This window comes from Mytilus galloprovincialis, chromosome 3, assembly GCF_965363235.1.
Source record: "Mytilus galloprovincialis chromosome 3, xbMytGall1.hap1.1, whole genome shotgun sequence".
Taxonomy (NCBI): domain Eukaryota; kingdom Metazoa; phylum Mollusca; class Bivalvia; order Mytilida; family Mytilidae; genus Mytilus; species Mytilus galloprovincialis.
In genome coordinates this window covers 48,318,901-48,390,989 of record NC_134840.1, presented here as the reverse complement: position 1 = coordinate 48,390,989, position 72,089 = coordinate 48,318,901, and the positions used below count along the sequence as shown (strand labels likewise).

The window sequence follows — 72,089 nt, the reverse complement described above, 5'->3', positions numbered from 1 at the left end:
GTTTTTTTTTCATAAAACGAGGTTAGACAATATATTTTAAAACAACCCGTGCTTCATTCAAAACCTTCAAAATACGATGTTATATCTTCATCATTATATATTTGGCCGGACAAATAGCGAAAAAAAAACCCGTAAAAATGCTATTTGTCTGGCTTGTCGGATGAATACGCATTTTTGACAATTTGTCCGGCTAGCCGGACAAATAGCCACTGCCATTATCAAAAGGGTGTTTCGTTGAACTAAGATGCCTTGTGAGAGGACAGTTTTTGTTGGTTTTGTACGATGAACGATGGTTATTGAGCCGAATATTAAATTTGTCCATTGTTTCTCCCACATACTGAATGCCACAAGTGTCACATGTTAATATATAAATTTAGTTCTCCGTTTTACAGTTGGAATTAGAGTAGATGGTATAATTTTGTTTAGTAACGGAGCTGATGAAAGAACTGCTTGTATTGGCAGCTTTACAACACAAACAATTCCTTCGACCACATTGTTTGTAGCAACTGGGCGATGGAGTAGGCTGCTTTGCTAATACAGATGTCACTAATTTGTCACGGCTGTTTTCAGGTCTTCTGAAGGCCATGACTGGTGGTGATGAAAATACTTTTTTAAATATGTATGATATATATACGTGCACAGGTAAATTGGTATAATGAAGTTTAAAACATGCAACTTATAAACATAAAACTGATTGGTGTCTATTGTTGTATTCCCTCTATTGTATGTTGTGTGATCACACAACTCATATATTGCGTGAAGAAATATTTATATCTATCACAAGTGAATTACAGGACATTCTCTCATAAAACATATTTGTGCCTAAAAGCAATTTTACTTGTTTTTCAATATATCCTTGCGTCTAAATGTTCTAACGTAGTGATAAATGTAATTGTCTGGTTCGCTGTATATACCCTAAAGAAACTAGAATCAGATAATGATACAGAACAGACTAAAATAACGTTGTCAATTCTGATATCAATAATGCATGTTGTAAGAATTTTACAAAATAATTCTATGGAAATACAAAGATTGGAATCTTCCTCACCATTTGGGACTCTTAAAGAAAATATCCAGAAGCATTTGGTTCGTGATTATTTTATTAATGCGATAAAAGGGCTGACCAGTTAAACTGCAATAAATGTCAAAAATCATTTCTCTTAGCGTTGAACATGCACTATGCATGCTTTAATTTAATCTTGATTTTGGCGGATTTCCTTTGAACTTTGTTATAATTCTATTCCGCAGACATGGTTTAACTCGGTTATTTAATACATGACTTGATTGAATATTGCCGACTTCGGACACGTTTGGTGGTTAGTTATGCTACTGCTGTTCAGCCCAATTAATTAAAATAAAGTTGAAGGACAGATTGTCCAATTTTATAAGTGAGCCAGTTGATAGAAGGCAGACTATTGTTCTTTAATCTGCAAATAAAATTTCATTTTCTTTGAAATACCACTTTTAAAGCCAAATGCTATTATTGGTAATGTCATTAAATAGTCTAATACCACGTATGGAATATCCCACACTATAAAAGTGAAATACCGTGTCGACAATGAATATGATATTAACGAATATCTGCGATCTAATAGATCACCTTTGTTTCCTTTAACCATCACTAGCATTACAATATTTGGTCAGTATATTATAGATATATGCGATGACTTAAGGTTTTAATGTTATATCAAAAAGATTATGATGATTTATTTCAGAATCTCTCAAAAAGATAAGGAAGATTTATTTCATAATGAAAATGATGCTGAATTACTGACACCTAACATGGTCTAAGACTTTTCTTGTCTTGTTAGGGACTACATATACTATGCTTATATATTAAAAGAACAATGTTTTGTGTTTTGCTGTCCATCTTGATGATTTTAAAATATCTACAAGGTCAATAGATTGAAAATACAAAGATATATAAGTTCAAAATAAAGTAAGTCAGGTTTGTTAACATGATCAAAACAGAACTGTTTTTTCTGGTCAAAGCTGCGACAGATTATTTATTTTTTATTTTTTTTTCAAATCAAAGTATTTCTTCTTTAAAGAATCACACCCTCCAATTCCTTTAAGATAGATGTTTGTCCCTCAATTGTGCTTCGATATGCATCTGTACTTCGAAGAGAAGGCTGTATTTTGGAAATGCTGGTCAGGTGTTACATAGATATTTTTTAATCTCCATCTTATAATGTCGTCAGTCGTCAATAAATCATTCCGTAGATATTAACAAACTAAACTTTACCATTATGTTGGTACAGTAGCTTTTATATACTCTACAACCTCTACTAAATCCTGATATTAATAAAAATATCTATTCACATTTGTAGCTGCTCTACGAGATGTAGAAAAAAGACAAAAAGAAAGATACAAACGTTAAAGAGAAGAGAAAATTTATAAATGTCTCGCCCTTTTTTTCTTTTTTGTTTGGAGGGAGAAGGTGTATTTTTTTGGAAAGATAGCACAGGATTATTTAATCTTTAACAATAGGTTAATTTTTATTGCAGTTTAAGGCTGCAGATAAAATACAATATTTGCCCTGTTTAACATCGTATTCCGTCACACACAGATTGATATTAATTTCTATTAAGTTGTTAGTATTTCTGGCAAACAATTATTTACGTTGAAAGTTTGCTTGTACTGTTGATTTAGCATAAAGTGTTCATTAACTATAGATTATCTGGAATTAAGTACTTCCTCTTTCTACTATACTAACAATTTACTGTTATCAATTCAATTTTACGATGGCCGAAGTAAGCCGACAAAAATACTATTTAAACTTTATATAGTACTGTACAGAAAGTTTGTACATAGTACTTTCTTGTTGTTTTACTTCCTGGTTAAAAGATAGTACTCTGTACAGAAAGTTGGTACATAGTACTATCTTGTCGTTTTACTTCCTGGTTAAAAGATAGTACTCTGTACAGAAAGTTTGTACATAGTACTATCTTGTTGTTTTACTTCCGGGTAAAAAGATAGTACTCTGTACAGAAAGTTGGTACAGTGTACTATCTCGTGTTTTACTTCCGGGTAAAAAGATAGTACTCTGTACAGACAAGTTTGTACAGTGTACTATCTTTTTATGGACTCAGGAAGTACATAACCACCATTTTTACATTAGTTGAACTTCCTTTTAAAAATGTCTTGAACTGTACAGAATGTTTGTGTTCCTAGTTATCATTGTTTTTTTTATGAATGAAACCAAAAGCATTTGATTTATTATTAAAAACAAAAAGAAATGATATGTGTAATTGGACAAAATATATGTATAAATTGAAAAAAGTCAATGGTTTTTTCTCCGAAAAGTGACAAATAACATTTATACACATGCTATTTGTTTTTGGATAAGCTGCATAAAACAGAAAAACCTCTGATAAAAAGTGTTATACATTTTGTAAACACCACAATTAAAAAAGGTCACCAGCGTACGCAAATGTAAGTCTACCTAAGATTGAAGCATTAAACTTGTATGTTATGATAGATGTTGGTATTTATTTATTTCTATTTTAAATTTTCTACGACTGGTTAGTAAACTTACGATGAAAATTATATTAATACTAGAACACACCCGCGAAATCGCGGGCATTCAGAGCGTAGTAGTATGTAAAGTGTTGTTAGAAGAATTTTGTAAAATACAGAATGACTGGAGAATTTCAGCAAAAGTATCATAAGTCATAGGTTATTGGGGACAGGAAAATTTTATTTTTTACCCTCCACCTTTATTTCCAAAGTTCCCAAATTTTGGGTTTTTTTACCCTCCACCTTTATTTCCAAAGTTCCCAATTTTTGGTTTTCTATCAATTTCAATATGAACATACATTTAGTATGTTATGAACATTTATTTAAGTAAGGAGCCTGTAATTCAGTGGTTGTCGTTTGTTTATGTGTTACATATTTGTTTTTCGTTCGTTTTTTGTACATAAATAAGGCCGCTAGTTTTCTCGTTTGCACTGTTTTACATTGTCATTTCGGGGCCTTTTGAAGCTGAGTATGCGGTATGGGCTTTGCTCTTTGTTGAAGGCCGTGCGGTGACCTATAGTTGTTAATTTCTGTGTCATTTTGGTCTCTTGTGGAGAGTTGTCTCAACATGGCAATCATACCACATCTTCTTTTTTTTGTAATCAATGAATTTTGTAAAAGATTTAATGACTGTATCAAAAGTTCACATGAATAATTTTAGCGCTTATCTGTATATTATGAACATTCATTACTATATAAATAAAGCGTATTTACTTTCAATTCTAAGTTTACTAATCGATCCATGGTGATCATTGATATAGTATACAGACCCTCTCTATTTTATCAACTCTGTGACCGCCGTGGATAGTAAACTTGAAAATGATAGCAGATAAATTTCTGAAAATACACTTTATTCGTAGTATATGTATGTTCAAAGTATACAGAAAAACGCAAACCGGAAGTCTAATCTGACTTAAAATTTCGTACAATGACGGGACAATATCCGGATGCCTTTTTTCTCGTTTTTCTCCTAAAATAACTCAATCTGAATAATCATATGAATGGATGACAAATGCGACTATGCACTGTACCTATAGGACACAGAGGCGTGTTAATTAATTTATTGTGGAAAGAAGAGAAGCGACACCAAAAATGAGGTCTTCTCGTTTAATAGTATAGATTGGCCATATCAACTACCACTGTACATATTATAATTAAACCTTATTTATTACCCCTAAAACCAAACGATAAGGATATAATATCTCTCAACCCGGCACACATTAAATTAAATGCAGAGTATACCAGTTAACACAGATAAACAGTATCGATTAAAACAATCAAATATCTATACACTATACAATGTAACAAAATCAACGATATCAATTGTATTATAATAATCTTATATTCAGGGATGTGCAGAAAAATGTAAAATTCATAAAAAAAAAAAAAAAAAAAAAAAAAATAACATTGAACAAAACCACAAACTACAATTATTTACGCTATGGGAAGATCTTAGGAGGTCATATATTCCATTCATAACTATTCAGCTAATTAACCTTCTGCAAGTCATTCTATTTTTATCACAAATCTGACCCAAACATTATCTGCAGGTGATCGCTATGTAACACGAGAAATGAGGTTAACATAGCACGTGCACAGAATCAGTTCACTACTTTACAATCAACATGGCCAGACGCTTTAAACGAACTATTAAAAACAAAAAAGTACGACATAAACTTGTAGAAAATAACAACAATAAAAGGAGTAAATTACATACCAAGTTAGTAAAAAATGCCAAATTATTTGTAAAAAATTTGTCGGGACATAATTTGGCGGATCATGAAACCTTATTACTTGCAAAAGGTGTAAAGTTCATAATTAACCCTTCGAACAAAAATGCCATACGAAACGTTATGGACGACTTCGACGAATTCTCAAGAAAACTTAGATGTCGATATCTCTATAATGATGGTAGAATTTACAAGAGACACCCTTTTTACATAAATTCGGGATATTAACCGCTGGATTCTTGTCCAGCAATTGAAAATTACATATTCTCAACAAAAATAGAACTTAGTAGAATGAAAATAAACAAACACACCAGAAATATATCCGCCGAGGAATTGTCAGCTATTCGGAATCTAAAGAAAAATAATAACATTTTATTAACCAACTAAGTGCATTATAGCCAAAAGGGACTGTTTATTAAAAATTACATATTTTCTGTAATGACCCTGTCTTTCTGTAATGGCCCTGTTTTTTTCTGTAATGGCCCTGTTTTTCTGTAATGGCCCTGTTTTTTCTGTAATGGCCCTGTTTTTCTGTAATGGCCCTGTTTTTTCTGTAATGGCCCAGTATTAATGCCCAGTTTGTCTGTATTAAGCCCTGTTAGGGTTTTTAATAAAGTTAATAAAACTAAGTTGTAAAGAGTATAATACCTTTTCGTATTTTATTTTATTTAGTAACCAGCAACCAACATTAATGAACCATATAAACGGATCACTGTTCATCCTGTTTTTTAACACATATCTCTTTCAACTTAATATCTGGACATTTGGTATATTTAAAGCTTTATAATGGTGAAGTACAAATTATTTTGTTCAAACTAAACTGTCATTAAAAGAGTAAAACAGTACATCAAGTTAGCAGCAACATATACACTTTTGTTCAGTTGGTTAATAAATGAGTTGGTTAATAAATGTATTAAGAAATAAATGTATTAAGAAATGGGTGTTTTTATAATGGCCCTGTTATATGTCCTCGGTCAGTAATGATGGCCTCGGATGTCTGTAATAGCCCTCGGCGTTGCCTCGGGCCATTACAGACTTCCTCGACCATTATTACAGACCTTGGACATACAACAGGGCCATTATAAAAACACCCATTCATTAATACTATAATAATACTAGTGTGGTCCGGATCTAGCCGTCGATAGCAGCCGGCGTTAATATTCATGAGGCCAGACTTCAATAATATTCATGAGCCGGCAATAATATTCATGAGATGACTTGCGTTCGAAGAAGTGTTGTTAGAAACTATGAACGATAACTATGATTAAATATAAACGTTCCTATTTATATGTGATATTACTTCAAACAGGCATGTCAATGGGTGTCTTCTTCGAGGTCCGCGTTTACTAAATTAACTTTTGGTCTTCTTCAAGGACTTCTAGGTCTGCGTCTTTAAATAACATTGTAAATGTAATAAAAACAATGCAAATGCTTCCATAAATATAAAACAAAGTAATGGTCTTTTAACATTCTGTGATAAGAGAAATAATGTAAACTGAAGCAATAACAAGTTGAAATAAATATAATTAAATATAGAAATTTAATGGGACATTACAACAAACAAATAAAGTAAAGAACAGTTCTTATTAAAATTTTGTGATTATTGAATTAATGTAAGCTACAATAAATAAAAAAAAAATGATTGTATAGAAATTTAGGAATTACAGAGAATTGCTGGTCATATGGGCATTCCATAATTTGTTCGTTGTTCGTTGTCTACAAATATAGTCCAATCATGAAACTAAAACATACAATACAGACAGTATTTTCTATTTAAACAGATCAGAAAAAATAGAAACATAGTTAATTGCAGAAATAAAAACAACAGAAAAATAAAAACTGTCAAGTACTATTTCAATGACATATAATTGTTCAAAATTACGGAGACCAATCTCAGTCATTAATCTTAACATTAACAATTTATATCATTGCCTTTAAAATTGCCCATAGCACTTATGCCCTAAACCCGTACGAGTTAGTCAGGAAGGGATAAAGGGGGGGGGGGGGTACCCTGGTATATCACAAATTCGAAAATGAACTATTGCCGGCTGGCCAAACGAAGAGATTCTCCACGTGGGCAATAATACCAGAGGAAGATGTACTTATTGCCTTTAAAATGGCCCATAGCACTTATACCCTAGACCCGTACGAGTTTGTCAGTAGAGGGTTCAAAGGGGGGATATGGTATCCCGGATAAAACGAATTCGAACTGAACTATTGCCGGCTGGCCAAACTAAGAGATTCTCCACATCAACTATCATACCAGAGGTAGAGGTTGGTATTGCCTATAAAATGGCCCAGAACACTTATGCCCTAGACCTGTACGAGTTAGTCTGGAAAGAATAAGGGGGGTACCCTGGTATATCACAAATTCTAAAATGAACTATTGCCGGCTGGCCAAACGAAGAGATTCTCCACGTGGGCAATGATACCAGAGGAAGATGTACTTATTGCCTTTAAAATGGCCCATAGCACTTGTACCCTAGACCCGTACGAGTTTGTCAGTGGAAGGTTAAAAGGGGGGATATGGTATTCCGGTTTACAACGAATTCGAACTGAACTATTGCCGGCTGGCCAAACTAAGAGATTATCCACATCGACCATCATACCAGAGGTAGAGGTTGGTATGGCCTATAAAATGGCTCATAGCACTTATGCCCTAGACCCGTACGAGTTAGTCTTGAAAGGATAAGGGGGGGGGGGTACCCTGGTATATCACAAATTCGAAAATGAACTATTGCCGGCTGACCAAACGAAGAGATTCTCCACGTGGGCAATGATACCACAGGAAGAGGTACTTATTGCCTTTAAAATGGCTCTTAGCACTTGTACCCTAGACCCGTACAAGTTTGTCAGTAGAGGGTTAAAACACGTCTCCTCAAACGAGGATATAAAATATCTGAAATCAACGAAATTTTTAATCAAACACAAAATATAGAAAGGAAAAACCTGCTTATACAACGCCAAACGAAACGGGAACAACCACTAGTTATGACCAGACTCAAGCTAGCGACCAATCCTAGCGACCAATCAAGCTAGCGACCAATTCTAGCGACCACTAAAGAACACAATGAGAATCAACTTGTCAAAGAATCATAATGTGGTATATGAGAAAACCACAAAACGACATAATGAAACAACGTTCTGTTAAAAATAGAATATGGCTACCGATACGGTTTATATTGTTTTTTACCTTTAAATAACTAGAGATATCCATCATATCAAGTCAGAAGGGACACTACAACATCAATGTCGTCTGTAGCCTAATGTACTGACTAGTTTGCTCGCTAAATGTCTGCATCAATATAAATCAGTAAAGGGAGAACGTCCCAGAAAATCGTAAAAAGTCAAAATATCGTAATTCTATAGAAAAACAAAGAAGATAGGGTATCTTTAATCAGCAAATGCACAGCGAAAAATACACAAAAAGCAAAGGAACAATCTTTTTTAGCGAACTATTTTTATTCCCCTACATAAACACATACTTTATGTTATTATATATGTATTTATAGAATGGAAAGTGCGCTCCTCTACGTATTTTACTCTATAGAGAAGGACATATACTATATTTTGAGGTCTTCTTTACGTTTTCTCGGTTTTCCAAACTCTTAACCGAGATGGTAAACAAAAATCATGGATTGCAAATCTATACTATTAAACGAGAAGACCTCATTTTGGGTGTCGCTTCTCCTCCTTCCACAATAAATTAATCATCATGCCTCTGTGTCCTATAGGTAACATGTATAGTCGCATTTGTCATCCATTCTTATGATCATTCAGTTGGGGTTATTTTGGGATAAAAACGAAAAAGAATGCGTCCGGATATTTTCCCGTCATTGGACAAAACTTTAAGTCAGATTAGACTTCCGGTTTGTGTTTTTCTGTACTTTGAACATACAAAGACTATGAATAAAGTATATAAATTTTATTTCTGCTGTCATTTTGAGTTCTAGCATGTATCATCCTTGCTTAACGTGTTTCAGTTTGGGTTATTTTGGGAGGAAAACGAAAATGAATAATATTTGCTATTTACTATCAATTAGTTTACAATGGATCCAGAACTTTTCATAAGGGAGGGGGCACTGACTGACCTAAAAGGGGGGAGGGCGTTCCTCTCATGCTTCAGTGATTCCCCATATATATAATCAACAAATTTTTTTCAACGAAATGGGGGGCAGGGCCTCCAGGCCCCCCCCCTCCCCCCCGGGATCCGCCTATGGTTTATAATTAACGGCGGTCACTGCGGATATATTTCTGTACATACTTACATGTATACATTTACTATGAATAACTGTATTTGTTATAATTTACTATAAATTCCTTTTCTGTACCTTGAACATACAAAGACTATGAATAAAGTATATAAATTTGCTATCTGCTATCATTTTGAGTTAGCATTCATCATACTTGCTTAACGTGTTTCATTTTTGGTTATTTTGGGAGGAAAACGAAAATGAATAATATTGGCTATTTACTATCAATTAGTTTACAGTGGCGGATCCAGAACTTTTCATCAGTGTGGGGGGGGGGGGGGGGGACTGACTGACCTAAAAAGGGGGGGGGCGTTCCTCTCATGCTCCAGTGATTCCCCATATAATCAACAAATTTTACCCCCCCCCCCCCCCTGGGATCCGCCTATGGTTTACTATCATCGGCGGTCACTGTGGATATATTTCTGTATACATACATTTACTATGAATAACTGTATTTGTTATAATTTACTATAAATTCCAATTGTTATCTTGGGGGAGGGGGGGGGGGGGGGCTCTTTACTATTCATGGCGTTCACTGATGTATATATATATATATATATATATATATGTAAGTACCTTTGACTTTGATACCTCTCCTGAAATTCTCGGTATAGTAATTTAATTAAAGTATATATGCATGTTCATAGAGTACAGAAAAACAGAAGGTATAAAAATCGGTATTTGGAAAATAGGGGGAGGGCAAAAAAATGGGCCCAGTCCCTAAGTACCTTTGACTTTTGACACCTCTCCTGAAATTCTCTGTATAGTAATTAAAGTATATATGCATGTTCATATAGTACAGAAAAACAGAAGGTATAACAATCGGTATTTGGAAAATAGGGGGAGGGCAAAAAATGTGCCCAGTCCCTAAGTACCTTTGACTTTTGATATCGCTCCTGAAATTCTCCAGTCAGTTTAATTTTTTTTACAGTTAACATACGCTCTATTTCCCCGCGATTTCGCGGGTGTGTTCTAGTAAACTATTAAAAACGGATCGTATATCCCCCAATCACATAATCGTTATATACGAGTAATTTACGGATACGAAATGAGAATAAAAAGTAAACGAATTAAATTAGAAAAAAACAACAGTGTTTGTCTACGATGATTTGCTCGCATAATTATTTTCCATGTTCAGAGAACCGTAAATAATTTTAAAAAGAACATATTTTAATAAACATGTGTACCTAGTTTCAACTTGATCTGACTACAATGTCGTCTTAGATTCAATCTAAATCAATGGATACATGGAAAAACGAACGAACGAACAAACCTACACATCAGATAACATTAGGCAGCAACAATTTGATTTTCTGGGGGGGTGGGGGGGGGGGGGGTGGCTATGGATTTTTTTAAGAAAAAAAGTTTGTTTCCAGTTTTGGGAGAAAAAAATAATTTGTTTCTGATCCTGAGAAAAAAAAAATTGTTTGTTTCACCCTCAGCTGCCACTATATGTAATGCTAAAATTGAAAGAAAAAAATTGTTTTCGACTTCTCGCCAAAAAAAATTGATTGTTTTTTGTCCAGAAAAAAAATCCCCCCCCCCCCCCCGAAAATCAAATGGTTGCTGCCTTACGGTCTTTACTGTTGTATGCGTAGCATAGAATAACTATTTAATGTGAGTTGACTTAAACTCGTTCCTGTGTAAAATGTATAAGCTTTCAAATAAACGAAATAAGAAATATCTTCTGTTCGAAAGAATTATTATATACTGGCTTTCTATACAATCGGCATCCTCAAATGGTCCGAGTACACAGTTATCGTCCTTTGATTTTTCGTTGTCCACGAATATAGTCCTTAGTGTGGACAGTGTGTTATTTGTCATTTTTTTTATACCCCTTCCAAATGTATTTCTTCATGTTTTATGCCTCAAATAGCAAGTAAGGGGGATTAAAGCACACTGTAAAAAAACAATTGGGTCATGAATTTTAAAGTAAAGTAGTGATTTGGTCCGGTTAATTAGAAAAGGTTAAAAGATAGCACATCGGAAGCTTTCGAAAGAATTCAGGACCCCCTTAACATAAAATTGTCCGTATTTGGAGTTAGAGCCAAGGAATTTTTCTTTAATATTTGGGTGCTATTGAGAAAGTGTAGGTGGGATTCAATTCCCAGAAGGTTTTAACCCCAAAAACATCATTTCAGTGGGCCCTGCTCTGATTTATTACCTTCCAGCTGAGCCATGTCCGGTGGCGAACTTTACCGTATGAAGCTTGCGAGGCCTTCCGAAAGAATGTACGTTGGACACGAAAAAAAAACAACATCACCACGTGTGGGAAGAAACTTTGCCGTAGGGAACTGTACAGAAAGACTGAAAAATGAGCCCATACCCATAACTGTATAAGCTTGTCCCAGACCCTTTTATTCATGAAAATGCCCGGGTGGGAAAGTGCACCAGAAGCTGACAACCCCATACCCAATTTCTCATTTTTGTCCATTACGGGTGGTGGCAGCAGTGGCTTTACTGCCACCCCCCTACGGCAAAGTTCTTGACCGCAGGTGGTTAGATTGATAGATTTTATCCATATCTTCAACTCGTATCAATTCCAGGGTGGGAAAGTGCACCTGAAGACTTCACTGTCCATCCAAAGTCTGAGGTACCTATACAGTAATGGGTATGGGCTCATGTTTTCACTCTTTCTGTACAGTTCCCTACGGCAAAGTTTTTACCCACACCTAGTGGGATTGAAAGCTTGTCCCAGACCCTTTTATTCATGAAAATGCCCGGGTGGGAAAGTGCACCAGAAGCTGACAACCCCATACCCAATTTCTCATTTTTGTCCATTACGGGTGGTGGCAGCAGTGGCTTTACTGCCACCCCCCTACGGCAAAGTTCTTGACCGCAGGTGGTTAGATTGATAGATTTTATCCATATCTTCAACTCGTATCAATTCCAGGGTGGGAAAGTGCACCTGAAGACTTCACTGTCCATCCAAAGTCTGAGGTACCTATACAGTAATGGGTATGGGCTCATGTTTTCACTCTTTCTGTACAGTTCCCTACGGCAAAGTTTTTACCCACACCTAGTGGGATTGAAAGCTTGTCCCAGACCCTTTTATTCATGAAAATGCCCGGGTGGGAAAGTGCACCAGAAGCTGACAACCCCATACCCAATTTCTCATTTTTGTCCATTACGGGTGGTGGCAGCAGTGGCTTTACTGCCACCCCCCTACGGCAAAGTTCTTGACCGCAGGTGGTTAGATTGATAGATTTTATCCATATCTTCAACTCGTATCAATTCCAGGGTGGGAAAGTGCACCTGAAGACTTCACTGTCCATCCAAAGTCTGAGGTACCTATACAGTAATGGGTATGGGCTCATGTTTTCACTCTTTCTGTACAGTTCCCTACGGCAAAGTTTTTACCCACACCTAGTGGGATTGAAAGCTTGTCCCAGACCCTTTTATTCATGAAAATGCCCGGGTGGGAAAGTGCACCAGAAATATTACATTAATTTCTGGACCTATGGCTGGTATAGCTATGAAAATACGGAAAGTCAAACAGAAAATAGCCTATTAAACATGTAAAAAGAACATTGATGTTTTTATAAACTATCTTTGAAGGCTAAATTAGTAGTCAGCTGTCTGAAAATGAATTTTATTGCACAACAAGTTTCATATATAAAAAATCCACAGGGGCCAAAATGCGAAACCAAACTCCTAACTGTGTATTGATGTCTTCTGGTTCCCCAGAAATTCCAGAATAAAAACAGGTACTAAGCCAACTCTACAACGGGGGGAATATGCCCTGTTTTTTATTAATTTTTTTCTGATTATTATTCAACACGGGTCTTTAGTGATCCTAAGTGAATACGCTTTCATTTGATACCAAAATGAACTACTAGTAAATATTATACTAATTGACAAAGATTTATAAATATGCATAGTAACTATTTTGTTTGATATACTACTTTGATCGGGTCGATATCGTAATTTATTATAAAAATTAATGTAATAGGACTAGATTGTTTCCCTTTTCAGTTATCAATTATTTTCGACTGTTTTTTATTTGCTTATATCATATTATATTTTCATTTTATTCATACTAATTGATATTCAATAATTGAACATGACTGACATTCCAGATCCTTTTTTATTTGACGTTTGTTATAATTTTGTAATGTTATTTACTTTTGCTTACCATTTTTTTTAATACTTGAAATAATAATATTACAAATGTATCTTCATGTGTAGTATATACTGACCGTGCGAGGGTTATATAGCCAGTCAAGGTCGTTAAAAACTTCCATATGTTGTAATATATAATAATTGAATTATAAATGTATATATGTTGAATGATTGAATAAAGGTAAAATAAAAACAACTTGATACCCAAATTCAACGAGCTATATTTAAAACTTAATCTGATTACATTTGAGAAGATAAGAAAGAATATTCACACAACATTAGTTTTTGTCATTAAATCAGAATTTTTTCTTGACATTGCATTGTGTAATTGATAAAAAAAATACGAATAATTTATCTAAAAAGAATGTATTGAATAAGGAATAATGTATAAAATGTTATCTGTTAGACAACTTATTACTCTTTTGTCTTTATCGGACACTTTATTGATAACATGCTACATAATGTCTGAATAAAGGTTGAAACTTGGAAAAAAAAAAGTTGTATCTTCACAGAAGGAATTTACTTAAGAGGTTAAACAGTAAAGTTGACCTTATACAGTATAAAACATTATATAACTATTCTGTATGAATACTTGTGTGATGCAAGATGTATGAGAAATATTTTTGAGCAACACTTTTTAAAGAACAACCGAAGGATTCATAACATTTATTTTCTAATTTTCGTGTTGATTATATATGTCATTATACTTAAAACATTCTTGTGATATTTTTGAGTAATATGTAATAAATCTGTTGTATATAAATATTAAAGATTTTAAAAAATGCATCTGGCTGAACGTAGTTTAAATGTTTTGACTTGATGATGAATGTTGCATTGAATAATTTTTCTTTTTTCTTTCTTATTATATTTTTATTTGTTTTACTGCTTTCAGTATTATCTGAAGTGCCTTGGACTATACCCATTATACTGTTTCGAGAACCACTCCCCTCAAACCTAAATGGTTTTCAGGAAATACTCGATATTTTTCTAGTTCCTTGTTCACTTAAACATTTTATTTATCTCACCGTAAGTTGACATTTGAACGGCTGTACTTAATTTTTTTTATTCTGTTTTACAATACTTACGAATATGTTCCGAACCATATCAATATTTGGACCATATGCGTGCGGTCATGACCATATGCGTATACTCATATGGTCTGACCGTACGCGTATGATTGGACCATATTAGTATTATATTCGTTTTATTATCAACGGGCTGGACCATATGAGGTATTTGGACCATAAAGGTTTTTCTTTTTAAATATCTAATCTGGAAACAGTATATCTAGTTAAAACAAAAATCTCGATTTGAAATAAATGTATAATACCATGTAATATAAAGTCTTCAAAAACTGAATAACTGATTTAGAATATAAGCCTCCAGCAAGCAAGCACGCTACTCATGTTTTTTTGTTGGAATCCAAAATAAAATTGAAACAAAATTAATAGGTGTTTCCTTTGCAATGTTTCCTTTTCAAAGTATATTTAGTATATATTTTTTCTATCAATAGCGATACCTCATGTATTAAATATTAGTAGAACGTTGTAGTATAATGTCATTTTGTGATTTTCAGACATATCTCGAAATGGTTCTGTTATGTGTTTATGCTCAGTGTTAACTTAAGTGGTCGATAGAATTGGTCGCTAGCTTGATTGGTCGCTAGGATTGGTCGTTAGCTTGAGTCTGGTCTAGTTATGTTAACAAAATTCAACCCATCTATACAGAAACTGAAAAATATAATTACAAAACACTGGAACCTTATTTCATTAAACCCTAATTGTTTGAACATATTTAATCGCCAGCCTATTATAGCTTATAAAAGACATACAAATTTACAAGAACTGTTATCAAAGCATTAGTGGGTATAGTTTGCTTAACCTTTCACAACACAATATGATACTGATCTCACAAAAAATAAATCATAATTAACTAATATGTTATTCAAAGACAACCGGTGTATGGTCCAATATAATATACGAAATAAAACAAAAAACATAAATAATACGCCAATATACAACTTATTGAGTCGACCACTGATGAAGCCGGACTCAGGGATCTTTTCCCCAAACACGGCAGAAACACCGGGCCTAACATTCATGCTCATGGGTGAGCTCGGATGGCCTATTTAAATACACTTCAAAATAATGCGTCCCAGCGCTTTCAAGCTAATAACACTGCGTATATTATTATGTTTGTTTCAAGTACATAAAAGTTATCAGTTTCATTTCTACGTGTGTGACTTTCAACACAAAACGCTGAAGAATTTGACATACTTTATTTGCAGACTGTTTCATATCTAACATTCCCTTTTAATTTATCATGAAAGTCAATGAACATGATAAAAAAAAACAGATAAAAATACGTCGATAAATCAAATAGCTAGTCTCCACAAACTCTGCTCTTGTACTTTCTGATCCCATAAAAAGATAGTACACTGTACCAACTTTCTGTACAGAGTACTATCTTTTTACCCGGAAGTAAAACAACAAGATAGTACAATGTACAAACTTGCCTGTACAGAGTACTATCTTTTTACCCGGAAGTAAAACAACAAGATAGTACTATGTACAAACTTTCTGTACAGAGTACTATCTTTTAACCAGGAAGTAAAACGACAAGATAGTACTATGTACCAACTTTCTGTACAGAGTACTATCTTTTAACCAGGAAGTAAAACGACAAGAAAGTACTATGTGCAAACTTTCTGTACAGTACTATACAAAGTTAAAATTGTATTTTTGTCGGCTTACTTCGGCCATCGTACAATTTATCTTTACGGGCACCTGCTCTCCGTCAAATAAATTACAGGTACCATAAGATTAAACAATTTGACTTACAAATCATCAGACTGGATTATTATAACAGTATCTCACAGGTGTTTGTTAGAAATTATTCACTGATAGTTTCTTCATTGTTTTCAGTGTTTGGATGTTCAATATCGAAATTAAATAGTGAAGTCAGAATACTAAAGGCTTAATTCCTAGAGCTAATGTGACGATGAACGGGGTTGCTTCTCTCTGCATGTCCTTATTCACTTTAACTTAAGCTTCTTATGTTTCAGATGTACTTCAGATTCCATGCTTTTGTCTAGAGTGTGAGCATTTATTTCAAAAACATTAAGTTTTAATATTTTTAAAAACACGGTATATACAGCTTCCTTTTTATTCTTTCTGCGTAGCTAAAAGCTTATGAATTAGTGTTATCGGGTATAATCCAAGCTTTAAACATTATCTCTTTGCACCACGTTATGCAACGTTTTTTGTGTTGTTGTTACTTAGCTATAATGATAGGTCTTTCACCGTTCGTGAATTCTTTGCAACATACATTTGGTAACCAGTTATTTTCTTCCTCATGTCATCCACATGATTAAATAATGAAAAAAGAAATGAATTTATTTTTCTTTTGCTAACTGCTAAATTTCAATCCAAATCTATAATACTAAAATTACGAGGTCCAATTTGTCAGCCGTCATCACGTAAAAACGACGAATCAAAGAATTCAACTTTATATACAACTAATATAGTACAAAGGTGTAGATTAGAAATTACATCACTCCAGGCCCTTTTGTTTTCCACGTAATTAATATTGCCAATAATTAGGAAGTTCCGGGTCGAGTCCGATACCCATACCAATAGTATAATCACCTGTTACCTATTACCTTATCTGTACGTTCCGCATCTGACAGGCGCACCACCAAACGGTGTATTCAGGATTAATATGCTATATACACGGGTCATAATCACAAGGTTGACACTACTAAATTGTCATAATTGTTACCTTTTGTAGTATTTTAATCCGTAAGACTTTCTAAGATAACAATACGAATACTAAAAATCTGGACTAAAAATAAGTTTCAATTTGTTAAAACGTAAAACAGCGAATCAAAGAATTCAACTTTATTTATGACTAATATAGGACAATGCTGTTGATTAAAAAATACTCCATTCCAGGACCTTTTGTTTTCCAAACAATTAATATTACCAATAATTGATAAGTTCCAGTTCGACGGGTTCAAACAGAAAGATTTGAAAGCAGAGAAAATTGTGTATTTATAATCGGCATGACTTTATCAGATGACAGTACTAATACTAAGATAAGGCTTGCGCATAGTTTTTTTTGTTTTTTTTTATTTTTTATTGATCTTTTTGGTGTTCAAACTACAGTGCATACATACATTTTTACAAGACATAAGTGAATGACATGACATGTATGACATTGTTATACTATTGACATTATGCAAATAAGACATAGTAAAACATTACAAGATAGTGGTGTGAATATTCAGTATATGATACGTCTTAAGAATACTTTGGAATACATTATACTATAACAATATTAAAAAAATAAATTTAATTAAATAGCTTTCATAAATTCCCCCCATCTGTTGGCAAATGACTCGTGTTTGTCTTTAGAAATATATAAATATTCTAATATCTCCAGACGTCTTTTCAAAAATTTAAGAAAAGCTTGCACAGATATGAACAGTCTGTCTAATTGTGTGTTCTTTACATAATAAATGTAATATTTTGCCTGTAGAATGCAATAATTTAGAACTAAGTTATCAGAACTCAATGCACCAAAAATGACACTGTCTTTATTCAAGAATAGTTTTTCTCCAAAAACTGAATACCACCAATTTGAAAAATCTCTCCAAAATTGTTTTATTTCTGTACATTCAAAAAATTTATGCTCTATAGTTTCTATTTCTTTACAACTGGCACATTCATTAGTTAAGGAAAGTTTATATTTTTCAAGAAGATAATTATGTGAGACTATTCTGTGTAGTAATTTATATTGAAAAGCTTGTAGTTTGCTTTCTATAGTACATTTGAAAGCTAATGAATAAATATTTTTCCATTGTTCGTCACTAATTTCTATATTAAAACTTTCTTCCCATCTTTGTTGTGAAATAGGAGAAACACTTCCCCGATCAATAAAAAGTGAATATACATCTTTAGCAAATAATTTACTGATAGGCATTTTTTTTTTCTCATGCTCAAAAACGAATCCAAATGAGTTGCTGTTAGGTGACATGTGTTGTTGTAATAACAAATCTTTCCAGTCACGTGGTATAGCAAGCTTAATAGATAGCAAGCTTAATAGATAGAATGTCTACAAAAGTGACATTCAGGTTATATTTTTTGTTAATAGCGTCATGAGACAAAAAATCGCCTTTATCATCTACAATATCATTGATGAACCTTATGCCTTTCATGTACCAAGATCTGTAAAAAATACTCTTTTGATCAATTTTGATAAACGGATTGAACCAAATAAATTCTTTTCTAACATGAAATGCATTTAACGGGATGAAAATACCCTTGGAACGTTTCCAAGCAGATAGCACTTCTATATAAAAAAGAGGTGCTTTCAAATTCAAAAACTCAAATTCACATCTGCTCATAAACAAGTCCTCTAAATCAAAAAGGGAGAAAAATGCTTTGGAAACATGTTTCCATTTGGAGTCATGTTCTGATAGAAATCTTTTTACCCACATAATACGAAAGGATAACAGCTGTACTTCAAAATTTGGAGCTTTCAGTCCCCCCTCGCTAGGAGACTTTTGAATAACTTCCGATTTAACTTTCGGAGTACTACCATTCCATAAAAAACTATTAATATCACGTTGTATTTTAATTACATAAGATCTTGGTACATGTGTAGATGAAATGACATAAATAAGCTTCGATATTGCAAGTGATTTAAGAATTACAATTTTTCCGATCAAGGAAAGGTTTCTGATCCTCCATAGTTTAATTATTGATTCCATTTTTTCTATGCATGTATCTAAATTAGAACAAACCATTTCTTCACAAGCATTAAATTTTAAACCTAAGGTTTTAAAACCATCTGTCCATTTAATAGGAAGGGAACCTTCTTTGTTAAACTTATTTCTTCCAATCCATGTTGCTTCGGTTTTAGAAAAATTTACTTTTAATCCTGAACACTTCTCAAAATCGTTAAAGGAATCTAATAAAATTTGCGCGGAGAAAACATCTTTCAAAAAACAAGTGGTATCATCAGCCAACTGTGAAATTTTGATTTCAGTATCCCCAATTTTTATACCAGATATCTGATTGTTCTTACGAATACTTATTGCCAGCAGTTCAACGGCCAAAATAAATAAAAAAGGAGACAAAGGACACCCTTGTCGAACACCTCTCTCAATTGTGAATGGACTAGAACTAAATCCATTATTAACGACAAGACTAGATATATTTGAGTATAAAGTTAAGACCCATTTCCGGAAATTGCTACCAAAATTAAAACAAACCAATGCTTTTTGAATAAATTTCCATTCTAGCGTATCAAACGCCTTTTCGAAATCGACCAGTAATATAAGCCCTGGATAATTCTTTAAAGTAGTTAACAATATAATATCAGCAATGAGTCGTAGATTTTCACCAATGTATCTACCAGCCACATATCCCGTTTGGTCCGGATCTATAAGCTTTGGAAGAAATAATTTCATTCTTTCCGCAATAACTTTGGCTAATAATTTATAATCAAAATTTAAGATAGAGAGGGGACGCCAGTTCGACGAGAGTGTTCTATCTTTATCTTTCTTTGGAATAAGAGTAAGAATACCCCGTCTTTGGTCTATTGAGAGGTTTCCGGTTTCGAAGGAATATTCATAGCTTTTTAACACATATTTTTTTATATCAATCCAGAAAAATTTGTAAAACTCAGCAGTAAGCCCGTCTGTACCAGGGCTTTTATTATTTTTAAATGTTTTTAAAACTTTAACGCACTCAGATTCTGGAATATCTGCATCGCATATATCTTTTTCCAGATCTGTAAGCTTAGGAATAAAATTTAAGTCAAAAAAATTAGAATCACCTGAATATTTATCAGGGTCCTCTTTAGATGCGTACAAATTTTCATAGAAATGTCTCTCTTCGTTTAGAATTTTTTCTTGTGACACAATTTCAATGTCGTTTACAACTAATTTGTTTATACATTTATTTTTATAATTGCGTTTTTCTAATGATAAGAAATATTTTGAATTTCTTTCATTGCCTTCACAGTGCTCGGCGTGTGATCGTATAATAGCCCCCCTTGTTTGATTATTTACTATTTGCTCTAAATCTTCTTTAACAGTGTCTAATTCAACCAAAAGATTATTTATATCTTTATCTAAATATGTACAAGAGAGAGTTTTCTGAATTTCGTCTTGTCGTTTTTTTTTAAATTGGACTCTCTTTCCCGTAATTTCATGTTTTTATATTTCGAATACTTGACGGTTGCACCTCTTATTTCACTTTTTATGGTATCCCATTTCAAGTTTTTATTTTCTAAATTGCGCATAGTTATATACTTTAATTCAGTCACGGACCCACGATATCACGGGTGTGTTCTAGTATCATATATTGTGTCCCCTGTATCTTATATAATCCTCGAAAGGTTTTAACCGGCTTTTAAGAGGTTAGAACTGAACTGTATTTAAGTAAAATTTGATTATTTATATGTCCTCGGTATACAACTCACAATAAAGTTTGGTGCATTTGCTTCAATTATCTTCAACAATTTATAATTTTGATTCCCGAAAAAATGGCAAGCCATGTGTACCCTATTTCATCCTTAGTTTTTAGTCGGGTTAGTGTTGATCAGTCTCTTGTTTTCTGTGTAGTGTTTTGTTTACTTTTGTGTTTGTGTTTAGTTTTATTGGGCGTTGTCAGTTTATTTTCGACTTATGAGTTTGAATGTTCCCCTTGTATCTTTCACCTCTCTTATTGTATGCTTCACGCATGATTCCATATGCACAAACCATATTTCAGGGAAGAAAAGGATGGTTTAGTTGATTGTTGTTGTTTCCTGACGTATGGTGGTATTATTTCATGCATTTTCAAGACAAAACAAATAAACTATAAATTCAATAGAAACGCTTTACTTCATAGAACAATTGAAGGTCTTTCCACCAGTTAATATCTATTTTGATATTAAAATATTAAAATTCAGTCTAAAATGTCAGTTCATATGGCTTTATGATGTATAGATATGAATTTAAAGCAAAGGTCAAAATCTAGAACGTCAAATTAACCTATGACCTTGACCTAAATTTCAAGGTCACAAACTGAGGATCTCAAATCAAAAGACCCTAGGTCTCTAATATGTATTGTAAATAAGTTATATCACTTTAAACATAATTTTAGATATGATAGGGCCGAAAACTCCCATTTATTGTCTACGCACCCTTTCAACTAAAATTATTAGTTACGACATGTCGCAACTAACAATTTAGTCAAAATAATTTGTCGATATCTTATAAGGTTAATGAAAATGAGTGAAAATAAGCCAAATTCAAAAATAAGAATATGACCTTGACCTTTGACCTTGACCTAATTTTCATTTTTTTGGACCAAGGACCTCAAATCAAAAGATCCTAGGTCTCTATCACTTATGGTTTACAAGATAGAAATGCATATCCCTTATATCAAATGCATAAGGGGAAATAACTCTCATATGGAGTGTTCATATCGCTTCGGTCAAAATAGGACAAATCATGCGAAGAATATAACGAGCAATTTTGTAAAATAAATTTGTCGTAATCTTTTACGGTTGCGAAGGAGTCGTGGACACAAGGAAAACAGTGTTTGGGGAGATAACTCCTACAAAGAAAAGTATTCGGTTACCCAGGGTAAATTTTAAAAGCGCATAAACTGTTTGATATCATATACCAAATATCTAAGCGACATATTGAGAAACAAATGTTTATCGCAAGAACAAAATTTGGCGGAAGAAGAAAAAAAAATAATCAGAAGAAAAACAATAGGTCTTTCCACAGAAAAGTGGAAAGACCTAATAAGTTGACCTGGTTAAAGGCGAGAAATCTGACTGCAACGGAAACAATATACCGTATGTAGGGCCGGGAAATTAACCTTGCAACAGGCTTCACACGGGCCCCTTTAAAATTGTTGCTAGTTTAAATTTCCCTTGAGGATAATGTGCAGTTGGTAAAGGCATTTTGTAATATATATGGTTACTTGAATTAACATGAGCATATCTTAAATATCAAGCACACAAAAAGACGGTCGACTCAAGAATATTATATCGTCTTCGAGAGTTTTAAAGAGTAAATGCAACTAAGTTTAGTAATATTCTGCTCAGAAGAATATCATATTACACAACTTACGTCTGGTTCAGGCATGGTGATCTCTTAATAAGCCATAAGAAATTAATCAAATAACATCCTACGTATGTTCGTTTACAAAGAATGGCAACAGTAGTATACCGCTGGTTAAAAGTAATAAACCGATTGAGAGAAAACTCATTCGGATAAATCTAAAACCGAGGGAAACACATTACCTATTCACACCACTGGGTCGATGCAACTGCTGGTGGAAGTTTCGTCCTCGAGGGTATCACCAGCCAAATAGTCAGCACTTCTGTGTTGACATGAATTCAAATTACATTGTCATTTTTATAAATTTCCTGTTTACAAAACTTTGAATTTTTCGAAATACTATGGATTTTCTTATCCCAGGAATAGATTAACTTATCCGTATTTGGCACAACTTTTTATGTCCTCTTCAGCTTTGCACTTGTTTGGCTTTATGGAACTATTTTGATCTGAGCGTCAATGATGAGTCGAAACGCGCATCTGGCGTATTAGATTATAATCCTGGTACCTTTGATACGAGGAAAACAAAGGAACAACAGAAACACTGATCTGCAACAAAATCAAACGCCAACAAACTAGTACATAGAAAAGAACTACTTGATAAAAAATGCCATATTTCTGACTTGGTACAGTACATTTGAAGAAAGTATGATGGGTTTAACCTTGTTTTATGGCTAGCTAAACCTCCTGCTTATATTTGGTTGTTAATAAATATCGTTCAAATGACAACACAACATGACAGAAATATAGCAAAAACATACGCAAGAACGCTCATTACTCATCACGTACAAACAAATAATAGTTGACACAACATGTAAACCGTAAAACAACAAAGAACATCTGCCATCATACTGAATAAGTTGTAATTCTAATATCACCAAATATATTTTTTTCAAATATATCTTACACATTTTCCTGTGGCCGTCACATCTTTTAAGTTATAAAATGAAATTCAAAACAGTGTGGCTGTGGCCATTGATTGACACATTAAATTCATCCATTGACTGGGACAATTTAGGTGAACGTTTGTTTGTAACGACCACTGCTCACTATGTACTTTTTAAAGACACTTAAACTATGGGGTCACCAAAGGTTCTCAACACCTTAATAAAGTACTTCGAAAAATTAATCAGAAATAACACGATGTTTTGATTTATATCAATTATATAAATCAAAACATAAAGGTTATTCCTGATCATTTTTTCGAATTATTTTATAATTAAAGGCGTTAAGAAACCTTTGGTGACTCTACAGTTTAAATGTCTATCGTAGGTACGTCGTGAACAGTGGTCGTTACAGACAAACGTTCACGTAAATTGTCCCAGTCAATGGATGAATTTAATGTGTCAATCAATGACCACAGCCACACTGTTTTGAATTTCATTCTACCTCCTTGTTGTTCGCTGGCTAATTGTTCGCTACAATTGTTCGCTTGCTTGAGTCAAGTGTTATATATTTCCGTATCAACAGTATGCTTCTTTTATATTGTTATTTAACAACACACACTAAAAACTACGTTCTATTCGAATTGAATTTGATAGTATCCTGATTTTAAAACACCATAAATAGTTAATACAATTTCTAATTTTTGTTTTATGTACTTAAAAATATTTGTATATTTAAAGAAAAGAAAAACATTGACAGTCTGATAAATTAACGGTTTTTTACATGTACCAAAAAAGGGAAACATGTCTGTACATCATGGGGAAAATAATCCTCAGTGCATAAAACAATTTAGCCTTTTTTTTCGCCTATTCTATAAATTTCATCATTTCACTATTCCAATCTTTGATCTCCATTTTTGTTACAAAAATGTGATTATGCCTATTCTTCAAACAACGATTATCATTAAAAAGATTTTTTTCTTTCCCACGACATGAAATTTAGGTTTCTGTTCTACAGGGATTTTAAATCTGAAAATGAACTACTTGGCCATTGTACTGAACGCATGGCTTGTCCCAAGAGATACCTCAACAAAATATTGAGCTCTCAAACTGTTTATAGGAATGCGTAACGTTGAAATTGATATAACTTTCGTCCTTCAACAGTTCCCAAATAGGCCCACATTCTGCACATATATCAAAGACAGCATACCAAGAACTCATACTTATAATAAGAACAGTAGGATTTGCATTTTATAAGCTATTTTATGGCAAGAATCCATGCATCATGAAGTTGATAATTTAGTGGGTATGTTGAGCGCCAGAAGCATTTTCATGTTCTATGAAAGGATGTACTTATGACAATAGTCAATCGATTTTCAACTTTCATAAATCCACTTTATACAAAATACAAATCAAGAGAAAAAACAAATCCACAAAATCTTGACAGTATCGCATGAACTCTAAACGTAACGAGTCCAGGTATATTATGGGGCATTTAAATATTTTTTGTACACAAACGTGCTGGTTTAAGATGGCATAAAAGCAAGCAAAAATGAGGATTTGCATAAAATAAGTAAAAGATACAAAGAAAGCTTAAATTATATTAGCTACTAGTACAGCACTGCTGACTTACTTCTAAATTTTATGGAAAATAGATAAGCGAGTGATATCTAAATGAAGTTCAGTTGACAAAACCAAGGAACAAAAGCTAAACACCGAATACAGTCTACAAAAAAACTTGCAACCGATATATAACTTGCATCCTATATATCAAACATCAGCCAAGGTTAAACATCGACACTCAAGTAAATAATTGGGCAAACGTAAACATTTTTTCCCATTTTATAAACAGGAAATAAATATATATTTACAGCTAGCCAATTTCTTCCTGTATCTGTCACCAGCGTAAAATACTAAGGCATATTTTTTAAATATTAAATGTATATTCATGGGAAGATATGACTGACATTATGCTTGGGATTGAATAACATTAATCGAGTAATACCAACATTTTATAAACAGTAATTTTAATAATGATATGCATTGTCAACACATTGACGACACGTCCAGCAGCAGTCGCATCGTTACGATGGTTACGCATCAAGGATACCAGGCATTTATTTTCTTCTGCATAAATCATACCCGAAACAAAACTGTTAGAAGGCAAAATTAAATTACAAAGTTTATATCGTTGAGCATAAAATTGAATCGACTGTAGTTTATCGATGTTTAAACAAAAGAATCGCACAAACTCTAAAAGTTTCGACACAGGACGCGTCGAGAGGTTTATAAGTTATTGATATATATGCAACATCCATTCTAAAGAAGATATCAGACGACATACTGGTATCTAAAGATCCACAAAAACTAGTGAGTTGAGACACCAAGACATAGTAATGGTCGAACAATTCGTGATGTTAACTTACAATCGTGTGTAGTGTCGATGTCACTCGTGTGATTTTTCATTTATTCGATAATGTGAACATACACGAGCTTAACGTATCAATTGAAATATGTAAACGCAATACAATGAAGCAGAGGGTATGTGTGGATGCAATTGGAAATTGGAAATCATAACGATTGTCATAGGATCTAGTTTGAAGTCTTTCTGTATAAATATGGGGGAGGGGGTGATGGTTTGATGCAGACCTTCTACTTTTAATACTGTTATTAGTTTCATTTTCAATGATATTAATGAGATAAAAGCATTCATGGAAATGAATGTTTTTGAATGCCATAACATCATCAATATAACTGAAAGTTAAATTAAAGAACTTTTCAAGATGGTTCTTTTCCTGATGTCGTTGAGATGGTTCTATATAAATTCTGCTTCATATTAGAACCGAAACAGAAAGTTCCGAAAAGTAATGCCAAACACTAGACAAAGACAGTTCTTTAATATTGTCAAGCAGTATATGGTGAATATATTTAAATACACGCCACTTCCATACGCTTTGGTCATTTTTAGAACCTTTGATATCGTAAGTCATTGCAAACATAAAGAAGCAAATGTGTATCCATGTTTATAATTTCTTATTTAAAAGAGAGTATGCGTGTATTTTATTCTGAATATCAAAAATGCATGAAATTTCATTAAACCAGTCCTTTTTTGTATTGTTGAAGGACATTAAAATGCACAAAACTAGGAAACAACAACTATTTACACTGACAATGATATCATTCATTGTCCACTATTTTTTGAAACATTAGAGATAAACTCTTTGTCATAGAGGGTATGACCATCCCTAAACTTCTCCCATCAGAGATAAAAATTTTGTCATAGAGGTATGACCATCCCTAAACTTCTCCCATCAGAGATAAACTCTTTGTCATAGAGGTATGACCATCCCTAAACTTCTCCCATCAGAGATAAAGTCTTTGTCATAGAGGTATAATCATCCCTAAACTTCTCCCATCAGAGATAAACTCTTTGTCATAGAGGTATGACCAGAGATAAACTCTTTGTCATAGAGGTATGACCATCCCTAAACTTCTCCCATCAGAGATAAAGTCTTTGTCATAGAGGTATAATCATCCCTAAACTTCTCCCATCAGAGATAAACTCTTTGTCATAGAGGTATGACCATTCCCAAACTTCTCCCATCAGAGATAAACTCTTTGTCATAGAAGTATGACCATCCCTAAACTTCTCCCATCAGAGATAAACTTTTTGTCATAGAGGTATGGCCATCCCTAAACTTCTCCCATCAGATATAAACTCTTTGTCATAGAGGTATGACAATCCCTAAACTTCTCTCATCAGAGATAAACTTTTTGTCATAGAGGTATGACCATCCCTAAACTTCTCCAATCAGAGATAAACTCTTTGTCATAGAGGTATGACCATCCCTTAACTTCTCCCATCCGGCAATGTGCGTGATGTCTAGATGAACAACAATCACTGTCAACTGTGTGTTTATAGACATGTTAACATTATGATTGTCCACATACTTTAGTGATGACGAATTTTTTGTTGTTCCTTGCACATTTATAACCTACATTGAGTAGTATTTACTCAAAGATAAAAATGTTAGTTAATAACTCAAATATATGCAGAATTATTTTTTTTAAGTCGTGTATGACCAAGCAATAGCAATGAACAAGTTAATTTTTAACTCGTGAATCGCATTACCACGTGAAAGTGATCTAGACATCAACACATATACGCAATTTTATTTAATTTGGCCTTCCAACGGTTTCAATTCGAGCGCCACTGATGAGTCTTGTATAGATTAAACTTGAGTCTGGGGTATCAGATTGCAAACCCAGTAGTATAGGTTAATTCCTATTTCGACATCCTTTACAATGCATGTTGATAGAAACTTCAACATATCTTCAAAACAATCATTTCACAGATACTAGTACGTTATATTATAGTCGATTCAAAGTCAATAAACTCATCATAGAAACCAGCGAACAAAGTTTGTACTGCAGTAGCGCGTTTCGTCTTCAAACGTCTCATAGTAGAATTTAATTTCTGGAAACTAGGTGGTTCTTTTGTGTACCATACGTCAATTATATCTGAAGACAGGGATAGGATAAAAATACAGTTTCTGGTGAACTTAGTTTCCCAAGCTTTACAAGTTTAAATGACATTTTGAGAATGTATTTAAATTTAGTATTCACTGCACGATAACAGGCATCCAAGCACTAGAGGCCAAATCTTTATAAAGATAACAGAAAGGAAAAAGGTAAACTGTTATCATGCATGTTCACCTTTGTTTCTGAATATAACAATGAAAGTACCTCAATAAACTGTGTATGATGAGTTCATGTTAGTGTTAAAAAGAAGTGAAATTTTTTAAAAGAAAAGGTAAACAAGCTCATCAAAAATACCTGGCTCACAATTTTATATGCTAAACGAACGTTTTGTCTACAAAAACAACAATCAGTTACACTTGAATCAAAAATTTAAAAAGTCCTACGCGTACCTTCAAGGTCCAAGTCCAATGTTTACTAAATTATTACCGAAATCAAGGATTGAGGGCTATGTTGAAATCTTACAAAAATGTTGTTCGTCCTTCAAATATCGCTACATTTTACTAACAATAACTTTTAAACATAAAGATTTCATAATGAGTCATCAGTTTAACAGTGATATATTTCTACAAAAGAACCATCTTCGCTAGCCAAGGGTTACGACCCGCTTCCCTCCTCTCCACGTGGAGAGGAGGGAAGTGGATCGTAACCCTTGGCTAGCGAAGATGCACAAGAACATGCCTGTACCAAGTCAGGAAATGACAGTTGTTATTCATACGTTTGATTTGTTTGAGCTTTTTTGATTAGGGACTTTCCGTTTTGAATTTTCCTCAATGTTCAGTAATTTTGTGATTTCACCTTTTTTTTAACGTACAAGCTCTTTTCGAATCTATAAAATCATGCTTTCGTGTTTCTTACTTTGGTTTTTTTCAATAAGTTGAAATAACTTTGATGAGTTGAAGCGTGTGTGCACATTTAAGATCTATCAGAGGTCTTAGTATTTAGGTAGCAATACACAGTTAGAAGTTTAGTTTCGCATTATGGCCCCTGTGAATTTTTTAAATATGAAAGTTTTTGTACAATAAAATAGATTTTTAGATAATTGAAGAATAATATAGCCTTCTTAGTGGGTTTATATGAACATTAAGATTGTTTTTAACATGTTTTATAGGCCATTTATATGATTGACAGTCCGTATTTTCCTATCCGTACCGTTCATAGGTCCATCCATACATTATTGTAGTGTTTATCAACAAAGATTTTGCGCTCGATCTTTTCAATTCAATTTTATGGAAAAACGAGCAGATAAGCATATGATTTTTTAGGGACCACTTGATAGATATAAACCTATGGATTCAGGAAAGGTATTACTGTAATTGATTGAAATTTTCCTTTAGACCAAATTTTGGAGACTTTTGTGACATGTTCACCCCCCTTTTTTGCTATATTTTGTATCTAAGAAATGCAGATTGTTGCCATGGTTACACCCAAGAGGGATTATATTTCACCCTTATGACCATTAGAAATCAAATCTATGGAAGATTCTCTTTCTATAAATATATGCATGCATAACACACATATAAAGCCTTCTTTGTTAGACAGGAGGGGAAAGAGAGTGTTTAAAAATTATGAGTGTCAATTTTAAGTTTTTTTCCTGTATATTGCTACCTTATGGCATTTGACAAAGCAAAGAATTGCTTTTTTTTTTTAGACAAATCATACCACAAATCTATTGATAACTAGGTTATAGATACAATTCTGAGGGAGAAACAACCTTTAGAATGACAATTTATGTTAGTTTTGTTGTTTATTGTCCTTAGCAACCAATATAGACATTTTGACACAAAGACTTGGTTCCGTCATAAATTGAAACTTTATTGGCTACCCCTTGGAAAAGAAGATTGCACGTTATGTAGAAACCTTAGAAGGGAACGCTTTATATTTTTTCATGCGACTAAATCAAATTTATTATTTTAGCAAGTATAAAGTCACAATTTAGCATGAATTAAGCCTAAATTTTTTCCCGCTATTATAAATGAATTCAGTATTTACTAAATTTTAACCAAGGCTTTGGTATGGTAATACACAACAAAATTGACATTCTAGAGCTTTAAAATAGCTTTAACTTGTAAAATTTGTCTTCTGTTAAGGTTAATTTAAGTTTTTAAACAAGAAAAGACAGGCTTAGAAGGTATAGTTTTAGAAATTTGACTAAAAAAGGAGAAAATGCACTTTGACATGGCATGTTTCATAAAATCACTTTTTTGTTGCATTTCAGTGTCAACTGCTAACCTTCATAAAATATTTATTTCTGAACCGATTTTCAAAACTAGCAGGCCAATTTTCTCGTTTTAGCTAGTAGAAAACAGAAATCCATTTAAAGTGGAATTGGGAAAAAAAATGTTAATCCTTAAGGTAGCAATACACAGTTAGAAGTTTAGTTTCGCATTATGGCCCCTGTGAATTTTTTAAATATGAAAGTTTTTGTACAATAAAATTGATTTTTAGATAATTGAAGAATAATATAGCCTTCTTAGTGGGTTTATATGAACATTAAGATTGTTTTTAACATGTTTTATAGGCCATTTATATGATTGACAGTCCGTATTTTCCTATCCGTACCGTTCATAGGTCCATACATTATTGTAGTGTTTATCAACAAAGATTTTGCGCTCGATCTTTTCAATTCAATTTTATGGAAAAACGAGCAGATAAGCATATGATTTTTTAGGGACCACTTGATAGATATAAACCTATGGATTCAGGAAAGGTATTACTGTAATTGATTGAAATTTTCCTTTAGACCAAATTTTGGAGACTTTTGTGACATGTTCACCCCCCTTTTTTGCTATATTTTGTATCTAAGAAATGCAGATTGTTGCCATGGTTACACCCAAGAGGGATTATATTTCACCCTTATGACCATTAGAAATCAAATCTATGGAAGATTCTCTTTCTATAAATATATGCATGCATAACACACATATAAAGCCTTCTTTGTTAGACAGGAGGGGAAAGAGAGTGTTTAAAAATTATGAGTGTCAATTTTAAGTTTTTTTCCTGTATATTGCTACCTTATGGCATTTGACAAAGCAAAGAATTGCTTTTTTTTTTTAGACAAATCATACCACAAATCTATTGATAACTAGGTTATAGATACAATTCTGAGGGAGAAACAACCTTTAGAATGACAATTTATGTTAGTTTTGTTGTTTATTGTCCTTAGCAACCAATATAGACATTTTGACACAAAGACTTGGTTCCGTCATAAATTGAAACTTTATTGGCTACCCCTTGGAAAAGAAGATTGCACGTTATGTAGAAACCTTAGAAGGGAACGCTTTATATTTTTTCATGCGACTAAATCAAATTTATTATTTTAGCAAGTATAAAGTCACAATTTAGCATGAATTAAGCCTAAATTTTTTCCCGCTATTATAAATGAATTCAGTATTTACTAAATTTTAACCAAGGCTTTGGTATGGTAATACACAACAAAATTGACATTCTAGAGCTTTAAAATAGCTTTAACTTGTAAAATTTGTCTTCTGTTAAGGTTAATTTAAGTTTTTAAACAAGAAAAGACAGGCTTAGAAGGTATAGTTTTAGAAATTTGACTAAAAAAGGAGAAAATGCACTTTGACATGGCATGTTTCATAAAATCACTTTTTTGTTGCATTTCAGTGTCAACTGCTAACCTTCATAAAATATTTATTTCTGAACCGATTTTCAAAACTAGCAGGCCAATTTTCTCGTTTTAGCTAGTAGAAAACAGAAATCCATTTAAAGTGGAATTGGGAAAAAAAATGTTAATCCTTAAGGTAGCAATACACAGTTAGAAGTTTAGTTTCGCATTATGGCCCCTGTGAATTTTTTAAATATGAAAGTTTTTGTACAATAAAATTGATTTTTAGATAATTGAAGAATAATATAGCCTTCTTAGTGGGTTTATATGAACATTAAGATTGTTTTTAACATGTTTTATAGGCCATTTATATGATTGACAGTCCGTATTTTCCTATCCGTACCGTTCATAGGTCCATACATTATTGTAGTGTTTATCAACAAAGATTTTGCGCTCGATCTTTTCAATTCAATTTTATGGAAAAACGAGCAGATAAGCATATGATTTTTTAGGGACCACTTGATAGATATAAACCTATGGATTCAGGAAAGGTATTACTGTAATTGATTGAAATTTTCCTTTAGACCAAATTTTGGAGACTTTTGTGACATGTTCACCCCCCTTTTTTGCTATATTTTGTATCTAAGAAATGCAGATTGTTGCTATGGTTACACCCAAGAGGGATTATATTTCACCCTTATGACCATTAGAAATCAAATCTATGGAAGATTCTCTTTCTATAAGTATATGCATGCATAACACACATATAAAGCCTTCTTTGTTAGACAGGAAGGGAAAGAGGGTGTTTAAAAATTATGAGTGTCAATTTTAAGTTTTTTTCCTGTATATTGCTACCTTATGGCATTTGACAAAGCAAAGAATTGCTTTTTTTTTTTAGACAAATCATACCACAAATCTATTGATAACTAGGTTATAGATACAATTCTGAGGGAGAAACAACCTTTAGAATGACAATTTATGTTAGTTTTGTTGTTTATTGTCCTTAGCAACCAATATAGACATTTTGACACAAAGACTTGGTTCCGTCATAAATTGAAACTTTATTGGCTACCCCTTGGAAAAGAAGATTGCACGTTATGTAGAAACCTTAGAAGGGAACGCTTTATATTTTTTCATGCGACTAAATCAAATTTATTATTTTAGCAAGTATAAAGTCACAATTTAGCATGAATTAAGCCTAAATTTTTTCCCGCTATTATAAATGAATTCAGTATTTACTAAATTTTAACCAAGGCTTTGGTATGGTAATACACAACAAAATTGACATTCTAGAGCTTTAAAATAGCTTTAACTTGTAAAATTTGTCTTCTGTTAAGGTTAATTTAAGTTTTTAAACAAGAAAAGACAGGCTTAGAAGGTATAGTTTTAGAAATTTGACTAAAAAAGGAGAAAATGCACTTTGACATGGCATGTTTCATAAAATCACTTTTTTGTTGCATTTCAGTGTCAACTGCTAACCTTCATAAAATATTTATTTCTGAACCGATTTTCAAAACTAGCAGGCCAATTTTCTCGTTTTAGCTAGTAGAAAACAGAAATCCATTTAAAGTGGAATTGGGAAAAAAAATGTTAATCCTTAAGGTAGCAATACACAGTTAGAAGTTTAGTTTCGCATTATGGCCCCTGTGAATTTTTTAAATATGAAAGTTTTTGTACAATAAAATTGATTTTTAGATAATTGAAGAATAATATAGCCTTCTTAGTGGGTTTATATGAACATTAAGATTGTTTTTAACATGTTTTATAGGCCATTTATATGATTGACAGTCCGTATTTTCCTATCCGTACCGTTCATAGGTCCATACATTATTGTAGTGTTTATCAACAAAGATTTTGCGCTCGATCTTTTCAATTCAATTTTATGGAAAAACGAGCAGATAAGCATATGATTTTTTAGGGACCACTTGATAGATATAAACCTATGGATTCAGGAAAGGTATTACTGTAATTGATTGAAATTTTCCTTTAGACCAAATTTTGGAGACTTTTGTGACATGTTCACCCCCCTTTTTTGCTATATTTTGTATCTAAGAAATGCAGATTGTTGCTATGGTTACACCCAAGAGGGATTATATTTCACCCTTATGACCATTAGAAATCAAATCTATGGAAGATTCTCTTTCTATAAGTATATGCATGCATAACACACATATAAAGCCTTCTTTGTTAGACAGGAAGGGAAAGAGGGTGTTTAAAAATTATGAGTGTCAATTTTAAGTTTTTTTCCTGTATATTGCTACCTTATGGCATTTGACAAAGCAAAGAATTGCTTTTTTTTTTTAGACAAATCATACCACAAATCTATTGATAACTAGGTTATAGATACAATTCTGAGGGAGAAACAACCTTTAGAATGACAATTTATGTTAGTTTTGTTGTTTATTGTCCTTAGCAACCAATATAGACATTTTGACACAAAGACTTGGTTCCGTCATAAATTGAAACTTTATTGGCTACCCCTTGGAAAAGAAGATTGCACGTTATGTAGAAACCTTAGAAGGGAACGCTTTATATTTTTTCATGCGACTAAATCAAATTTATTATTTTAGCAAGTATAAAGTCACAATTTAGCATGAATTAAGCCTAAATTTTTTCCCGCTATTATAAATGAATTCAGTATTTACTAAATTTTAACCAAGGCTTTGGTATGGTAATACACAACAAAATTGACATTCTAGAGCTTTAAAATAGCTTTAACTTGTAAAATTTGTCTTCTGTTAAGGTTAATTTAAGTTTTTAAACAAGAAAAGACAGGCTTAGAAGGTATAGTTTTAGAAATTTGACTAAAAAAGGAGAAAATGCACTTTGACATGGCATGTTTCATAAAATCACTTTTTTGTTGCATTTCAGTGTCAACTGCTAACCTTCATAAAATATTTATTTCTGAACCGATTTTCAAAACTAGCAGGCCAATTTTCTCGTTTTAGCTAGTAGAAAACAGAAATCCATTTAAAGTGGAATTGGGAAAAAAAATGTTAATCCTTAAGGTAGCAATACACAGTTAGAAGTTTAGTTTCGCATTATGGCCCCTGTGAATTTTTTAAATATGAAAGTTTTTGTACAATAAAATTGATTTTTAGATAATTGAAGAATAATATAGCCTTCTTAGTGGGTTTATATGAACATTAAGATTGTTTTTAACATGTTTTATAGGCCATTTATATGATTGACAGTCCGTATTTTCCTATCCGTACCGTTCATAGGTCCATACATTATTGTAGTGTTTATCAACAAAGATTTTGCGCTCGATCTTTTCAATTCAATTTTATGGAAAAACGAGCAGATAAGCATATGATTTTTTAGGGACCACTTGATAGATATAAACCTATGGATTCAGGAAAGGTATTACTGTAATTGATTGAAATTTTCCTTTAGACCAAATTTTGGAGACTTTTGTGACATGTTCACCCCCCTTTTTTGCTATATTTTGTATCTAAGAAATGCAGATTGTTGCTATGGTTACACCCAAGAGGGATTATATTTCACCCTTATGACCATTAGAAATCAAATCTATGGAAGATTCTCTTTCTATAAGTATATGCATGCATAACACACATATAAAGCCTTCTTTGTTAGACAGGAAGGGAAAGAGGGTGTTTAAAAATTATGAGTGTCAATTTTAAGTTTTTTTCCTTACTGTGTATTGCTAACTTAAAGTTTACCAGTACGTTTTATTATGGACGTGACAAATACTATGCTCAATACGACAACGCGTGTATTCCTGTTTGAACGAATGGAATTTTAATTCCACTTTGAGGTATTGAATCAAAATTCAGCATTTTTCAGCTAGTTTTAGGCGCTGTATGGCTAAATGAAAGTATTGCCAATGGTTATCATTTTACTGTTGTTACTTCATGGACCGGTACATCTTAACGCATTGAATGTTATGCAAAAATATTGATTCTTCAATCATCATTTTAAAATGACGTAGTTAATACCTTTTTTTCAATTTATTTTGATTTCTTCGCTTATTAATGATGATCATTGCACAAAGGCTAGTCATATCAATTTTATTTTAGAATATTGTCGGGTATTTTGATTTGTGTCGGAGGAATTCATTATTACATTGTCTAGACTAGATTCGATCGAGTCCTCATCATGCTTTGTGGGTGTTTGTTTATCGTTAAAGGACCGTATTGCATCTTTTAGATGAAGGACACAAGGACAGGACATATTGATTTCGAAACAACTCTTTACTCGCAGTTGTCCAAACCCAAAGCATAGGCGCATCATTTTCCTTTATTCCTGATTAAAAAAAAAAATAAAAACAAGCCAAACATTGGTACGTGTGGAAAACTTAGTAAATGTCGATCGTCTTCATAAATGAATTAAGGGATATAAACACGGCTTCACAGATTAAAAATAAAGAAATATTTATAGAATAACTAATCGAAGAATTCAAATAGAGAAAAATATTCAACGAGTGACCGAACAACACATTAATTCACGAATGCGCGTAGCGCATGAGTTAATTATCAGTGTTGTTCGGTCATGAGTTGAATATTTTTTCGATATTTGAATTCTTTAATTAGTTATTCTTTTTATTACATTGCCAAATGGCTTTTTTTAAAGAAATTAATGTAAAACATGTAAGGGACTATATCTTTTTTCTACGCATTCACAATTGTGATCCGCCGTTATCGACGTCTTGACAACGCCTATTGTTGTATGACGTCAGAGAGTGAAATCACCACGTTTATTTCACATGTGAAATTATCGGTTTTTATTTAACAGGGAAATAATGTAATTCACTGCAACCAATGTAATAAGGTAAATATCTTCATAATTTGCATGAATTTTTTTGGGGGGATGTTTTTTTGTTTTGGTTTTTTGTTCAGTTTACCAATAACCTTCGTAATCTCTCTGCATACACATGTCTTACAACCAAGAATTTAAGTCGATATGTGTTTGCTTTTATTCCTCATTGTCGCCTGAATGGTAGAGAATGTAAAAGTAAGATAATTTTCTGTCAAGGATTTAACCCATGACTTCACTGAATCGGGGCGATCACGTAACCTTGAGACTAACAAATCAGTTTATTTACATGGAAGTAAAATTAATCATTGATGAAACTTTCCATTTCATCCGGAATTCATTTTTTATACTGTGATGTTGAATGGGATTGTTGATAATGCGTATGTGCTATATAAACTACATTCTTCAAATCATTTTTGTATAATTAAATTTAAGTTAACAACACTGTAACAAAATAAAATGCAAGACAAAATTATCGCAGAATTTTCAAGCTTTAGATAATTTAGATCTATACAATGAGCCATTTGTTTTTGGAACACCCATTCTGTAAGATTTTTCACTTCCTGTATTAGTGTCAGTTGAAGATGCATGGGACGACAGAGGTCGCTCTGATTTATTCTTTTTCCTTTTCTTGTCTTCTGATTTTGATTTAGTTTGTTTCCTACCAGAATGTTCTCTTTCACTTGAATTTGGATCATAGAAATATGTTTCTATTGTTGGATTTATGTGTTGAATGTTCTGTAAGCACCGTTTACAAGTACAAGGGTGGCGTTGATTGTAATATGACGGGTAATCATATTTAATTTGACCCAAGTTGTTCTGTGAGCAATGCCTACAATTACACGGTCGCATTGGTACCATATTTATTGTCATTTGATCAGGAACTCCATAGAATTCACTATCAGACATATTTGTTGGTGAAGTCAAATTGGAATTATTTAAATTAGTCTGTGAACATTTTCTGCAATTGCACTTGTTTCGTCTAATCTGATAATCACTATTTACTGAACCTTCATTTTGATCACTGTCGTAAAACGACCTATCCTTGCGCATTCTCTCGGGAGGAGCGGGTTCCTCTATGTATGAAGTGTCATCTGGAATAGTGCCTTCCACATTTTGCTTAGGATTACGTAAAGCCTCGCTTTCTTTGTCATTTGTCCCTCCCATTGGAGGCGATGGAATTCTATATTGTTGGAATCTATTATACGGATATGTAAATTTCTGAGGGTAAACATTGTAAGTAGTATTGTAATCAATGCTTTCATACGGGCGATATATATTCGTTCGACTACAACGAGGACAAGCACAATGTCGCTGAGCTTGACTACTTGAAGCAAGACTAGAATTATATTGTTGGTCAGCTCGATCTGAGACATTTTGATTTTGTGCTGACGTACCAGACGTGTTAGATAGTCTGAACGACGCACTTCTTTGGCTATCCTTTAGGGATTCATACGTGTGAGTGGTGTCTGTACCACTATAAGTTAATGAAGTTTCTTCACTAGAGTTTTTCTGATTTGGATTTAAATCTAAGTCTGGCTCGTGTGGATCTTTGTCGTTATAAACTTTTTCATAATATCTATAGGGCGATACAGTAGTTTGTTTTGTTCTCTCAGGATGAAGCAATCTAGCTTGAGCACCATCAGTATTATAAACAATCTAAAAATACACAAAACACATTCTATTATGAAAATAATGTTATTATCATAATGATAATTGACAATAAATTACCTCATAGCTGGTACCAGAGATGTTTTTAAGAGGCTTTCTATTCTCGGACTGCTCGTAATGTAAAACATGGTACGATAATTGTCTTTGTTAAAGTATATATAATATCTTACGTTTTATACATGTAATAGATTAGTTTGTTGCTGTGTTAATGAATAATGTAATAATCAGCCTGTTATCTTTCGTGAGTCTTTTCATACTGAAATTGCACATAGCTATTTTTTAAACAATCAGACTGCGTGTCAAAATAGCATCATGTCTCTGGTCCAATGTCAATGTAATAAAGAACTTAGTGACCCATTAAATTGATCCAATATATTTGACATTTGATGAATGGAAAATCAATGAAGATTTACACATTTGGTCAGTTTGTCTGGTATGTTCAGACAGTTTATCATTTCGACAAACGTAAGTATGCATGCAACTGAAAAGCGGGAAATTACTACAGAAATTACTGCATAAGGATATGTCTGTAGCAAGTAAAAAATATGGCAGTTGTTTTCCATACGTTTGATGTGTTTGAGTTTTTTGATTTTGTCATTTGATAAAGAACTTTCCGATTTGAATTTTTCCTTGGAGTTCGGTATTTATTTTTTTCTCTCACTTTTTACTAATTTGAAAACAATTTTACAACTGGAGATTTTCTAAAGGTATTTAATTGCGGAAGATAGTTTCTGAATTATTTTTTTCTTATTGTCATATTCCCCGATGATTCTAGATAACAGTCCGGTAGCCTAACAGTATGAAAACTAGAAAAATACAAAAAGTCCGAATTTGTTTAAATTTCAATCGAATTAATGACTTTCGAACAGCGGTATACTTCTGTTGCCTTTATTTATCACCACCGGACCGAAATCTCCGCTGGTGGACAATCTGTCCCCGACGATTCTACCAGTCCGGTAACCTAACAGCATGAAAACTAGTAGAATAAAAAATATTCACCCTGATTTGTTTTTGTCTCAATTGATTTATGACTTCGAACAGCAGTATACTACTGTTGCCTTTATTTAATATGAATATCTGCCATTAATAATACTAAAAGTATTTCAGTGCTGTACCAATTGCAATAAATTCCGAGGATAGATTATCATACAGGAAAAGTTTCGGCGAATTATGAAATATTGTGTATGATACCAAAACACTATTAACAACATGTAAAAGAATTTCCGTTTGAAAACTAGAAACATATGTTGCCGTTCATTAAAAAAAGAAATTTGAAGATGCGTTGATTGTCAATGATATAACTCCCTACCAGAGAACAAATAATGTTAAAGCTTGGAAAGTATTGTTACAAGACAACGTAAGAACTATTAAACGCATATGCAATAGTACCCGAGTTTTGAAATAAAACGGAGTATTTTGGTCTCTATAAAACCGTTGTCATGCACTATTTGAAGAAAGATCCTTCGTATTGATATTATTACTCTATTTACAAAAATATATTGTATTTTTAGTATTGAATTTGGTATTTGATTTTTTTGGTGTGGATTTTTTTATGCATCATTTATCAGTTACACTTCACGACAAGTTGGATATATTTTTTCATCTTTAAAACAATACATTTAACAGAAGCATACCTCGGAATCTCTTGTGACTGAGTTGTTTAAAGGCGGATAAAAATGATCTCCGTAAAATGGAGGATCTGTTGTTGTGGAATGTCTGTTGAGAGTCTTCTTTGTAAACCACTTACAAACATTTCGTCTGAAAAAAGATGACATGATGCTCACTAATTATTACATCAGTGATTTAAATGAACCTACCAGGAGTTGTGTTGGAAAATGAATAAATGCAAGACGTCTCGTTATGACCTAACATCATAATAAAGAAGTTGTCTGCACGATGGCAGATGCCTTTACAAAACACTTCATTTTTTTCTAACGTGCAGCTGTATTCTGAGACATCGTAATTATGGGAATTAGAAAGACAAACTAAAGCACAAATAGAGTTCTATTTTAACGATGAATAATGATGATTTTTTGGGGTTAGGAATTTGGAGTCATCATTAAAAATTGTGTCTTTTGTCGTCTGTAATGACGGAGAAAATGTATTAAAATTTATCATTATAAAAGATTATCAATGACGAATATGCGTTTCGTGCTGCAGGTTCTAAAGTGGCTGAAACTTGATTTTACAGTATGAAGACTAGTGCATGGTATCCTAGGGAATTTCCACTGATATTATCCCCTGTAACTGTGCTAGAATGATATAAATTATGAAGTCATCAATGTTAAATGAACATGTACAGAATGATGAACGACAACTGCGCGTTTTAAGAATCTTATTGATATTTTCCTTTGTTCTTTTCTGAATCTTCATCAATTTTTATATAATCTCCTTTTTGGTAAAACCAATTATCTTAATACCAAATATCTTATGGGCAAAAAGATCTAAAGAAATAATGTTTGCAATTATGAATAAGCAAGCACCTGCACTTACAATGTTAAAACAATATAATATTGTCGTCCCACTATATATACTCAGCCTAAAGTGGACCATATATACGTAATAGAAATAATTTCATTAATTGAAAATCTTAGTGCGGTCTTCATGAATGATGTATGAAAAGGGCATCGGTAATTACAATGACGACAGATAAATGACCAATATAGAAACCAACTATAACACAAGACCGGATATGACCATTCGGACTAATGGATCTAACGCCTATAAATGTAAATTCTAACTGCTTGTCTTAATTGGACAATCAATTATGAATTGAGCTGCATGGTCAGTTTGACTGCATATTGCAGTCGTCTTGATCTAGCTTTAAAGGAAATAGGAGGCTATTGAACCAAAAGTGTCAACTGCACATGGTGGAGATGAAATTATCCTAGTTTCGAAGGATTGTAATAAATCATCAATATTTGGTTCCATAAGTCTGTATTACTGCAACTGCAATATTAGATAGTTAAGACAGTCTTACATATATAGCATCAGTCGCAATAAATTTATACTTAGTTTTACCCCTAAAGCAGGCTGTAGCAAAATATGGTTTAAATAAGCACGGTGGTTTAAGAGGGCAGATTTTTAAAACCAAAGAACAATGATGTACACTCAAGTTATGACAATAGTACAGTTTTAAAATGAAATACTTGTTGGCTTTGTCAATCTTCGTCAAATCTAATCTCAATGACAACCTGTTTGTTATTGATTATTGTGAATGAAATACAATCATTTGCCATGTCAATAACAATACACCGATTTATATTATATATTACCTTTTGAAGCAACATAGCACAGCTGGAATAGCAAGTACAACGGAACAAACAAGAATAGCTAGCACCACAAGTATACAGTTAATATCACAGTTTTTAATAAACAACGAAGATTCGGCATAATCGGCTGGTCGTGGTCCAGATGAGGACGTAATACTAATGTCACACCTCTTCGCAACTCTCTGACGGATTGTTTCGCCATCAATTGCTCCTAACTTCCCGATCCAGTCTAATTCTAAGAAGATGTCTGGCTCTGACTTCGGAGGACATGGGAAACTGTCCCAGATATCGATTGGGTTTCCAATAGAGGCAACAGGATCGCATTCGGAACATTGCAACCATCTATCAGAGTATGTCCAATAAGCTTCTATAGTCTGAAATAAAAAAATAAAACTTTAAAAGTTCTTTCGAATAATACTATAGTACAACCAAATATTGTAAAATATCTGTAATCGGCGTTACATAACGAAAATGTTATTTAACACATAACACCATCATGCATGTATACAACCAGCTGAAATCTATATTTGGGCTTACCAAAAAGCTAGTGTTTTTCAGGAACAATGATAATAGAGGGACGAAAGATACCAGAGGACAGTTAAACTCATAGATTGAAAATAAACTTACAACGCCATGGCTAAAAATAAAAAGACAAACAGACAAATAATGTACAGAAGACACAACATAGAAAACTAAAGACTTAGCAACACGAATCCCACAAAAAACTGGGGGTGATTTCATGTGCTCCGGAACGGTAAGTAGATCCTGCTCCACACGTGGCACCCGTCGTGTTGATAATGTTATTACAAATCCGGTAAATAGTCTAATTCGGTAGGTCACATTCATGAAAAGGGAAGGGTATTGTAATTACGACATAAGGAACATATCTGATAACTTAATACACTATGTAAACAAAATGTCTATTTGATACCTTAGAACACATTGTACTAATGTTTGCCAAATTACCCAAAACCTTAAAACAAAATTATATTTTCGTATTCTCTTTAATGGTACTTAATTTATTTTGTTGGAAAACTGCTGTTGCTTAATGGAGTGCGATCTATTTTATTATTATTAGATTTTACCCCACTTCACAATGTATTAAGCATTTAAGCATATATTTGCTTGATACATGTTGAATAGTAGATATACACAATCTCAGTCTAATTTGTTCGGAATGAGCGAAAATAAAATCATGCACTTTTTAAGTAAATCACCTATAATAGATGATTCATTTGTGGTTTTGACCCATTGTGTTAATGGTATCCGAGAAAAATTAATTAAAACTTTATTGGGCGCAAAATGATGAGAAAAGTAAGTGACTCTTTAGGTCAGGTGAGCTAAAGGCAGGTCTAATATTAATTTGATAACACATTCATGTTAATGTTTAAACATTAAGTGAAAATATATGAGGAATCGATAGAAATGTCTCTAGCAAATCGAAAATAATAGTCAAACTACATAATTGGACGTGGACATTTACTTTATATAACAAGTTTGAACTTTGAAAATCGAGTATTGACTTTACATCATTTTATATGACTCCATAAAAATCCAATTGATGAACTGAATTTCGATGCACTTCAATTTGGCTTTTGCGTTTGGCAGTTATCTTGAATTTATACATGAATGACACAAAGACATATACGGATAATTGTTCCATTTATCAATGCGAACCAAGCAGATTATTTAGAGTGCATTAAACTGAGCGATTAATGACAAAACTGTATCTATATTTTCATGGAATACCACAACAAAAATCTCTTATCGCTTTAATATTGATTTTCTTTTTTGTTATCGGAAAGACAATGTTGTAGGATTCTACTAATTTATCATCTTTCACGTCAAACAGGCCTATTATTAACCCTCCATGACCGTCGTGTTTCACAATATGGAGGTATAATTATAGCGGAAAATGAGGTGTGCTCGATTTACTGTACTAAATGTTTGATAAATGACACCATATTGAATTCCAAATAACGCTATTTATGGCTTATAAAATCAAATATCAAAGTGTATTTTCACCGTCTGCTACGATTTCCGAAACTGAGATATGACCTTGCATTCAAGCAAGCGTGGTTTTGATCGGAAATTAATATCACTTGAACAAAAGTTAAACTACTCTTAGTTTATACATGAATTTCAGACAGTAGACGTTAATCAGTATGAATCCAAAGTTATTGGTTTCATAATGTTTGTTTTATTAAGAAAACAATGAGAAATTAGGGATATTATCAGTTTGTTTTATATTGATTTTTACTTTTTTATACTTTGAAGAAAACAAATTAACTTCAATATGTATAGACTAAAATTGGCAACTTTGGAATTTGCTTTTAAAAACAATTTAAAAACATTAAAAAATGTAATTGAATTTGAGTTCATGCTGCCAGTGATAGACACAGACGTGGTTGGCACTGAGTTGGGCTTCATTACATACTAATATACAATACCTTCCGTTATGATGTGTATTATTCGGATTTCCAGACCAGTTATATTTATGTTCGTGTCTGTAGTGATGTTTTAGATTTCGATGAACGTATTATATGTTTAACTGGTATACTTTTAAGTCAGGGATTCCGTTACTAAATTACCCAACACCTTCAAATTCATAAATAACCTTGGTTAGAAGTTTGGCTGTACCTGAAGAAACCATATCACAAACAAGATACCACATTCTCATTGTAGGGTAATGTTTTTTGTGTTTTAAATTGGTCCAAGGTATAGTGTATGCCAACCAGAACTATCGTGTGTTTGTTGTTAAAACATTGAAAACAGAGTGTAGCAATTAAGAAGGCAGTGGCTATTCGTCCGGCTAGCCGGACAAATAGTCAAAAATGTCTATTCATCCGGCAAGCCGGACAAATAGCATTTTTACGGTTTTTCGCTATTTGTCCGGCCAAAAATATAATGATGAAGACATTATATAACATGTGTTTTGAAGGAGATAGATCAAGCATAAGTAGTTTTTAAATATATTGTCTTTCATCGTTTTATGAAAAGAACTCATTCTAATAAAAAAAACTAAACTTTACATTTGATTTAGATTTTTTTAAAGGAATTTGGGGAGGGGGTTTAGGGGGGCACACATTATTCTCTCTTTTGTTGTTCTGCCTATGAATTTCTTATAAGGTAAATAGTCGGGCAAATGATTATTGGCTTCTTTAAACATCTATGATTCTAAAAGATCCTAAATGTATTGTTGTTGTGAAGTTTGGTTAAAGTAAGGTCCTCAAATGATTATGCACGATTCTTCATTTAAATTGTTCTGCGATTTCTAATTCATAGGAAATCAGAGAAAAAGATAGGCACGTGTAACCTGTCCCCAAAAGTAGGATTGTGTTTTCGATAGATTTTTTAGAAAACAAATATATATATGATACAACAGAAAAAAGGGGGGATACCCCAACCCTGGTGTCATATTCCCAGTCCAGGCATATCAGCAGTGCATGTTGATAGATCTTCGTTGTAGTATAACTTACAAATAATGCATCCAAGCAAATTTAATATAGTATTTTTTCCGAATCATCGTGTTGCCTCCATAAGGTAAATTGGGGATCATGAAATCATCAATTTCACTTTGATTTCAGGCTTATTCCTCACAGTTAACATGTATACGCTATTGTTCTTGAATCACTCCTATAGAAATTCGTTAAAAGCAAATAACATTCTCTCTTGCTTTCTTTATGACATCTTTAAATATAAATCACGATCTCCGATTCTCAAAACGTCCATTGCATACGCGCGTTTGTTATCCGACACCTCATCTGGACACTTTCCACGTCACATGACACTTTGATTGATATTGAAGATTTGCACATGCGCAGACGGATGGCCGGACGAATAGAGATTTTTAACTATTCGTCCGGCTAGCCGGACGAATAGACACTCCGAATTAAGAATGGTCCACGCATGCAAGATTTAAAACAACAAATCCTGCATATTCAGTATAAAGAATTGTTTACAAAAGACAAAGAACAAACACTGTTTTGCCACTTCAAATTGTTCCTAAAAGAATGGGAACATCATCTGTTTATCTTCAAAATACTATTAAAGATCAGAATGTGTTTCCAAATGATATAAAATCAAAGACAAGGACGCATTCAAAGCTGTAGTATAGCAAAACCTGAAAATACATAAATTAGTATCTATATGTATCATGAATCCTCTTTTATTTCAAATGAGACAATTATCCACCAGAAAACTAAAAATATAAAAACAATAGAAACAAAGTACTAATTTAAAGGTACTGAAAGCAATTAAAAGCCAATTACGACTAATAATTAAATCATGTTCTTCCAGAGTGTACATACGTCGTTTTTCATGCCATTTACCTTTGGTGCTTTAACGGTTAGTTTCTTTAATTCTCAACCGTTGTATGGTCTATACAGACTATCGACATGGCATAAACGTAAAGCGGTAATTAAAACGGCTAAAGGTCATCTCATACTATGCAGACAAGGCATAGCCGATGTAAAAACTTATATATTGAATTCGTGATTTTCAGTGATAGAAGTTTTGCAACAATCGTAGAAACATACAAAAATAGAAATATTTGACAATAAGCTAACCATATACATAATGCACAATCGAGAATCCTACAAGAATCGACAAATTTGACAATATGCTAGCCATATAAATAATGCACAATCTAGAAACCTACGAGAATCTAAAGATTTGACAATATGCTAGCCATATAAATAATGCATAATCTTGCAGATGTCGTAATTACATAATACCATAACTTGAGTCTATAGTAATGAAGTGAAATAGACACATGCAGACATCTTAGTGTAATCGACTTAATTACAATAAGTGATTTTAATCATCTTTTGATGTGACGTTGTATACTAATCAAATCTATATAGCAAGTACGATACTTAAAACAGTCATGGCAACAACGCTAGGTATAATAGCTATTAAGAAAGACTTATCTATTTACAAATATATTTTGTTATTTTAAACTCATTGTGTTCGCATCATGCTTCTGAAATTACTGAAAAGTAACTGTCAAACAAAAACTGCACTTTATTGGCGTATTATGAGGAAATGAAGGATAAAATTGCAGAAACAGCATTGTGATAAAAATGGTAAACTAATCAAAATAGAGAGTGTTCGGTGCGTAAAGAGGATGTTGTAGCATGGTTGCTTTTTCTGAGTTAGTAAAACAGAACTTAAAAAGTGCACATTGATTGATCAAACAATAACTCATCTATAAGACCTTTTAACTCACAATATGTTCAAATAGTGTAATGTAGATTTTAACATTAAAAGTAAAGAATAAAATATACTGAACTCAAAGGAAAATTTAAACGTTAATTTCCTTATCAAATGGCCAAATCAAAAGCTCAAACACAAGTTTGTTATAAAAAAAAAATGTGAGCCTATTTTTGTAACAAGGCGATCCATGTTTGTGTATTGATATATAACCGGTATAAGTCAGTAAGAAAAAGTATGCCAAACTAAGTAGACCTGGATCAATAACGTAATTACTTTAATTTCTGGCTTTTAATGGAGAAACAATGAATTGCAATTTCCCGACGTCTCCACGGAGAGATATTACTGCAGCTAACAAGAAGTCCGATGGTTTGACTGCTAAATTTTATCGATGTTAATTGATAGGCCACTAGTAATGCCTGCTAAGTGCAATCAAGATGTATTATAAATATGTAAACACGAGAAACAGTTTATTTATCTGAGATTTCTGTCTAATAATTCAAATTTATTATTCATAGGTGTTATTAAACATGCACATTGCAACAAATTGCATATGCAGTATCGTTGTTTTAGATGACATAAACAACAAATAAACATGTTTCAAAAGGCCAAGAGTTCAATAAACTAGTTAGTAAAGCAGTCGTTTTAATTCAATAAGTGCTGTAACATAACGTTGACAAAGGGAATACAATGTAGATGTCTCTATATATATTGTAGGAAACAAAAGATAACATGAAGGCTCATTGTCACATTCCAAGTTTTTGATTGATCAAGAACTTGGTCAAACGTTTTGAAGTATTTCTGATAGTGACAATCGTCACCGAAAACGTCGTTGATGGTATAAAATCTCATCGCCATTTTTCCTGAAATTTGGATGGATCACCCAAGTGTAGTTTAGAAATGATACACGCTTGTTTCTTAAACAAAAGCAAAAAGCAAAATTGAAAAATAGAATGAAATTCAAAACAGTGTGGCTGTGGCCATTGGTTGACACATTAAATGCATTCATTGACTGGGACAATTAAGGTGAACGTTTGTATGTAACGACCACTGTTCACTATGTACTTTTTAAAGACACTTAAACTATGGGGTCACCAAAGGTTCTCAACACCTTAATAAAGTAATTCGAAAAATTAATCAGAAATAACACGATGTTTTGATTTATATCAATTATATAAATCAAAACATAAAGGTAATTCCTGATTAATTTTTCGAATTATTTTATAATTAAAGGCGTTAAGAAACCTTTGGTGACCCCACAGTTTAAATGTCTATCGTAGGTACGTCGTGAACAGTGGTCGTTACAGACAAATGTTCACGTAAATTGTCTCAGTCAATGGATGAATTTAATGTGTCAATCAATGGCCACAGCCACACTGTTTTGAATTTCATTCTAAATGAATTGATTTCGGTCAGTGGTTCAATTTTACCAAGAAACCGATTGAATGTGAATTCTAAAATAATTCTAAAATTTGACCGGGTCGTCACATATTTTCTTGAAAGAGAGTGAATATACTCATCTATATCTTCTGTTACTAGCTATTTGTTTGTCTCCCTATTCCTCACTCATGTACGAGGCCCTCTTGTACGACATCTAATTCACAAATGTAAATACACAAAACAATGAGTTAAAATACACCACCGGCACCACGTGTGAAATTGCTAATTCTAAACGGAAAGTCCCTTACTAAAAGGCAAAATCAAAAGCTCTAACACATGTAACGATTGGATAATAACTGTCATATACCTGACTTGGAACAGGCATTATCTTGGGTAGAAAATGTTGGAATAAACCTGATTTTATTGCTGGGTAAATCTCAAACTTGTATGATATTCATTCGCAAACAATTTCATTATATTGACAACGATGTGTGAACAAAAAACAAACCGACATTACAGGTAAAAATGTCAAAAATAGGGGTACAACAGTCAACATTGTGTTATAATTCTAATAACTTAATAAAAAAAATATGTCAACAAAGAAAAACAAAAAGGCATATTGTCAAAGCAAATTGCTAAAAACGAAATACAAAAATAAAAAAATTACCATTACCCCAATAACGCAATGATGGGATGTAGAAGTACCGCGCCACGTAAAATGATTTATGTTGTGTAAAAAAAAAAGAAGATGTGGTTTGATTGCCAATGAGACAACTCTTCACAAGAGACCAATTGACACATGTGCATTCCATTAATAGAAATGATATCAACTTATAATTTTTATGTCCAAATATTAAAAACGTTAGTTTTTACCCTGACTTTTCTTGGTATGTTACAGTAGTTGGTGACTAAAATCCATTTTCAAGTCTTTTTCGTTGCGATTGTTAAAATTTTAGTATATAAAACGCCATTAAAATATTAAAAATTATAAGATTTTATCTTAGGATTGACTTTTTATTTCATTGATTATATATAATAGTTTCATTGAATTACTGACTACCAACGAATTTTGATAAGATATGTCAAAAGTTTTCGTATTCTGGTATTCCATTTCGCGGTGATAGTTTTTTGTTATTGCAATGTTAAAAATAAATACAGTTGTCGAATCCTGCTGAATTTGAATACAATAAGTATTATATATCCTTTACTCAAAACATTTAACATCAATTTTACATTTTTACATTAAAATAAAATATATGTTGCCTTTGAGAGTATTTTGATATAAGTTTTTTAATGATTTGATATAGCAGTAATTATTTAAATACTATTATGTATGCGTGTTCTGCATCTAGCGAAATGAGTAGATGAAAAGAACAGACAATTTTCGATAGGTATGCATGCTTACAATATTCTCGTTCGAACTATTAGATAATTTCACTCAATATATTATGATACAGGCATATTTTTAGACTGTGTGAGTGAGCATTTAAAACATGAAGAGAATTCTTGTATTTTCTTTTGCGTGTCTCATTAGTTCTTTTTCCTCTATCTGTCCTCCATATTATAATAAATATTTTTTTACAGAGAATTACTTAACCAATTTTCATTAAGGCTCTCTGGATATAATGAATACGTGAAAGACAATCCAATAAATGTGAAATCTGTCTCTACAGTTAGTCTTATTTCATGCACATGTACCAAAATGAACTTCCTGTATATATAGACAAACGTATGTTTTACACCATTATCATTTATAAATCTAGTTCTAAATTGCTTTTCCAGGTTCATTTCCACGTTTACAATATTCATTATGTAAAGCTTAAAACTTTCTTTTCTCATCAATTCCAAATCTTCAGTCGATGAAAAAAAATATAACTGGTTTTTTTTTTTAATATTTCATTTAATAGTTTCTATAAAATCATTGGAACTTACTTATTTTGTGAAGCCTCTTATTTTACAGAATATATCAATAAAGTATTACACACAGTTTACGCAAGTATATAAAACTGTAAATTAAAAATCCTTAGAGATGACCAGTGAATTACAGCCAGTTGTCAGTAAAATAGGACGGACATTCAATTGTAGAGGAAGTAAGATGAAATAGATTTGTTTTTCTTGAAAAGAAAGTAATTTGCAGCTCAAAACCCAAGGAGATATGACAACTTGCTTTCAATTACCTTTACAGAAAAGGTTAAGTAGTAGCTAGTTATTCGGAGTCCTTCGGGGCAATTCGTTCTTTCTGTTAATGGCAAGCAATTTGTTCCATGTCAAAAGACACACAGTGAAAAGATAAATAAAGTCAAAGGTTTACTCGATATCATTTCCATTTATCAGTCAGAAGATACATTTTGTACGTTCTGGGTGTAGAACTATCTACATAGTTAATCAATTTAAACCCTCAACAACGAAGAGAAATGTCGTTTTTTACACAACAATAATGTATGAATTTTTTATGGGGAAAATATAAATCATCAATAAAATAACCGTAGTTGTAATACCGTTTGATAACATCTACTTTCAGAAATTGTTTTTCATGCATATAAAACACAATCGAAATATTTAGTTAATATAAGTTTGTAGCTTTTTAAAAACATTTTACATGAAAGAAAGGCTAAAAGGATATCAATGGTATGATCATGAAACTTTCATGATTTTCATTTCATATATAGAATCTACATTGTGCAAGCTTTACTTCTCCTAAAGGTCGAAATCTTTCACAGTTTTGATAAAGTTTAACTGCAAATTCGAAGTCGATTTGACATGATATTAAGAACCCCCTCGTGTAATTTAAATGCGTATGTGACAATAATTCAAGCTCCCATCCCCAGAAATAAAGGTTCACATGCCCCCGACCCCCATGTCTACCCTATTACTACGAGGTATATGATCATAGATAAACATCTTCAAATATATAGGTATTCGACAAGAAATAAAATGGTATACTGGTGAATAATTGTACTTATACGCATGCCCCCTCCAATGACAAATTATCTTTTTTATTTTTCTGATACTAAACAGGGGTATTTATGTCTGTATTACTTAACATACATGTACTTCAAACATGTTGTCTCCGCCAAATATGCAAGAAAGTAATATTTTTTTCACTTTGTACGTAACTGAGAGTTCTCTTTATGTATAAATTTTTACGTCTCAACTGTTTATTATGAAAGACCTATGATAAATTGCTTAATGAATGTTAACTGACTGATATGTATAGTATGAACACTTTCGTTTACACAGCGTCTTTACAAAATGAAGATAGACGGCTTTAATGTAAATCATATTGTGCTCTGTGGAAACTTCCTTTGCTTCAAGTTAGTAGCACATCGTTGACTCTAAAGCTCCCACAGAGATCTTCAAACGTGACGTAGTCTCAAAAACACAGATGTTCGTTTTCTGATGCTAAAGATATTGTCAGTGTATACTTTACGTAAGGTTAACACTTTTTTTTAAATTGGTCATTTGGTATCCATGTTTTTTTTTTATCTTTTTCTATACATTTGACTGACTATTTCTAAAATACCTCTTAATGCGTAATCTTTTTTCCTGAAACTAAAGTACATCAAGTCAGAGTTTTCAGACATAAGAAAATATATTGTATTGGTTATTTTTTGAAAAAAATATATTGCTGCGAAACTCAGTTTATTTCACATGCATCTGTAATATTCCTCATTACGTTCTTAACATTATTCAAAACTCATATCTAAAAATAAAGAGATGTCGTATGATTGCCAATTATACACGTATCCAATAGAGACCAAAGGTCTAAGATATAAACAACAACAAATCAATGTACGACAAAACCCACACTGTAGGGACACTTTTCCATGAATGTATATATATATTTGCAAGCCTATAAACCCTGCATATATATACTCTATAAAAAATATGTTAGACAATGTCAAAATCATTTATGCCATTTATTACAAATTATTAATTGTGGAAGTATGATCAAACCTTTATGAAATGTATTTCGCGCCAATCATTTTATGGTGCCTCAATAAAATTCTATTCTGAAAATACAGTTGCTACATGTATTTTAATAGCAAAGGGCATTAGATCTATATCAGCAAAGATAATAGTACTATGAATTTGCATCAAATGTAAGCATTCTTCAATTTAGTACAAATTGTATCCAGATTTACTGGTATTGTACTATTAAGTGCGTTTCCAAATCCAATGTTTAGTACGTATATATCATACTCATCGAGTTCAAAAAGGAAGAATTAGGAACTACAAAACAACAACAACAAACAACTTTTCACCTATAACATGGGACTATCCCAGCTGTCATCAGTCTAGAACCAATTTAGTGGTCGTCATCTGTGTTTTATATTTAGGCAAGCTGTAAACGAAAGCAACATGTCCCTGTGATATCAACACCAAATGAACAGTAGCAAATAAGAGACAATGGCGTGAAACAGAGTTAAAAAGTGTAAAACATTTTATAAATTGTCATCCATAATTCCCTTTTACTTCGATAGACAAAGAACAATTGTAAAAATGACTTACAAAATGTATCATGGAAGTCTACTCATGGATGAAATATATTTTGCTTAATATCAGTCTTAACACAAATTAATGAAACACAAAACTATAACTATCAAAATCTTTTACAGTTGCTGTAATACATTGGTCTCTCTCCCCTCCTCTCCCCCGAAAAAAAGTTTATAATAAAATAAACGGTTGGTATTAAAGGTTTTTGAAGTAATTGAAAAACAAACCTCGATTAAAATTCGAAAGGAAAGTGTTTAGTTATACAGTTAGGGGTTGTTTGCTTGTGAGAGAGCTGTCTACTTATTCTATTATCATTTTGGTTCTTTTTTTTACATAAATAAGGCCGTTAGTTTTCTCGTTTGAATTGTTTTACATTGTATTATCGGGGCCTTTTATAGCTGACTATGCGGTATGGGCGTTGCTCATTGTTGAAGGCCGTACGGTGATCTATAGTTGTTAATGTCTGTGTCATTTTGGTCTTTTGTAGATAGTTGTCTCATTGGCAATCATACCACATCTTCTTTTTTATATAACCTTGTAAAAATCTGGCTGCCAAATAGGCAAACTAAAAGAATGTAAAAAAAATACCAAATTTTGTTACTTTAAATATCGAACAAAGCTTGGGTTTGGAGAAGCATGTAAAATGTTATATAGATTTTAGCAATTTGGACATCTGATATCTTATATGTTGAAGTTTTATTCTAAATACAATATAAATATCAACTTTATTAGAGTCTAAGACTTAGTTAAACTAGATAAACCCGTATAACAGCATCTTATATGGTAGCACAACAATCTAATTCAGGAAAATTGAGTTCGGTCGTATAACAAAAAGCTGAAACTTTTGCCATTCAAAAAGATAATAAGATAATAAAGTACCATGACAAAGGGGAGAATGTCAATAAGCATTTCATTTTAATAAAGATTTGGTAAATCTACCACTATATGCTACTACATGCATGTTTCCACATTACCATATTTGGTTGAAAAATTGAGAAAAAATACACCATTGTTGTTTTAAAATTGGCATGTTTATTTCATTATTACATAAAATGTAAATGCTAAAAAACGGATAATTATTTTTTTTTTATTAAAGGTTTACGTTAGGGAATAAATTAATTTTGAATATTTGCGATTTATAAGGTCATAAATTAAAAAAAAATATTATTAAAAAGACACGATTTGGACCTTGTATCATGTGCTTATCTACCTTGTATCATGTGCTTATCTATTAAAATTCAAATTGTTGGTTGCTACAAAACTTGAAATGCAAATTTCGACAAAAAGAAGGTGCGAAACATATTCAAATACTATCTTGTCAGCATGAGATACATGCAGCTGTAAAAACAAGTATAATTTCTTAAAAACCATAGGCACTTCCTCCGATCTCTTCATTCAGCCAGCTTGCTTTATAATTTACTCATTTATCATAATCAAGACTGTAAATTTCTTGAAAATTCACAACAGCGATATGTTTTCCGAAAATTTCTTTGAACTAATGCGTTGATCGTTATTAATTGCATTTCTCGTTCAGTTTTGTTATTTTACGCATTGTTTTATTAGCGTAATGACTTTATAAAAGTGACGAGTAACTGGCGTAGTAATATCGTCTTTATTTAATACTCTGAAGCAGATCTGATCTGTCAGTGGATACAAAGAGAAGAATTATCAACTAGCATTTTAAATACGAGCTAAATTAAATTATTTTCGCATTGTTGGACAATTAATACATTTGTCTTTCTTCCAGCCTCGAAGGATACATATGGTAATAAGAGGTGTCCATTAATTTAAACACTTCACTGGTCGATACTATCACTGTTTCGTCCTGCAAGTACATGGTCAACACATTCAAGATGATTTTTTTGAAATTTTTTTCGAAATGTTGGTTGTTACTTTTTATACTTTATAAAAACTATTGTATAAAGTTGGTGGACTGTCATACAAGTGAGAGGTTTAGCTATAGCAATAAAACTAGGTTCAATCCACCATTTTCTACATAAGAAAATGCCTGTAACAAGTCAGGAATATGACAATTGTAATCCATTCGTTTGGTGTGTTTGAGCTTCTGATTTTGCCATTTGATTATAGAATTTTCCTCGGAGTTCAGTATTTTGTGATTTTGCTTTTTAGTTTTATATGTGGCTATATACTACATACAGATGTAGGATTTCAATAAATAAGGACTCATATCTTACAAAACGTACTTAGATGTCATAACGCCTAGGCAATTATACCATTGCTGATTTACTGTTCGATCACTTAAACGGTCCATTTTCCGGAATTGAATATATTTTATTACGTACACTTTTATGAATTATCTGTTGATATAATAAGGGTACAAAAACAACAAATGTAAAAGGGTACTGCCAAGTTGCTCGTGGTAAGACGTCGCACACACTGATAAATGTTGGAGGCTGCAATGCGTGTTTGGTAAGCGAATATATAATAATATTCGTAGTTATCTCATTTTGTTGAACATCAATTCCATAAAAGAAATCCTAGTCATGGTTGTGTTCATAGCATTAACGACATTAACGAAGAGATGATTTAATCTTTCCATTCTGATTCCATTGGTTCAAGTGCAATTTTGTAAGCAGATATTAAATAACTGAAAATCGAATATCTTTTTAGTGAGATATATTTACCCCCATCTTCAGGTTTAGTAAATGTGGCTACATCCATGTTTTCGTAACGTTTAAGTACCCAAACTACTCAAGACACAACGTCACACACAAGATATAAATAATTTTGACGTTCTCAATTTCAACAGTCCACACATTCATACATTTTGTAGATGTATAACCGTGGCTTATATATGTTTAACACACCAAGATATATTGGTTTGGTCAACGTCCAACTTCAGGAGAATGCATCCTTGGTTTCATAATAAATTCGTAAGTGGGATTTGGTAGACAGCATCTATTTAAAGGTTTTATATTCTCGTTTCGTTACAACGGGGAGTCAAATGTTACAAGCATTATAAGTAGAAATAAATGTTGGGTATTCGTCTATATGATTGATAGCAAGATGGCGATAGAAAAGACAAATGATTAATTAAAAAGGAAGTCTTATGAATGTATCCTTTTTCATTCTATCTTACTGCTCTGGAAATTCTTTCCCACATTTTAACGTCAACGTGCATGTAAAAGTTAATAATCAAGAAAAGATGCATTAGTTTTTCCCTTTTATCTGTTTTAAATTTTAGTTGTCAGCTCTGATGTTCCTTTTGGGAATATTCAACAAAATGAAATTGGTTTAAAGCAATAAACTCATTCAGATCAGGGTCATTTAAAGAAAATGACACACGATTGTCAGTATTTGCTAATTAAGAATCACTTTGTTAATTCCAACTATATAGTCTCTACTATTCGTCCAAATCGTACTTATTAGATGAAAACCACATGCTCTGTCGATATATCGCCAAACCTTCTAGCCGTACCATACAATAAGAAACGTCGGTTCGTTCAGTGCATTTTGCAAAAAGCGAAACGTGTTTAATTAACTCCATTCATACTTTTTCAAGTTAAATCCGTACTTTTATTGACGAGAAGAAAGTTAATTATAATGTGTATCTTTTTGATAACCTTACTCAAGCTTTCAATTTATGAGTGTTAATTTCTTTCCTCATAAATCAATGAAAACAAATTGTTAAGAGCCAAACTATGAGATCATGTAAATGTCAAATATCAGTGTTAACTCATTTGACGTCTATTACCATTGTAATGACGGCGTGCACAAAGTTGACGGCAACTGTAAAATGCGCGTTTAAAAGATGTCTTATTCAACCTTGTAAAAATATCTTTTAGACAGGAAGGGTTTTTGAATGATAAAATAATATGTGTTAGCCATTAAAATCCACATTATTAGAAAGGTTATCAAAATTCAATATATAAAGTATTAAACGAACTTAGAGAAAACGGCAAAAATATGTGTAACTTGTAACATTAAATAAACATAAAATAGATTTTTTTACCTAAAATTTATACAAATTAAACATATTTACCCGCATTTTCGTATAATAGAATTTTTCAGATTCGGACAATGACTTTATACCAAATTTACTCCCCAACATATCAAAAACGGCCATGGTGAATGAGTTTGGAAAGTAGTTCGCTATGTGTAAGAAGTAGAATTTGGAAGGATTAATATTCGCAAATGGAAGAATCCGCACGAAAAAAATGTAATTGCTATTTTTTTTATTACAAAATAACTCGATATTCCAAATGTGCATATCAAGAGGTTTTAAAAAAATCTGCAAAACATGAATGATTCAATAGCCCAGGCTGAACACCTGAACCTTTTTAATGTCCAACTATCATGTTACAATAAAAAGAAATGACGTTTTAACGCTATTTTCTGAATAGTGTCCCCGACATAGTCGCTAATTATTTCCATTAGACTGCTCTTAGCATATATTTTATTTATATGGGGACGAAGTCCCAAATAACAGTAGAAAATTCAATAAAAAAAAAAATTCGGGAAAATTTCCCGAATTTTTCATTGTACTAATGAACTCAAAATCGTTCAATTTTTTTTTTTGTCGTGTTTTGAAATCCCGGACCTGCGCAGAAATGTACAATGAACTTTCTTTTTCCGGTCTCGTTTGTATGAAACTTTGAGTAAAATATATATTTATCAGTCTAGTATAAAATAGGAAGGAACGTGCAATACCAATTTCATTTTTAATAATTCCTTGATATGAAAAAACGTTACCTGATGATAGCGTTTCTTTGTTTACATTGCACATGACGTCATAATTTAAATAACGTCACAACTAAAATCCCTAACAACAGAACCAAAATCGGAAACGTTACGGTGTATTTCCGTTTCTTTTTTTAACAAATATTTAAGTTACAAAAAAATAATTCATACAGACTTCGTCCCCATTTACAGGTAATGGCTGCCTCATATTATTTCCAGAATGTGCATTTGCTGTACTTCTTTGTAAAAAAAAAGAGGAGTATAATGAACGTTTATGCTTAGAATAATGTAATAAACTAAATGTCCAGTGTTTTTGTTACGCTTAACGTTTTCTAGGGGAAAATGCCGACGTTGTAAATGATTTCAGTTATTTGAAGACGTTACGTTTGTGGACTCAGATTTATGCACGCCGTCATTACTTAACCTTTACATATAGGAAATACGGTTTTTAATAAAGAGCTGCTTTATCAAATTCACGAATATCTTTAAAATTCTTATGTATATAAACTTTTGGGTTAAAGTCGTTTACGTTTTAGTTTTCTAATGAAAGGGGTGACACGCTTTCAGGATGTGTGAAATATATATACGGGGGACGGGGAACGTGAGATATAGTAGGAAAAATACGTGGAATCTAAGGAAAAGAAACAAAAAGTTGAAAATGGCAAACATTACAACAACAAAAACAGACTTTGATATGATTACCCCCGTATCAATGCCTCTGATGACCACTTTAGAAACTTCATTTTTATATATAGCTGGTGTTTTTTTCGTCATGTAAGAAAAACAATTACATAACTTGGTAAATCCATATTAACTATTTAGACATTGTCAACATTGGTGTACGGAGCTGTTTATTATATTTAACCTTTTGTATAATTACGTCAAGAAGATAATTTTTCGATTCAATACCAGGTCCGACGAGCTTCTCTGAAATTACCATGAGCTGTCTTCATATTTGTTTCAGCTGGACTAGTTAGTCTTTGATGCAATCCTTTCTAAACATGTGAAACTGTTAGCTGTTTCATGGCCTTAGTTCAAAATAATCTATTCAATATATATTTAGTTACTGAAATGCATGTATTTTTTCTCCAACCGGCATGACACCTTATTCGTATTCTAGAAGATAAATTTGTAAAGCATCTTTTTTTCTGAACTCTTTTTTTATGTTGAATAATATTACATCGTATTACTGTGTGATGATTAACTCAAATAAATATTGTTTAAACTAATGTATACATTTTGAATTAAATTTTTGACAAATTGTTGATTTGTAACCTGACATTAAAATTGGTGGGAACCTTATCAATCATGTAATAGTAATTGGACAAACATTATTTCTTTTTGTATTTAAATCAATTGGGATACATTTGGGACACGCCAAAATGGATTGTATCAGCCATGTCAGTCAAAATGATCGAAGTAATTTACTGGTCATTACACACGACCATCTGCTCCGACCACAAGGGAAAACTGACCGCTAACACCTGGCTCATAATAGTAAAACCCGATAATGGCCCCGTGAAATGCCCTGTGGGTTTGTTTTTTCAATTACAAACATTTATTTGGATCACACCATGAAGGCTAGTATGTAAAATTAGTCTTCATCTTTGACATGTTTCTAGAATAAATAAATAAATATGTACAGAATAGATTGGTATCTCTTCTTTAACATTTTCACGGTATAGGAGATAAGTAAAATAAACTCGCGGATTATAATTGGCCTAGAAAAACAAATATCAGATACATACAAGTACCTATATGCTATGAAATCGTTTACGTTGGTTTTCTTTTCATCTTTATAATGTCAGTGTTAGTATTAAATGATTTTATCATTGAGAGTATCCCATTATCTAGATGCATTGCATGAAGATAGCTCAATAGTTGAGCGTCGCAGATCCCTGCATCAAGTGTGTATAGTCTAGAAAGATGTCATTTTTCACCTTTTCTGCACTTTTAAGTAAACATTTTCAATACAAGTTTAATATTCAACACGATCAATATGTATGAATTAATAATAATGTTTTCAAACTAATTCTCCTATAATGGATTGATTTCCATTCAAATTAATACATATGTTTGCGTAGTTTCGTATCAATTAAGGCACTCATCTATACAATAAGTGATGTACAATGTTTACAGTAACAATATTTTCGTTTACATGCCAAGTTTTGTACACGTATGTACTTTATTAACCTGGTGCATCAGTTTTTCTTTACCTAACCGTTTATTACACGCTATTTTTACATCGCATACTTAAGGTGTCTCCTGCTATTCGAGATAAAAGAAACTTTTACAACAATTACTTTTCCTTATGATCTAAAATCACCCCCTGTCACTCTTCTTGACAGCTCAAAAATTAAATTATCCATCCAACCGTGTTTATAACAAAGCGTAATTTTCGACTATGCAACTAAGACGATGGGCAATGGATGAGGCTCATATATAGTCTTTTGTTATAGGTGTCGTTCAAGTGTTTAATCTTTTTCTGAAGTTTAATATCTTAACATCATGTTTCTACTATGTTTTCAATTTATTGATATATCAGTCCGAGGTTAAAGTCTTGGCAAAGAAAATACATTTAAACAATCATTCAATTTTATTTTGAAATATCTGCTCTACTTTTGTTTCATATAACGGGCGGTGTCCTTAATACGAGAAACAGACTGTCTCTGTTTAATTGTAAAATAAAAATGACCACCTTTATTAGTTTACACAAAATAATGAATTGTGTTAACAAGTTCGAAAGGTTTCTAAATAAACTTGTATTACATTTTTAGGTTTAAATGAAATGATATACAAACAATGATTTACAATGTATGCATACGTGGTTTATAACACGAGTTTGTGATAGTCCCAAAATTTTATTTTTTCCTCATCATCATATTACTAGTAATTATTTTATGGGTAGCAAGATATATCATGGTCTTGAATGTGTGTTTAACTGTTTATTCAAAATACACTCAGACGCAGATTTCCTGCGTAACAGGAGCGACAAATATACATACATTTACAAATAACATAGAAGTGAAATGAGTAGAATACATACAATGAAACATTTTTACAAAGCTAAATGTATACTAAATCTATTGACCATACCACAAAAAGTCCGTGCAATCTGTAAGTTTAAATAACCACGTGAGCACATGAACACAATCAAACAATAATGGATAGTAACAAAAAGTGTAACATATATAAATATATTCATGTCACTGTGGTGTAACTTAAAGTAACATTTTTTTTAAGGTGTAAATGATCAATTGAAAGTTTACATATAGCTTTGTTATCGAATGAATTTAATTTTTTCTCATTTTACTCTTATTTTAACCATCAATCATTCCCAATAACGATTATTTCCTAATAAGACATAAATTCCTCATAGTCTACCTTAATGTCAAGTATAAAAGCATTAGATCATAAAAATAAAATCAACCTGTCTATTTCCTTCATTAATTATCAATATACCAATACTGTGATCAATAGATGTCCTTAAACTTTTCTCTTGACGATTTAAAAATTCATAAAACTTAAAACGAAAGTTTTTTTTATTTTTTTTAGCTCGCTTTGTAAATGGTACAACCTTGTCAACTTCTGAATTTGTAAATGAATGTATAAACTTTTACCAGTAGTACAGATTATTTTATGATTTACCCCCATCTGAACAATCTGATTGGATTTTAATGAGTTGGGAAACTGATTCGCGATCGTTATTTTGTATCTTTAGGGTCAGATTTTAATCAGATAACGTCAGCCGAAGGAGTTTGATGTAGTATTTCTGATTAAAGTTACATCTCAATACAGAAACAGCAAACATTCTATAAAAATCTACATCTTTATACTTGAAAATAAATTAGTGTAACATTTATTTTGTGTTTAGAGAGTAATTATTCCATTCGTGTTGATGAATATGTATCTGGCTATAAATCCCTCTGTATATTTTGACATTTGGGAACGGGAACTTATTATGATATAAAATAGCTCTTTAGAATAACCAGCTTTCTCACTAACTTACTCACTCTTAACTGTCAGTTTCTTGTAAGATACCCTTTCATTGTTTGCTTGATTTGTGACATAAAAAATCACGGCAAAATATTGTTTACTATACGACCACATGTACTATGTATAAGTATGATCAAAAGTGTAATATACGTTTCGGGTTATTTGAATTAAAATTAAAGTTTGACAGTTGAACATTTAACCAGGATATAGTTCAGTATACAAATAAAGATCTCACCTTGTATTCTAATATTTCGCTGATGGCACCGATCAAAACAATTATATAAATCCTTCTAAGTTTCCCATATTCCATTACACAACAATAGAATACAAGTATCCACATAGCTTTACACAACATAAAAACAAATAGTCATTTTTAACGCTGTAAATATTTTCTCTATGGAAGAGTAAACTCGCATGTCAACACAGCGGAAGAAATTAACAAAATAGTGAAAACCATCAATTACAAATAAAATTCACATGTCAAGCTTTTCCGAGCACATGGTTTCAAATCTCTTCACCGTGGAAAAAAGTAACTTATTTTAAAAAGCAAACACTATTATTATATGATTGTAGCGACATTGATCGGTGTATACATGCGATCTGTTACATTTCTATTGTACGACCAATATTTATCATACTCAGATTGTATGCATTTAATTATAGATAAAAATCCACTGAAAGGGCGGAGAATCTGTTTTTGTATGCAAATCCACGCTGTGCGTCTGAGCAAAATTAAGATGCGATAATTAAGGTTGATATTCATTGTAATCACCCGTTGTTATGTCATTGTGGCTTTTTGGTTATTTGGCGAACTTTTGTTAGTTGCTTATGAAGGGCGCCAATGAATCAGTCATCCGAATAACTGTCATAAATAGCAAAACGTTATTATGCTAGAATGCGTTTGTATGAAAGCAGCATGTATTGAGTTAATACATCGACATTTGTTTGTAATTTAGCGAATTGTAACAAAACTAATTTACACTTAATTGTGAGGATTTTCTTTTAATTTAAAATCATAAATCCAGTCACCATTAGTAGAATGTTTTCGGATTAAATTACAAAATTGCAAAGGGCATATACTTTAAGGAAATCGATTAGTTTTCTTAGCAAATATATTTTCAAAGATGGAGTAGGTAATTTTTAATCAAGTTAACCAAAGCTTCCACTAAGAGGTTTTTACACATTAAATCCAGTCTAAAGCAACATCCAGAGGAATAATTAGAAATTGCTTGTAACAAGCATTGGAACTAAGATAGATTGTTTAATGTAATGAGAATAAGAAATTTTAAAACTTAAATTTAATTGAGTCGCAAGAAATTGAAATTGATGCAATGGGTTTAATGTGCTCTTACTGTTGCACAGATCGATTACATTTTAGTATAGGAAAGAAATACGACAGGTGTTGTGTGTTTCTTGTTATAAATAAAACGGTCGGATTAGAAGTTCGTTTCAACCGTAAAATTGTACATATTTGCTCAAATAAACAAACATGAATTTCATGACTTGTCACTTCATTGCTTGTCTTATGTTATAGAAAATATGTGGAAAATAGACCTTTCAACCTCTACATTTTCATTGACGGATGAAAGGAAGCTAAATATCGTAAAATAAAAGTATAATTAAAAAAAAGAATTACATGTAAGCAAAAAGCCTTTTTTGAAATAAAATAAAAAATCACCAAGCGATGAACTCGCATTAAGCATCAATGATATATACATTTTTTTGCACTGGTCATGTATCTAGTTGTTCTGTCAACGATGTAAAATTATGCCGCTAACTAGCGGTGATTGATTATCCCCGTCAGGAATTATAGAAATTTACATCGAATAGTTACATCTGTCCTGAAACCTACATATGAAATATACAACTACGCATCCATTCATCAATTTTGACGTAAATGATAAATCCGGCTTAATGTTGTACATGTTAATATACTAAATACAACCACAGTAACTTTAGAGGTTTTTTCTGAAGAAAGCTATGTACCGTTTATATCGATGGTAAACGGACAGAAAGTCACAGGACAAACTGAAGTCACAGGACATAAAGTCACAAATTTGGTAGACAAAAAGTCACAGGACAAAAAGTCACAAATAATTTGTTGACAATTATTTGAATATATAAGAGAAATATCTTGAAATATTTACTTTTTAATACATATATTCAAATTAAAGTTTAGGAAACCACTTTGAAATTTTGTTTTTTTAACAATTATTTGATTATCTTTGATATATTTTTGATAAATTTTGTTTACAAAGTTGGTATATATACAATAGTTCAAGAAAGATACAAAAATATTTTTGTAGAAATAAGCTGTTTTTCTTTAAAGGAAATAATCAGAAAAAATGAATTGTGACTTTTTGTCCTGTGACTTTTTGTCCGGTGACTTTCTGTCCTACATTCTATATCGATATCCTCAGATATTTTTGGTTCTGTGAATGGGTTGTCAAAAATTTGACAAAAATCTTATTAAGCTAGTCATAAAAGCAAAGTTGGATTTAACGTTACGAGATATATCACACTTAATAGCTGTTTACATGAAAACACCCAATAGTGTATCTCTTTTACAAATGACATTCTTTAACAAAAATTTGCTCCAAGAGTCACCGTTATTCTTGGCATAAAAGTATAACATCGCGTCAATTTAAGTGGCTTTCGGAAAAAATATTTCACAGATAAAACAAATAGCTGCAAGAAAATCCGTGTGTTTTATTACTTCGCTGTTTCTAATTGTCAGCTGGTGTCTAGCCTTAGACCATATGCTCTGATACCATATTTGAACTAAAAGCATCCGTGGAATAAATTTCTAATGAACCCTCTGAATAAAGAAACCAAAGATTCTATGAAAATACAGGTTTCCTGCAGCGGTCTGCATTGAGCAGAACAATAGTTTTGATACTACACAAATCTAATGAAACTGCAAATTGGTTTTCTTGGCTTGCAAACCAAAAGTTAATGAAGTGCACATCGAATGTTGACAAAATGATTAGCCATTTGTGGAGTCCAAAACGCAAGTAACAAGAGCCACGTGTAATTACTCTGTTGATCAAATTCATTACCCATTCATTATTTTCGGCTCATTTGCATATTGTGTTTATTTCAAGTTGAAAGTTCATTATACAAGTTCAAGATCCCGGCTTTATAGGACCTCATTATAATAGATTGCTTGACTAGATCACCAATAAATCGGATTGACGAAGTCTCTCTGGAAACAAAGCATGCTAATCTTTTGCCAGTTGTAATTAAAGATTAAAGTTAGAAATCGACATCTTTACTTCACGAAAGTCGTAAGGTTAGCTCTTCAAGCTTTGACTGATGTCAGGTTGCCATCAGTATTACGTAAAGAGTTCCTGTTTTAAAGACATTAGACATTATATCTATCAAAAGAGATGTGCAAATAACGATTAATGAGCCTGGTAGCAACCAAACAAAACAGACTCATGTATCAGAATTGTCTAGTTATTGGTACATGTAATACGATTAAATGCATTTCCGTTAAAATTCAGGATATGCAGGTATAATGAGCTTATATCCTGTCAATAGTTATATATTTTCAATGAACCAGGTAATGCTATTGTAACACTGCTTATGGCGTCTCAGAGTACTAAATCATTAGGAGATGTCTATAATATCTTGGAGAACACATGCAGTTTATTTATTATTTGAAAGACACCAACATTTATGTTGTTGTTTGTTGATATATGGTTCATAAGTGTTTATCGTTTCTCGTTTTTTTTATATAGATTAGACCGTTGGTTGTCTAGTTTGAATTGTTTTACACTTTTTCATTTTTGAGGCCCTTTTTAGTTTGCTGTTAACTGTGAGCAAGGCTCCATGTAGAAGAAGGTACTTTGACCTATAATGGTTTACGTTTACAAATTGTGACTTGGATGAAGAGTTGTCTCATTGGCACTCATACAACATCTTTCTATATATGGTGATACAAATACAAAATGTGAACTATGCTCAAATAAAACAAGCAAGTACAGAAATGTCACATTCTTCTATGTGAAGTAAAAGCCATATCAAAACCCGCTTGTCATCAAACTGATATTTGTAGAACCGGATCTAAAATTGAACTTTATTCTGAGATGAAAGATAATAATATGAAGCTTGTATTTTCACATCATCAATATGGTCTAATAAGATCTCCTACATGATATAATGTGTCATTTCAGATGAACAAATTACGCAATAGGGATTTAACGGGAAGACCTGTATTCTTGATGTCAAATATTACATAATATTAGTGTTAACATATTTCCCACTCTCCTCTGACTATGACATAGTTTAAGAGTAAATAAAACCACAGGAGAGGAATTCGAATGTTCCTGTCCAGTACAACTTTTAATCAGTTTAAAACGAGGTGTTAATCTGTGATATTGATAGTCCCAGCATGAACGTGATTGTAATGTATAAGTACCGCTGCGTGACTTAGATTTTCACATATCATCTATTCTGACACTTGTAAAAAGATTTTGACTTAGGACCTTGATTTGAACCATTGAACCTTTGAAAGTTTTTATTTTATTTAATGACAGCTTATTAAAGGGTCGTTAGTATTCAAATTTGGAACAATTCCAGGTCAAAATAATACACAATACAGATATATCTCGGGTCACAAATATGCAATAATAAAATGGTATATATAATTATAATAGTTTGTATACATCAGGATGTACTTTTGCTGCATACTTACATAGATGGCTGATAAGCAGAGCTGATAAGTTTTACAATATATATATATTTGATAAGTTTGGAATTATATTTACTAGTAAAATTAATTCCAAGTATTAAACTTAAATTAGACCTTATATCGATTTGATTTTTTACCTATTATAAAAAAGAAGATGTGGCATGATTCCAATGAGACAACTCTCCACAATAGACTAATATGACACAGAAATTAACAACTAAAGGGACCGTACGGCCTTCAATCATGAGCAAAACCCTTACCGCATAGTCAGTTGTTCAATTATATGACTTTTTGTTCGAGGATAAATATCCAACAAAATTTTTTAATATTTTTTAAACAGCTAAATTCCAGACGAAGATGAATTTAAACAACATATGAATTATGGTTATGAACTTTTTAAAGATACCAACAGGAAAATAGGACATATTTGACAGTACGATGAAGAAACCTCTTTTTATCGGTTTTCAATTAAAGAGATGTCGTGTAGCGAAATCCATACTACTAAACATAGAATCACCATTAAAAGGTATCGTAAAGACGTTTATCTTTATATTTATAATTTGAAAGACGATAGTTTGAACCAACAAAACACATCTAGGTTATATTAATTGTATTCAATGATCCTCTATTTTTTCACAAAGTTTATATATATATAATATAAAAAATAAGCACACAATGAAACAACGATCAGGAATTGAGAAATGCGAAAGCAAATTTACAGATCTAACATTGTTGGGTTGATGTTTAGACGAGTTGTCTAACATTGTTGGGTTGATGTTTAGACGAGTTGTATATATATATATATATATATATATATATAATATATATATATATACAACTCGTCTAAACATCAACCTAACATTGTTGGGTTGATGTTTAGACGAGTTGTATATATATATATATATATATATACAACTCGTCTATATATATATATATATATATATACAACTCGTCTAAACATCAACCCAACAATGTATTGTTGGGTTGATGTTTAGACGAGTTGTATATATATATATATATATATATACAACTCGTCTAAACATCAACCCAACAATGTTAGATCTGTAAATTTGCTTTCGCAAATTTTTTGTTCTTCCCTCGCCGGGATTCGAACCCATGCTACTGTGATATCGTGACACCAAATCGCCTGCACTGCAGCCGTCCCGCTAGACCACACGACCACCTGGGCTCTACAAAAATAAAGCTTTCAGTGGCCGTGTGTTACCTTTCCTCGTCAGTTTTAATCTAGCGGCGTACTACAGTACATGATATATAAGGCATGGAGATGTTATTGTTACAGATCAGCTCAATTATCTATAGTAAAGGATCCTACAAATTAATGCAAGATACAAGTTCAAGTGTTGTTAGCTCGCTATTTTTATTGACGTCTATCCATATATATTTGTATTCATAATTCTGCATCTCTCTACAGTAGATTACAATGTCTTATATGACGAGAAGGAAGCATTTCTCAATTCCTGATCGTTGTTTCATTGTGTGCTTATTTTTTATATTGTATCATTTGCTGTGTTGTAAATTTAAATATATCAGGTCTTCTGTCCCCTACCTGCCAAATTGGAATATATCAAGCTTTGTATATTGTCATTTTATATGCACTTGATGGTTCGAATCTGTAAAAGTTTACATTAAGTATCAAACAGTGTTAACATTATTGATAGCATATAAAATGCGTGTCACTAATTTAATCATTTTCTGAGTTTTCTTATGAAAAAAGCTTATGTCGCCGGAACTATCTTCTAAGATAATCTTTCTTTCAAAACGATTGTTATTGACTCTCTCGTGTTTTAACTAAATTATACTAAATTGGCTTCAGCTTTGTCATATTGCATTAAGAGCTTAACTCTTCAGAACATTACAGAGACAGAGAATTAAGTTCCCAACAACCGCCGTTATATTTTTTTTTTCTTTTTCTAAAAAGATTTTTATAAAGAATTAACAAATGTAAAATGATAATGCAAAATATCGACTTTTTGCTAATGTCAAAACAGAACGATCTGCATTAGAATGGCAGTATTAGGCAAGAAAATTTAAATAATAACAGAATTTAAACCCTTAACATCCGATTATATATGGGATAAATTATTAGGTGAGGAGAATTCGAAACTGTACTTAAATGATTGTAATTATAATTCTATCGTTGTGAGATAAGATAACTGAATGAACCTTGATGGTAATAACGACATTTTAATGTTTGATAGATCGTAAATTATGGACTAGTTATTCCTGTCATGTCAGACCGTGAAAAGATAAATACAGGGACTGTCGCAAACATCGAAAATCATTAGTATCTCATGTGTAATTTCTGACTTCTTACAAATGAAAACGTTCAGTAATGATTTTCTACAACGTTGACCTTTTCTTAACTTGAATAAACGAAAAATCTTTTCGAATTTCAAGTCAGTTGCATAAAGGATATTGTTTTAATTAACCCACCATTGCAAAATACACCCACCAACATAAAGTTGGAAAGATTACGGATGTGTTATACAGTGTATGAAGGCCATATAGATAAAACATTAATTATACGAAAAATAGTCATGCTAATCTTTTCAGAATAAAACTCATTCAACACACATATTTTTAACCAATATATCTTTTATAAGATTCAATAAACAGTCGAGGATCCCACTTTCCCACGCCTTTATCAATGAATCTATAAGCAAGGCCGTTTTCAGAGACGAGGGGGAACGCCGTCCCCTTTAATGGAAATATGGTTGATCACATAGAGAAGCACTGAATCATGACTGATGCGGGCCCTTCTTAGGCAGTCAATGAATCCCCTCTTGTGAAAATTTCTAGATTTGCAACTGGTATTTGACATTTTATTTCGACACTTGACATTTGTTGAAGACTTCTGAATAGATCTCTTTTTATATTTTTATTGCAATGTTGCTGTCTCAATTTATTTATGTTCGTAGATACATTTGTACGATATTTATGAATGAACCTTTACAGTTTCCAACACTATAGTAATAAACAAGTATATAGTCTATATAATCAATCCGAGTAGATTTGTTGAATAAATATGATGTCAGTTTGCCCAGCGTCCGTAACTATCAGTTTAACTTTTCTAAAATTCCCGTCGTTTAGTTTTCTTTGTTATGTCAACTAAGACATGCTAGAATAAATCAAACGAAATTTTATTATGACGGCTTTTAAAAATTGAAGTAATTCATAATACGACGCTACAACTGACAACGGAATTAAACAGTTTGATATCGTTCGGGACCTATTATAATAACTTCATACATGGTAATTAGAAAAATTCGTAAGGGTTTCACGGAACCCAGTGTCTCGCCTACTTTTGCTGTTAATCGTAGACTCAACAAAAATGAGGAAAAACATCAATAAAAATTTCCCTCTCGATACTGTCTTTTGATTGAAAGAAGCTTCCAAGTTTGGTAAAAAAATCCAGGATAGTTTATGAATCTAATAAATGTTTTATAAACTTTAACTGCAGACTGTATGTAATGTTAACTGGAAGAAAAACTAAGTCCATTTATAAGTAAAATACGGAAAAAGTGAATTTTTTTTTTTGCAAAATTTTCTTCTTGATACTATCTTATGATCATAAACAAGCTTCTGTCCAAGTTTAGTAAAAATCAAGGATAGTTTATGAAAGTTATTAAAATTTTAAAAACTTTAACCACAGAGTGAATATAATGTTTCCTCGCAGAAAAACTAAGTCCATTTACAAGTAAAATACGGAAAAGTGGAAATTTATTTTTACAAAATTTTCTTCTTGATACTATCTTATGATCATAAACAAGCTTCTGTCCAAGTTTGGTACAAATCAAGGATAGTTTATGAAAGTTATTAAAATTTTAAAAACTTTAACCACAGAGTGAATGTAATGTTTCCTCGCAGAAAAACTAAGTCCATGTATAAGTAAAATACGGAAAAAATGGAATTTTATTTTTACAAAATTTACTTCTGGATATAGATATCGCCCTTCTTGCTTTCTCTTTCATTCAGATCTCTTTCATTCAGATTAGTCTTTTATATACCATTTCAATGTACTAGTAGTATGCTTATATTAAAGTATGTAGGATTTTTTCTGAGATAAGTGCCTGTGACCAAAGGTATATGTCAATAATTTTCTATGCTGTGTTTCGTGTACTATTGTTTGTTCTTTCGAAAGTTTTTTTCCCTTTATATAAAGTCAGATTGTTTTAGACTTATTAGTTTGACTGTCCCTTTGATGTGTCATTTCATTTTGTGACGTCATCACGCATGATAGATATCTACAACATTCGTTTTTTTGGTTTTCATAAATTTCTCACTTCATTTAATATGGTTCCTAATTCGAAATTAACAGATCGGGTTTCCAAAAACTGCATAGAAATATGTCAAGTGTGCAGTTGTAAGAAAGCAAATCACAGAATTAAAAGAGAACTTGAATCAAACAATACCATGAAAGAGACATAATGGCACTTCTGGATGTGTTCCGATGTTGGCAATACTCTTTAAGTACATACAGAACAATCCTATTAACAACTATTAACAAGAAACAATTCAGAAAAATTACAATTATAGTGAAAAGATTGCTACATAAAGATGTCTTAAGCAATTGTAAAACCCCTTCAGGCCGTGAGGCGCAAACATCGGGAATTGAGTGATATGCTTCCCAAGACAATTACATATTTCGTACTTCTGAAACGTTAATACTTTCTGCAACTAACAAAAAGATTTCCCGAAGGAAAACTTGGCGCCAAATGGATCTTTCTGCTAATAGATTTCTTATGAAACGAAACAAGATTCATTAGAAATCATGCGTGACCAGACGAATAGATACGATTTGAGATAACCACACGAACAGTTAAAGGTGCAATGAAGTGGTCAGGTGAGAAATACTAATTAGTTGATTTAAACTGATGTTAATGTATTAATTTCGACCCGCTTCATTGACAGAAACAATCTGATTCGCAAAATTGGTGTCGATGAATCTTTTGGGATTTACTGAAACAGATCAACAATTCACTTTTATGTACTATATTAAAATAACTGACAAATAATTACTAAGAATTTAATAGAATATAATGTTGTTATAGTCTAATTGTTTGAACAATATAATCAAGACTTATTTTTTTAGCTAGACATATATTAATATATGTATGGATTATGATAGAAAAAAATCTGTATCACTCTCGAAATCTCAAAATATAATGAGCTAATCATATGTATAAACACAAAGGTATGTGGAGTAACAGTCAATGAGACAGCAATCCAATGACAACATAACCTTAAGACATCTAGGTCAACATACAGTCTTAGACAACAACATAGAAAGACATAGAAAGGTGGATATAACAAAATGTCAACCATTGAATAATCATAAAATTGTGAAACAGTTAATAGATCCCAAGAATAAAAAGAGGCGGCAGATACAATATGGACATTCTTAACACATAAGTCGAAAGCTTAAAGAAACTGATATTGCCACGGCAAAATACATGAGAGGCTATGAAATACAAACGAGTCCACAAAACACTCAATAAAATACAAGACTAAGCAACAAGAACCCACAAAAAACGCAGTGTAGTCTCGGGTAAATATGTACCTGGAGGATAAATAGATCCTGCTTTACTACATTAATACCTTTCAGAAGGGATAAAGGCAATAGCTCCAGCAAAAAGAACCAAGCGAGCTCTACATAAAATGTCATATAAAATTGGAGAGTGTTTAGAATACAACCTCATTGCAGAAGCCATTTATGATTGCAATCATCCTATGTATTCGCAATTAATAAACTAATGAAATGAACATAAAATATATATCTAATATCTTTTATCAAATAAAGGAACCCACAATAGAAATGTATCTCAATCTTAAATATTAACGGCATTTATTTCTAAAATAAACGGTAACACCAAAACACGAGACCAAACAACACAAACACTTTACCGTACCAAAGTATGTAAACAGTATAACTAATAGCATGCATGTTCAGCGTATATTAAACTCATGCAATTCTATACTCTAATATCGGTGACTGATACAACATCTTTATCAGTACAGAAAGACATGATCTTGCGCAATAACAAGAACAAATAGATATATGTGCAGAATTCTAATCTCAAAGCGTTAATTATTGCTTCAAACTATAAATAACAGAATTAATTTCATCAA

General features: G+C 32.2%; 1 protein-coding gene and 1 long non-coding RNA gene across 2 annotated transcripts; one reads left to right on the top strand and one right to left on the bottom strand.

The window, feature by feature from the left end:
* The first annotated feature begins 36,131 nt into the window (after window positions 1-36,131).
* On the top strand, window positions 36,132-41,829 carry LOC143068178 (uncharacterized). The gene is made up of 2 exons (XR_012976131.1): window positions 36,132-36,527; window positions 41,468-41,829. It is a non-coding gene; the product is annotated as an uncharacterized LOC143068178 (long non-coding RNA).
* On the bottom strand, window positions 36,914-62,030 carry LOC143068177 (uncharacterized). The gene is made up of 4 exons (XM_076242019.1): window positions 61,479-62,030; window positions 41,459-41,829; window positions 39,818-39,941; window positions 36,914-38,171 (listed from the first exon to the last, which is right to left on the bottom strand). Exons 1-4 carry the CDS (start codon window positions 61,596-61,598, stop codon window positions 36,999-37,001), a joined length of 1,788 nt encoding a protein of 595 aa, XP_076098134.1. The 5' UTR covers window positions 61,599-62,030; the 3' UTR covers window positions 36,914-36,998.
* Between the last annotated feature and the right edge of the window lie 10,059 nt (window positions 62,031-72,089).

Coding starts and splice junctions, on each gene's coding strand:
- LOC143068177 (XM_076242019.1), bottom strand. CDS start 61,598: ATGTTGTGTAAAGCTATGTGGATACTTGTATTCTATTGTTGTGTAATG. Junction 41,830..61,478: donor GCGAAATATTAGAATACAAG/GTGAGATCTTTA, acceptor TTTTTATTTCAG/ACTATAGAAGCTTATTGGAC. Junction 39,942..41,458: donor GTGCTATGTTGCTTCAAAAG/GTAATATATAAT, acceptor ATCTTTTTTCAG/ACGAAATGTTTGTAAGTGGT.